The following is a 63009-nucleotide window of genomic DNA, read 5'->3' on the forward strand; positions in this document are numbered from 1 at the left end:
TACGCACAAAAATTAAAATTAACTCAAACACAAAACTAAATTAGTTGAAAAAAAAATTAGGGTTTCGGATTACCTTCTGAAATTTGGGAAAAATCACCGCCGAATGGGGAAATGTAAGCCCAATGGAAGAAATCGACGCCTAACCGTCGAAAATCGAAGAAGATTGAAGGAAATCGAAGGAATTCGAAACCGGAATAGGTTAAATCAAAGGAAATCCGGGGAGGAGGAAAGAGAAGAGAGAGAACGAGAAGGAAGAGGGAGGCCGAGAGTGAAAAGATATGGAGGCCTAGAGGGAAAAGAGAGAGGGAGACGAGAGAGGGAGAGGGAAGAGAAAGGCCGAGAGAGAAAGAGATGAGAGAGGGAGATGGGGCGAAAGCGAGAGATAACAAGAGAGAGGGAGCAGAGAACGAAGACGAGCGCCGAGCGAGAGGAGCAGAGCGAGCAGACGAGAGCCGAGCGAGAGGAGCAGAGACGAAGTCGGGCGAAAATTTTCGTCCAGAGACGAAGGCTGAGCGAGAGGAGAGGAGAAAGGAAATGAGGGTGATTTTTTAGTTTCGGGGGGGGAAGAAGCGACGTCGTCGCTCGTGGTAATTCGATGACTTGAAAAAAAGGGCGGAAACAGAATTCCGTCGTTTTTGCCTGAGGAGATGAAACGGTGTTATCTCACTTCAAGTCAAGTCATTCTGGACTAACACCATAAATGGGATGAACTACGTAATGCGGGGGGGAATTCATTCCACTTCATTGTGGACTAACCCCCCCCCCCCCCTAAACACCTATTTGGCACCTCCCATGCCACAATAGAAAAGCCCTAGGAATTGTCAAAAGCTCTAATACCAAATGATAGAAGCCTCAAAATTTAAAAGAAAATCTAGATAGCATGGACATGGCGTTGAGAATTCAATTAGATAAGATGTACGACTTGGAGAAAGCATAGTCCCCCTAGTTCTAAAAAAAAAACAAAATAGTGATATCATTGGTTGCTCTAGACTTGCATATCATGTACTTTTATTAGGTTCTCATAAAACATAGTTGCAAAGACAAAAATGCTCCTAATCACTTAAATGTCTCATTCGTTTCAATTGTTTGAATCTTAAATAAAACATAACAATGTGGAGAAAGATGAAGCAAAAAATAATAAATAAAACATAATAAGAAAGGGCATGAGACGATAAATGAAAAAATGGGGAGGCTAACACAACCCCATACTAGAATGATTTAATTGTGTTTGACTATTTGGCGAAGTCTATGGACTTGGTCCGAAGTTGGATAAATTGATAAATAAATATAAAAAATCAATATTTAGTTAATTAACAATTTTTAACCAATTGTTTTGATAAAATTCCCTAAACGCAATCATGAGCAAAGTGTTTCTCTCTTAGGAAGATGCAGGACTTCTTTGCCACACTAGAGATGGCCAAAAGCTTTATTTCAAATAATTCCCTTTAATTTTAACCTCATATCAGCCACCATCTTTACAATAGTACAAGAAAATTTTGCCGACAATATACACTCCTATAGTAGGACACCATATTGTCAACCTGTCAAATGAACAACCAAGGAATCAAACAAATGATAAGTTCCAACCTAGTTTTGCAGGCAACAATGTATGTTTGACTCTTATTTATTTATTATCGACAGAAATTAAAGAGAGAAAGGGTGGGTTTTTGAGAGAAAGGGGAAATAAGAGCGGGAAAGGAAGCGGCGAAGGAAGTAATTACGAATAAGAGAAGAGGAGAAGCTGTGATGGTAGGGGAAGAAGAAGAGGGGAAAAAAAGGTAAGCCTATTCATGCGTCATTCTCCCCCTTCTTTTTTTTTTGGTTCCAAATCGTATTTGTTTTCTTCTTCGTTTCTCAGAAACTAGAACTCTTGATTTTCATTTAGTTATTGGAGCTTGTAACGCTTAATCTAAGATTTTTCTCTTAGTACAACAGAAAGACTAGCTTGTGTTGTTTATTTTAATCGTAAGGGTATTGTTTCTCTTTTGCTAGTTTTTCTTCTCGGTTAAGACCTCGTGAAGAGGAATATTTTTTTTTTTTATTTCTGGGTCAAGTACAGGTTAGCGGTGTTGAAATTCGAGGTTTTTCAACAATATTATTAGTATGATTTTAGCTTATGTTGAGAATTTCAGTTTGCATGAGTTAATAATTCTTTCTTTTTGCTGAATTCATTTTGTTTGATCCTCGTAAAGAGGGGTTTCTACTTTTGATTTGATAGAGGTTAGAGTGGTTTAAAATTGTAGCCTTTTGTCTAATTCAGTAGGATGATTTTCAGCTTATGTTGCAAATTTCAATTTGCATGGGTTAAGATTCTTCCTTTTTTACTGAATTGATCTTATTTGAACCTCGGAAAGAGGGGTTTTTGTTTCTGATCAGATGGAGTTAGAATGTTTTAAATTGAGGCCTTTCATCAAATTTAGTTGGATGATTTTCAGCTTATGTTGGAAATTTCAATTTAGATGAGTTATAATTCTTCCTTGTTGCTGAATTCATCTTGTTCGATCCTCATAAAAAGAGGGTTTTAATTTCTGGGTTAGGGAAGCTTAGAAATATTGAAACTCAAGGCCTCTCACCTAATAAAGTTGAATCATTTGAGAATATGATAGAAATTTTATTTGCGTGTGCTGTATTATATTTTCAATACTCCTGATTTGTTAAGTCCTCATAAAAAGGTGTCTGAATTCTAGTTAGATAAGAAATTATTCTGATTAGATCCTCATAAAAGAGGAATTTGGACTTCTGAATTGGGTGGAGGCTGGTGATGTGAGTCTTGAGGCCTCTCACCTAATAAAGTTGAATGAGTTGAAATTATGATAGAAATTTCATTTGCAGTTTATTATATTCTCAATGTTTCTGACTTGTTAAATACTCATAAAAGAGGGGTCTGATTTCTGGTTAGATAAGGAATTTCTTTCTTTGGTTGGATCCTCATGAAAAATAAATTTTGATCACAGAATTAGGCGGAGGTTAGTAATGTGAACCCCAAGGCCTCTCACCTATAAAGTTGAATGATTTTGAGATTTTGATGGAAATTTCAATTGCATGTGGTAATATATATTACAGAAATTCTTATTTTTTAAATCCCCATAAAAGGAGGAGTTTGATTGTTGGTTAGATAAGGAAATTATCCTTGTTAGATTATCATAAAAGAGGGATTTAATTTCTGGTTAGATAAGAGTTGGTGATGTCAAAAACAAGTTCAATTCAGAAATTGATTGCCTGGCTCAGGTCCCTCACTTCCCTGGAGAATGCGGCAGCCCCAACCACCGGCGACAACGAAGACGACGACTTTGGTGGCACCAGCGGTATCGAAGGAGCTTCTGCCGACGACCGGAAAAGCCCCTAATTGAGGAGAAGACGATGAAGATGGAGAATGGTGCACAGCAAGAGGTCGGAACTCCGGGAAAAAAAGGAAAAAGAATGGAAGCAGATGCAGTGTGGGTGCGCGGAAGCTCGAAAATCTCTTTGGAGCTCAAAGAAGGGAGATTCGGAAAGATGATTCGAATCACAGTGAAAAACGACAATAGACGCTCTTTCGTTTCATTCCCGATAGCCGCAGCTGTGGATTTCGCAAACTGTTTCGTCGACGAGGAAGAGTCGAATGCCCCTCGTCTGTGGGAGATTAGAGTCGGAGAACTCTCCTTCTCCATCTCGGCATTCCGAAAGAAAGGAATGAGAGAGTTGAAGATCGTCTAGTGCAGAGGTTTGTTGATAATGGCTCGAATCTACATTCCGGAAAAATTTGGGGATTCATTCTGTTGGAAAGATTTGAGGGGAAAACTCCTAAATTTCATCCCACTGATCTCGTCCATAACTCCCCCACCCATTCATCCCATCCCCCCCAACAAAGACGACCTCAATTCCCGCCCCCCCCCCCCCCCCCCCCCCCCCCCCCCCCTTGCATCTCAAATCCCCAACCCACCCTTGTTGATACCTTCCGTCCAGGAACCTCCCCACCCCAAAGTCCAAAACATTTCCATACATCTCCCCTCAGATTTTTTCTCAAATGGAAGCAAAGCTCTGCAATCGGCTTTGACGGTGATGACCAAATCTGATAACTGGACAAGAGAAAGCCTTGCTCATTGGTTTCGGAAGAAACTCCAAGCCGATCACCTTCCAAAAATCTCCCGGTTGAGTCCTTGGAAATGGCTAGTCTATCTCAATTCAAGGGAGGAGGCGAAGGCAGTCCTCACCGACAGCTTATGGGAGCTCGAAACTGAAATTTTAGTGTCGTAATGGGAGGAGACCACCAGAAATCTCCCCCTCGGACAATGGCTTATCGTTAAGGGACTTCCAATCGAATTATGGTCAGAGGAGGTCCTGCAACGTATTTTCTGCTCCTTCGGACGCATTATTCACTGGGATGAAGACACGTCCGGAAAACTGAAAATGGATGTTGCCAGGGCGTTCGTCGCCCCAAGCTCGCGTTGGCCGGCAACATTATTCATGAGCTAATTTTCGGTGGGGATTTCGTATGGATTGAGGTGGTTTTCGGCGCCATGGAGACTCTGCGGCCACCGGAGCTCTGTCGGACTCAAAAGGGACGAACGGAATCCATCTCTCCCTCTAACCGAGTCAACTCGGATTACAACCCGTCGGACTCAAGCGAATCAACTTCTCTGCTGAGTTCTGGATCTGACTCGGGTTCAAATTCTAACTCTTGGGGAAGTACTTCAAGACAAGACCCCGTCAGTACCCTGAATAATTTCAGGTCCTGGCGTACCACGCTACCAAAAGGAATTCAGAGTCCCGAGGACTCATGTACGCCAAGTTTCAAAGCAGTTGACGAAGCTGGGTCAGGGCGTAAATATGCATCAAATACAGGTCAGAGTCCCAAAAACTCTTACACGAGTACTCCAATTTTTAAAATTAGTGATACGTTGCCCAAGAGAGGAGGTCTCTCCGAGGATTCTGGCACGAGCACCTAGATGTCGAAGCTAGTTCCAATTTTCGACCCAGCACCGACTTAGCATCACGAAGCTTCTTCAAAAGCTAAGGATAATGGGGTTCAATCGGAAAATGTTCGGCAGTTGTTTGGCTCAAAGCTCCGAGGAGAAAATGTTCGGCGTATGTCTGGCTCAAAGCTCCGAGAAGAAAATCCCCAAGCTGCTCCAACGCTACATCCAGGTACGATTCTCGAAAACCTAAGGACTTTCGATTTCAAATGGGCATTCTACAAGCGATGTAGTCAGACCGTACACAGCCTCGGTTTCAACTGAAACCTCGACCAGTGGCATAGGCAGAGAGTACATAGAAACAAAGACGGAAGACGGGTGCTCACCAATATCAAGGCTGTTTTCAAAATTTTCTTCAGAAAATTCAGGAAAATCTCCGGAAATCCCCTCTTCTACTTTCCCATATCCCCAAAACTCTACCTCTTACCAACCTACTTCTATCCCTCCAAACCTAGAAATAACGCAACCTCTTCTGTCCTCCTATTCCGCTACCTCCTTAGCTAACGTTTCAAACTCCCAGATTAATCACTCTCCAACTGGCGCAACCTCCCCTCCTCATAAATGTCCGCCTGATATCCCTTTCTCGACTTCCACCTGTCTCTGGAGTCCACCTTCCTGGGAACAGCAACAACATAAGACTGATCTCAAGCATGCAGTCATAAATTTTCAAACTAGCCCAACTTGTCACTTCATCACCCCATAACCTCAAACAGAACTGTGCCAAACGGTACCTCTCAATCAAGGCCCATCTATGAGTACTGATAAAATTTCTGGCATCCCGGATTCCCACTGTTCGAGAATTTTAGAATCTTCTAATTTGCCCCTTCAACCTCCCATGGTACCACAAAATTCTCACCATGAGCCTATTCCAACTAATGCACCATAGTTTAATGCCCAAAATCAGGACAATCCAGAAAACTCCCAAACCCCTCTCTCTTGGTAGACCTGGCAGGGTGGTCAAGGCTCTCCAAGTAGAAAGGCACAAATATGATGAAGAAACATAGCAACATATGATGGATTTGGCCCGTCTTATGGGAACAATTTTCAGAGGCCCGTTGCCTGGAGACAGGAATGCATCTGGAGTCATCAAGTACGGTACTAAATGATCGTCCTCTCCTGGAACGTTCGAGGAATTGGGGCTTTTCGGAAGAGGGGGATGATCTCAAATTTCTTATCTCAATTCAAGCCATCCATTGTGATCCTACAAGAAACAAAGTGTCAAGAGATGTCCGAAGATATTGTCAAAGAGCTTTGGTCTAACTCTTCAATTAAATGGGTGGCTGTTAATGCTGAGGGTCTCTCGGGTGGTATTCTAGTCGCTTGGGACTCGACTCTTTTGGATTCCTTGCAAGTGGCTGAAGGTCGCTTCTCTGTGGGTCTGCAGTTTAGAGACCTCTCTTCGGGCAAAATTTGGTGTATTGGGGGAGTATATGGACCGACTAGATATCGTGAGCGTGGACTTTTTTGGGAAGAGCTCAACAATCTCTTTCAGTCCTGGAGTTTCCCATGGCTTTTCGCTGGTGATTTCAATGCAATTCGCTACCGCAGTGAGAAGAAACCACCGGCAAATCGCATCTCGGCTTCTATGCGCGGTTTCTCTGATTTTATTGGCGGATGCGGTCTGGATGAGGTCCTCCTTTTGGGGAAGAATTATACTTGGTCGAACAACTAACATCAGCCAATTTTATCCAAATTGGTCTGATTTTTGGCCTGCACTGAATGGCTGCAACTGTTTGGGAATGTCTATGGTAGGGTTCTAAACAAGGTGGGATCAGATCACTGGCCAATCATGCTGACCACCTCTTTCGAGAAATGGGGCTCTTCTCCTTTCCGGTTCGAGAATTCATGGTTATCTGTCAAAAAATTTGAAGCTCGTGTAGATGAATGGTGGGCTGAGGGTCCATCTTTGGGTAGGCGAGAGTGGACCTGTCCTCTAAAGCTTCGGTTCCTAAAACAGAAAATTAAGGAGTGGGCCACAGTGCATCGCACTTCTTTAGCTGCTGAGAAGTCTTCCATTATCTCCCAAATTGCGGACCTTGACTTGGCAGAAGAGCAAAGGTGTTTATCTCCAGTGGAGTTCTCTACCCGTATTTCTCTAAACTCAAATCTCAATTTAATCCTTCTTAAATGGCTCAAGGAGGGAGACGCCAACACAAATATTTTTCACACAGTGGCTTCGGCTAAGCGAAGGACCAACCGTATTACCTCATTATGTATCAATAATGAGGTAACATCGTGTAGGACTTCGATCACTAATGTGTTGCTCAAGTTTTTCACAGATTTATATACGGTGATATGCCATTACAGACCAAAAATTCAGAATATTCATTTTTCTAGCCTCTCTCCAGCAGCTGCTTCATTTCTAGAGTTCCCATTTTCACTGGGAGAAGTTGAACGCACTGTATTAGGCATGGATAGTGATAGGGCGCCAGACCCTGATGGCTTCAATGGGGATTTCCTTAAAAGATTTTGGCCGCGTCTCAAGGGGGATATCATAGCCATGGTTAATGGTTTTTTCAACAACGGGATCACGTTCCATAGAATCGGTGCATCCTTTATCACTTTGGTCCCGAAGAAAATCAGTGTGGAGAAACCAGAGGATTTCAGGCCTATTAGCCTCGTTTCTAGTGCATACAAGATTATAGCCAGAATTTTGGCTCATCGTCTCAAAACTCTCCTTCCTACAGTAATTCACAAAGGGCAAGGCGCTTTCTTCAAAGGTAGAGAGATCCTGGATTCTACTATGGCTGCCCATGAATTTATTGATCATTTTCAGCGCAATAAGGCCCCAAAAATTGCCCTAAAGTTGGACCTTGAAAAGGCTTTTGACAGGGTCAATTGGATTCTATTGGATGAGATCATGGAAAAGATGGGTTTTGGCAACAAATGGAGATTCTGGATCAGAAGTTGTGTGGTTCAGCATCGTACTCCCTCCTCCTCAACGGCTCAGTATGTGGTTATTTTAAAGGGAGCAGAGGAATTAGACAGGGAGACCCTCTCTCCCCGCTTCTATTCAATATGATTGGGGAATTTCTATCTGCAATGCTTTACTCGGCAGGAAATCTTGGGTGGCTCCCCCCTACTAGTTCCAATCCAGCTTTTAATACTCCCCTACTTCAATATGCAGATGATACCATCATTTTTGGAGTCGGCGCCATTGATTGTGCAATAAAGATTAAAGCTGTGTTGGGGCTTTTTGAGTTAGCCTCTGGTCAAAAAGTAAATTGGGGAAAGACTTCCCTAATGGGCTTCAATGTTAATCCTAAGGTTCTCACTGAGATGGCAAATATATTTGGATGCACCTTAAGTCAATTACCCGTAACATATCTTGGTTTACCTCTCTTCAATGGGCGTATATGCAGGAGGCTATGGAATCCGGTGGTAGAAAAAATGGAATCCTGATTATCATCATGGAAGGGGTGTCTTCTTAGTAAAGCGGGGAGACTCGTTCTCCTAAAGTCATGCATAGCAGGTATCCCAAATTATGCTTTGTCTTTCATGCAAAATTGCTATATGTAAGATCATGGATAAGTTGAAAAGAAGATTCTTATGGAGGGGATCGAGTGATGCTTTTAAGTACCACCTGGTTAGTTGGGATGATGTTTGCAAGCCAAAGAACATGGGGGGCCTGGGAATCCGGAAATCTAGAGACATGAATCAAGCTTTATTGTTAAAATGGCTATGGAAGTTTAACACTCACTCTTCAAATCTTTGGAAGGAAATGGTTCTCACAAAGCTGGGTAGTGAACCTCATTGGTGGATGTCTGGGGCGAACCGTAGAACCCTCTCTCCTATATGGAGAGCGCTATATCTTCTGCTCCCAAAATTTCAATCGGCAAGTAGATTCTATGTTGGAAATGGTAGATCGCTCAAGTTTTGGGACGACTTGTGGATAGGGCCGGAACCTCTGCAGACTGCTTTCAGAAGTCTTTTCCTTCTCACCACTCGCAGAGAAATATCAGTAGCTGAAGTTTTTGAGGGGGGAGGGATGAGCCTCCATCCTAGAAGGGGTCTCTCGGATAGTTAGGCATTGGAAGCTAGCCGATTGTTGGATTTAGTTGCTTCGTTCAAAATCGTCCTTGGGAGGCTGACAAACTCATTTGGTGGACGGACAAAAAGGGGTCTTTCACGGTCTCATTGGCATACGGATTTTTAAACAGTAGTAATTCGGCATGGAGGGAGAATGGGATCAATTTCGTATGGCATTTATGTGCCCCTCCAAAGGTAAAATTCTTCATGTGGAGTGCTTGTCAAGGTAAAATCCTCTTGGCTGATGTATTGTGAAGAAGAGGCCACCCCTCTGTTGATCCCTTATGTCCATTCTGTAAGTCTGAGAACGAAACTATCAGACACATTCTACTACACTGTAGTTTCTCTTGGAAGGTGTGGATAAGCATCCTTGGTAAGTTTGGGCTTCAATTTTGCATGGCGGAGGACCTCCTCACTTTTAGTAACTCACTCTTGGGTACCTCTATGCCGCGTCTTGGAAAGATGATGCTCTCTACCTATTCCAGTTTCATCCCGTGGGGGCTTTGGAATGAGCGGAATAAAAGACGATTTGATGCTAAAAGTGAATCTGTAGACCGGGTTGCGGATAGAGTGGTGGGTCACATATCTACTTGGCTTTTAACAAAACCAGCATTTTCTCCCTATCTGGGTTCCTCCATTCGTGAAAATTGGAGAAACTTGGCTTTGATACACATTGGAAAAAAACCTCCAGTCATGCAAGAATGGACTCCTCTAGCTCCTGGTTATCTCAAGCTAAATTTTGATGGTTCATCTCTTGGCAACCCTGGTATTTCTGGTTATGGTGGAGTAATTTTAGATCATTCCGGTAATCAGCTCTTCACGTATGCGGCCTTGGTATTTCTGATTCTACGAATGCAGAGTTACATGCTCTCCTCTCCGGTCTTCGTGTTTTCAAAGAAAGACGTAGTGGGCCCCTCCAAGTTGAAGGGGACTCTAAAGTGGTGATTGGATGGTGTGAGAGAGTGTCTTCTCCTCCGTGGAGACATTGGGATACATTTAAAGAAATTTTAGATATTACCTCGATTGTTTCTTGTTGTTGGACCCACATTCAGAGATCCGCAAATTCAGCGGCAGATGTACTTGCTAGGTAGGGAGCTACCCTACAATCTCTGGTTGTAAGGGAAATGCTCCCGCAAACTTTGTAATTTTCTTCTGTTTTATTAATACATCTTTATCCAAAAAAAAAAAAAAAGAGTTGGTGATGTCAATCTTGTAGCTTCCATCTTCTATGGCTGAATGATGTTAAGTTTATGTTAGGAACTAACTCCAGGATTTGTAATTAATTCTTTGTAAAAAGTCTCTTGGTTTGATCCTTGTAAAAGAAGTTTGACTTAAATTGATGGAGATGGAGGTGTGGGAGTAAAATTGAAGCTTGTATGGATAGTTTCTGATTTATGAGGAATGAAATTCCTTTAATTTCATTATGGATGTGATGTGCTTTCTGTGAAGAAATCTGACCTAATTTGATAGAGATTGAGGTGTTTGTATATAATTGAAGTTCATATGAAAATTTTCTGAATTTTTTAGAAATGAAATTATTTTTATTACAGACCGATTTTACATAGTTTTATGTGGTGTCTTTTCAAAGAAGAAATCTCATTTTTTATTCAATTGAGTTTGGGTTGACTTCAAACGGAGACTCGAGTTCAATTGAATTAATATTTTCAGTATTGGTTGAAATTTTCTATTGGGTGGATTTTAAGATTACCCTCCTTGCAGATATTATACTTGTTTAACTTTCGACATGAGAGGTTGTAATTCCCAAATTGGTGGGGGCTAGAGATATTTTAATATACTTGGGGCCCATGTTGACTTAATGGAATGAGTTGTGACCTAAGAGAATGATTCATGGTATGTATTAGGAATGCCATTGCATAGATTTCAAGTTGTAAATTTTCCGTTTACATTTGGTAGTGAGGTTTTAAATTCAGATTAGATAGACATTAGTAGTGTTAAAAGGGAGGCGTTTCATCTAGACTTAGTAAAATGAATAGAGTGATGATGTTGATTCTAATAGGCTGCTGTTAGGTTGAACCATGTGTGCATTACAAACAGAGATTAAATTGTTATGTACCATGCTGGATATTATTGACGAATCAATTGATTTCTTGGTTATGTATACCCTAAGTTGTGAATGATTTATCTTGGTATGTATATGACGAGTAGGTTTTACAATTTGATTTGAATTCGAGATATGTTTATTCTTGGGAAGCCATGATGATATCTACAAAATGGCGGCCTGGTCTTGGACAATGGGGTTTATCACTTAATATTAATGTCTCAACCATAACGATAGTCTAATCAGACCCTATTGTGGACTTTCTTATTGACAACCATAAAGTAGACCATCCTAATCATATAGACTGGGCAAAGGCCAAACAAATGCTAAGCAATCTTAGGGTGATGATTTTTCATACAAATACTGAGTGAAGATTGTAGGATTGAGTGAACAGCTTAGCAACGAGCAATTATTCACCTTAAAAGAGAGAAGTGAGAATGGGGATGGTGAGTCTATAACTCGTGATGTGACTATATATGATTATTTTGTGAGAATAGGGCTGGTGAGTATGTAACTCATGAGGTGATTGTACGTGATTATTTTGGGAAGAGTGGCGACGGTGAGTGTATAACTCGTGAGGTGACGGTATATGATTATTTTGTTAGAGTGGGGGAAATAAGGACCTTGTTTGGGTGACCAACAAAGGTATGTGTGTGTTTGTTTAAGGCTACTATTACATTGATCTTTGTCTTATGAAATGAGAATGTGGATTTTATTAAATATTACTCTGGAAATGTTATGTCTAATCTATAGTGAGGAATAAGGACCTTTTTGGTGACCAACAAGGGTAGTGTATGTGTAAGACAACCATAAGGACCTTATTGGATGACAAAAAATGGTCTGTGTGTATAAGGCAACTATTACAATGATTTTTGTCTTATGAAATGAAAATGTGGTGTAGCAAGTACATGTACAGTTTAGTTACAAATCGAAATTAAGTATTTAATTTGAGCTTCCTTGATTTTTTCACTTATTTATTTTGTTTTAATTTCTTAATTACCATGAGTAGGACTTGCTTTGCAATAACTCATCCCTATGTGGACATTTTTCAGAGGACTAAGGGAGCTGGGTAGCTTGCTTCATACACAGGCGGAAACATATAAGGACTCATAAATAGGAGATTGGGTAGGTGTAAGAGTTTAAGTTTGTTGAGACAATTATATGTTTTCAATTTACAGTTTGGAGGGTTGGTACCCCAAGATACTTGAAAATGCGTTTAAGTATGTAGGTGACCAAGAAAGGCGTATGATAGTAGGGCTTATTTTTGTCTTTTAATGCAATTTTCTAGAGTTCATGAACTGAATTTAGTAGTAAGGATAATAGGTATTGGTGAAATACTTGAGTAAGGGTAATTTGGTCATATAACAACTAGTGTGGTGTCTAATGGTTTGAGCTTGTTGGGCTACTGGTCATATTATTATGTGTCAAGTTTCATACAATTCTATTATGTGTTGAGTTAGTTATAAGATTTTTTGTAGATAGGGGCACTTTTGTCCTTTTGATGTAACTCAGTTAAGTGAATTAATAAAGGGAAAGGCTCGAGTTTTAGAGCCTCAATTAAGACGCAGCACACTGCTGCCTCTTTTCAGAAACCCTTCTCTCTCAAATTCCTCTTTTTCCTCTCTTTAATCCTCCCAAGTTTGGTATTTTTCATTGTATCAGAGCGGTAAAAGAGATTCTTGGGTAGTTCTCCTACGGATCTTGGCTTCTTCTTCGACATTGATCAACCTTATTGAAGGTTCTTTCACCAATTTCTGGACTGGTAGGTTGAAAGTCAGGTTTTTCCCCTTTTCTTCTGTTATAATCAATTGGTTGATGAGTTTTATTACTACTTGAATAGTTGGTATCATTTCTGCCATAACCATTTCTGGACTGGACTGAAGTCTTAGCTTCTTCCTACCCGGTGTCTCCCTACCCATGGCTTGTGTCACCCTCCCTTGCCTGCATCATCCACCCTGGTGTTGCTTTAAGTGGTTTTTCTCAAGCTTAATCACAGAATCGAAGGGGAGTATGTGCTATTGTTCATTGCTGCATGCGTTGGGTATGATAATTGTGCCTTAATCTCGAATTGTCACATACCTGGTCGAATTCAGGATCGACTCCCAACAAGAACTGGAACACTCTGTTTCTCTCCAATGTGTCTTTTATTTTTTCGTGTCCACAGTAGATTCCAATTCCACATATTGATACATATCTAACTCTGTAAACAACCCTCGCAATTTCACAAGATCAAAATGGTGGTGGAGAAGCTTGATAGGAAAGAGAAATCCGTGATTGCACCTTTCTGCACAAGCAAGTTTGACAATGAAGGCTGGTGAAAGGATTTCGGAAAATAGAGGCCATAAAGGTGTGAAAAAAAAACTTTTTGATAATGAAGACTTAAATAATAGTGATTGACGACAATGAAGGCTGATGAAAAAGAAGCATTTAGAGCCTAGGCACTGATACCATGAAGAAAATGAAGAATAAAAACTTCTTTTTCAACTTTTCATTGATTTTAATCACAACTATTGTGGCTACAATATATACAACATAGGAGAATGAATTTGGACATATTTCAACACACAATGAATCTTAGAATTTTTTTTTTTTTTTTTGAAATAGTGTTGAGTTATATTAAAAGGCTCAAAAGAGCAAAATTACAAAAGGCTCAAAAGAGCAAGATTACAAGGAGGGGGAGCTATCCCAAACAATGAGAGATTGCTGGGAGGTTCCAAATTTAGCTAGCCTATCAGCCACATAATTGGTTGACCTAGGAATGTGATTCCAAGTACAAGAAATGGAAGATACAATATCTATAATAGAAGAAGTAATTGGTCAATGCCTATAAGGGGGAGCGTCTGAATTAGAGCACCATCTTATGACCACTTTAGAGTCTCCCTCAATTAGCAGCTTCCCTTGAAGTCTGTCTTTGAAAATCTTCAACAAGATGAAGAGCATTCACCTCCGCGATGGTCGAATCTTCAATGCCCACAAGCTCAGCATAGGAGAAGCTACTTTCTCCACTGTGATTTTTGAACCCTCCTCCCCTAGCCGGACCTGGGCATCCCAAAGCACTACCGTTGAAATTCAGCTTAATGCAATCTCTGGGGGGAGGCTCCCACTCAGCCATGATCAGAATCCTCTTGGGGCCCGCCATGTGGGCCAGAAGACACCAATTCCATCGAAGGGAGATACCAGCTTGAGGAGCAAATTCCTCTCTGGTGTGGAGCCACTTGGAAACCATACCCATAGCGTAAGAGACCATACTATCCAGATTGCTGAACTTGGAGTTGAATCTCCGATTATTTCTCTCAAGCCAGAGACTCCAGGATGTGAGCAAGGCAAGCAGAGAGCAAAATCTTGCCAATTTTGGGGAGGCGAGTCCCAAGAACCATTTGTAAAGTGCCAAATAGATCCTAATGGAGGCCCACCTGAATGCCGATTTTCTAGAACACACCCATCCAAACTCTCCATGAAAAGCCACAATCCAGAAGAATATGTTGTACTGACTCCTCATAAATGCCATATAGGGGGCAGGTAGCATCCGGGGTGGTGAAGCCTCTCTTGTGGAGATTGTCCGCCGTGAGGATTTGCTCTCTGATGTCTGTCCAAATAAAGAATTTAACTTTGTTAGGCGTTGAAAGTCTCCAAGCGAGGTTTGCTTTATGCTCTGACTGATTGAGGACAGTATCCCTGATCTAGGAATAGGCTGAAGCCACTGTGAATGTTCCACCGATACTAGGCTTCCAAATTAGGTTATCTGACACTGAAATTGGAAAGAAGCGAGCATAAGGCAATCACTTCATCATCATTCATGCTCCGACGAAAGAGAAGACTCCATGAAAGATTACTCCAAGATTCGGCTACCAAGCATGCAAGGTCCATAGCAATCTTTTACAGTTCCGGGTATACCTCAGAGAGGGGGCGGGGACTGCACCACTTGTCGGTCCAGAATAAAAGAGTCCTCCCATTTCCTGGGTAGAAGGAGGCCGCGGCCTTGAAGATTGGAAACAACTTATAAACGAACTTCCAAATCAGGGATAGACGGCGAGGAGCGCCTCGTTCTCTCCACCAGTACCCTGGAATCTGAAGATAGTGGCATACTTGCATTAGGACGTCTTTGGCACCTATGAGATGGTTATGGGGATCATCCTTCCTAGGTTGGGCAAGTTAATTCTCTTGGCATGCTGTTAGGTTCCCAGATCATAGAACGAGTCACGCGTCGAAGGGAGGAGTCGCCCTGCTTCTTTGGTACCGATTCTGGTCGCCGAGACCTCTCCAGTCGACCTATGTTGTCGATTGGGGCTCACAAGGGTCGGAAATGGTTTACGGGATGTTGAAAATGGGTTACGGTGGGATTGCGCCGAGAAAGGTTGCCAGAATGAGGGTTTAGGCTCGTTGACGGGAGCCTACACCGTGGGTTCCAGGGGAACGCCGACCTTGGTTCGATAGGGAGAACTCAGATCCCTAATTTCCTTCTTGATTTTTCATTCCAATTGTGAGCTCTTAAGCTCAAACCGAAAACATAGTTTTTTTTAAAAATTGCCATTAAGGCTTCCTTCATTACATTCATCAAATAATAAAAATACCTATACGCATAACTCCTTTAAAGTCCTACTCCTGAGTCAACTCACCGCGTCGCCTCTGGATTACTTGTTCCGCTATTGAGCCCACAACATCACTCCCCTCCTTGAGAACGAGCTTGTCCTCGAGCTCGAAGGTATGTATGCTGACCGAAATGGAAAGACATTATCCCACGAAGCCTGAGCTCCCCGCATGCTGTAGGTCCCACCTTCAAGGAGTAATTGAAATTTTAATGCTGTTGGCAGTGCATGGAACCATTGTCCATCTGGATGAAGATCCATTGGGCTGTTCCTCATTTGTTGTTGCCTCCCATAATTGGCAGTGGTGTTGAGCTGTGCAATTGGCAGATTGAGCAGCTACTTGGAGTGGTACAATGGCACCAACCGTGCGCCGGACCAAGCTCGAGTGTAACATTGTGCTGGGAGCCCTGGATAGGCACTGTGAAGATGGCGGTGGGGCCTTAAAGAAGTGCAGCTGTTACTTCCAACTGTCATACTGAGTTCTTCTGCCCTGCACGTATAGCTTAATGGAACTGACCAGTCCATTATCTGAGCGTGAGAGTGACAAGGTGTCCTTTGTAGGGGAAATCTAATGTGACGAGAAGCCTTCGTAACCCCTTTTGTGGCATCACATAAGAGGTCTCTGAAAAGTGTCGGTATCAGCCTCCCAGAAATTTGCGAAGGCAGCAGGTGGTTGATGCTGATGGGGAAGTATATGCTGTTGTAAAGTGAGCTGCTGGCCTGCCAACTCAAAGCACATGGTCAAAGCAGCGAAATCCCACAAAATAGGCCCCAACGTTTGTAGCCACTTAACTCCAAGAACCATATCGCATAAGAAATTCTGCATGAAACTGATGACCGGCAATAGAAAACCGAACAACCTTGCTGACCCCATAACCTGGAAGTGTGTCTCCATTAGCCACTGACACTGAAGCTACTGGGTGAGGTTGTACCTGAAGTTTTAACTGCTGGGCAGCATGGAAGCTTATAAAATTATGGGTACTCCCAGAGTCAACCAGACTTAAGAGAGGTTGCTCGTTGACTAGAGCACAAAGTTGCATGGTATTGGGGTTTTGGAGGCCAGTAATGGCGTGGAGAGAAATTTCAGGTTCTGGCTCTGCCTCGACCTGCTCTGCGTATATGGGCTTGTCCCCCTCATGGTCTTCCAACTCTAGCCAAAATAACTTCGGACATTGATGACCAAATGTATATTTTTCATCACAATTATAACACAACCCTCTAGATCTTCCGTCTTCCATTTCTGCTCTTGACAATTTTTTGATAAATGCTGGTGGAGGTTGACTAGTCTTGGTTGTTGTGGAAGTAGTTGCAGGGGCACTGGAGCTCCATGTGCTGCTAGTAGCAGACCTGTTATTCTGCCAAGGTTGACGATTCTGAATTGTTTATTGGCCTCTAGAGTGCAGGCCAAGTTCATTGCTCGGGCTAAATTAGAGGGAGCAAGGAGCTCAACCTCTAACCGGAGGGACTCTGATAGTCCAACAGTAAATAAGCCCACCTGTTGATCCACCTGGACTATTTTACTGGCTCTGGCTAATTTTTCTTGAAATGCCTACTGGTATTGCTCTACGGTGTCGGTTTGACGGAGCAAGGCTAGGTCCCCTAATGGATTGCTCTGAGCAGGCGGTCCAAACCGAATTGTGCATAAATCTTTAAATTCTACCTAGTCTATGTTTGGATTCTCCATTTCGAGTTGGTGGCCCCATAGTTGCGCTTCATCGAGCATGTGGAAGGCGGGCAACCCTACTTTGTCATTTTCAGCTGTTCTTTGATGAGAAAAAAATTTCTCGCACCTATATAACCAAATTAAGGGGTCCTCGAATCCCTTAAACAGCGGAAAATCCAACTTTGTGGACCTCGAGATGGTCCCACCACCAGAACCTGAGCTCCTACCATTTTCCGTGTTTTCGTTTCGCCTAATATGCTCTGTTCGCCCAGTGAATTGATCGCACGCAGGGCTTCTCCCTCCCTCCCGAGGGGTGGGGTTTCATCCCCCCATACATTCATCCATTCTAACCAATAAGCTCTGGATTTGCGAGTTTACCTGTTGGAAATTTTGTGAAATTCGGCTGTCCATCCACTCAGCTAGATGCCCTTCCATTTCTTCCCGGTCCGCTGCCCTTTTTGCTCGAATCAGCTCTATGATGTTGGCCATCAATTCGGCATTGTTGGACGTCGTCTCTCCCATCCTGACCTGCTCTGATACCAAGCTATTAGGTTCCCGGATCATAGAACGAGTCACGGGTCGAAGGGAGGAATCGCCCTGCTTCTCTGGTACCGATTCTGGTCGCCGAGACCTCTCCGGTCGACCTATGTTGTCGATTGGGGGCTGACGAGGGTTGGAAATGGTTTACAGGATGTCGGAAACGGGTTACGGAGGGATTGCGCAGAGAAAGGTTGCCAGAATGAGGGTTTAGGCTCGTCGACAGGAGCCTACACCGTGGGTTCCAGGGGAACGCCGACCCTGGTTCGATAGGGAGAACTCGGATCCCTAATTTCCTTCTTGATTTTTCATTCCAGTCATGAGCTCTTAAGCTCAAACCGAGAACAGAGTTTTTTTAAAAGATTGCCATTAATGCTTCCTTCATTACATTCATCAAATAATAAAAATACCTATACGCATAACTCCTTTTTAAGTCCTACTCCTGAGTCAACTCACCGCGTCGCCTCCGGATTACTCGTTCCGCTATCGAGCCCACAACACATGCCTTGCACATGTCTCATGGTGCCTATGGCTCTAGTGTAATAACCGGATATTCAACTCCAAGGCTAGTACCCTGGAAGCACGACTTCTCATGCAGTGGGCCTCATCTTGAGTTGGTTACATACCAGGAAGGAATTTGCCTCTCTATCGGGTGTTTCCCTTCGGGAAAATTGGGGTTTGATTGCGCATATGGTGGGCCCTTGCAAGGCTCCGGTTATGGCCACCTAGGATTCTCCCTCTTGCGACTGCATCAAACTCAATTTTGATGCCAGTGCTTTAGGTTGTCCTAGGCCGATTGGAGTAGGTGGAGTTTTCAGAGACAATTGTGGAGACCCTATTCTATCCTATGTAGGACCGGTGGGCATTTCTGATTCAAATACTGTTAAAGTGAGTGCTCTTCTATTCGACCTCCAAATCTTCAAAGAGTGTCTCCATGGCAAGTTGTGTATTGAAGGAGACTCAAAGATAATCGTCACCTAGTGTTCAAAAGATAGCTCCCCCCCTTGGCGTCACTGGCCTATTACTTACTGTATTGCTGACATTGTGTCATCTGTCATCTATTCATTGTAATTGGAACCTCGTTCCTAGATCAGCTAATTCTTTGGCTGATAAATTGGCAAAATTCGGAACCTCCCAGCAATCTCTCATTGTTTGGGAAGGCTTCCTCCCCCCGCCCCTCCCCCCCCCCCCCTTGTAATCTACTCGTTTGAGCTTTTCTTAATAAAATTCAGCATTATTCAAAAAAAAAAAAAAGATAGAATGTTTTGGAAATTTTCTCTAAGACGTACCCAATTGAAGAAGCTGATCCATTGAAGATATGGTTATTGCACTCTTTCCACCACATCTCAGGGATAACAGCAATAGATGCCTTCCAAAGGGCGAGGCCAACGGCTGGAAGACATTGAGATGCATTCTGTGTTATAAGATCCTTGAAAGACAAAGGTAAAGAACAACTCATTCCAAACTTTCTCAAAGACTGAGCCCTAAATCTGGAAACTTAATGGACAATGCAAGATGAGGTGATCAACACTTTCTTCTATTGAGTTGCACAACTTACTTAGAGAGTTGATAATTGGATGGCCTGGTTTATGAAGTTCATGATAGGTCAAATAATTTTTTATGTGCAGTCGACCATATGAAATGGAGAACTTTTGGGGGAGCAATTAGCTTCCACCACAGTGCTATCTTTTTGGTATCCTAATTCATCGAAGAACCCAACAAATGCTTGTATAGGGAAACTGTAGAAAATTCAACAAGGGGCTCTAGAGTCCAAATTATTTCATCTTGAGCATTCTCTTTGAAAAATATTGAATCTAGATCAGCTAGTAGTGCTGTAGAAAATTCAACAAGGGGCTCTAGAGTCCAAATTATTTCATCTTGAGCTTTCTCTTTGAAAAAGATTGAATCTAGATCAGCTAGTAGTACTGTAGAAAATTCAACAAGGGGCTCTAGAGTCCAAATTATTTCATCTTGAGCATTCTCTTTGAAAAAGATTGAATCTAGATCAGCTAGTAGTACTGTAGAAAATTCAACAAGGGGCTCTAGAGTCCAAATTATTTCATCTTGAGCATTCTCTTTGAAAAAGATTGAATCTGGATCAGCTAGTAGTTCTGCAATGATATTTGTTTCTTTTTTTTTTTTGAGGTCTCTTCTGATTGGAAATTCTAGACATTTCCGCTCAGGCTGCCTTCTCCGAGCTCTTTTTTAGTGATTTCCTTGCAGATTGCCAAATTATGGAGCTTTTGAAATTTCAGTTTCAGAGGGCTATCCAATCCACAATCTGTCCGGAAGGAGACCGATCTCCCATCACCAATGTGGACCTTATGAAAAGTGAAAAAAGTGTAAAATTAAGGGACATATGAAGAAGCATAGAGAGGGAGAAGAAGGGACAGAGAGAGATGAGAGAAAGAGAGGAGTTCAGAAAAGACTATGGATTTAAGAAAAAATACAAAAATGCCCTTATGCACTTAAAAACACTTATATCTCCCATTATACAAACTCAGATTACATGAAAATAAAACTAGAGGTAAAGTTAATCATGCATAATAAGACAATGTAAACTCTAGACATTATAGCTACTGTAAAAAAGACTCTTCAATAGATTTTCTAACACTCGCCCCTCAAGCCGGATGTATATATCCATTAGACCTAACTTGTTACAGAATATCCCAAACTCACGTTTGCCCAAAGCTTTAGTAAACACATCTCCAATTTGATCACCAGATCGCATATAGGGAGTGACAACTTCTTTCTTCATCATTGCATCTCGAATAAAGTGACGATCTACCTCGATATATTTAGTTCTTTCATGGAATATTGGATACCCTATAATGATTATGGCTACCTGATTGTCATATTACCCCAGAAGGAGGTTGAGCAATCGTCCCTAATATGAAACCGTGTGAAGGGTTGAAAGAACTGTTGGCACTTGACTATAGTTTTCCAGATATTTAAAATCTGTATGTTGGACCACCGTGGGGAGACCAGCTGTTAGCCATGAAGCCATATTTGGCATTAAGAACTTTCGGCTAATGAGAACTCTTTCACTGGCTTTTGCTTCTTGATGCCCAAACCACCATCTGCCTTACTCTAGCAAACCTCCTCACTTTTGACAAGACAGTAGCAAAAGGTCTCAAATGGGTCAAAAGAAGTTGTGGATCAAATAATGTGGTGGACCTTTGCTTGTTATGGCATTCAAATTGCTCTCGTCATGTCACCAAGCTTTTGGTGCTTACGTGTAGAACCTAAGATCTCTGTACAGAATATGAAAATTAAAAATCATAAATTACTGACTGTTTGAACCACTTATTTGGAAGGGAGAATAGAAAAGCCATATGGTAGAGGAATAGATAAAGCTAGAAACTATGTTTGGGCGCTCAGTTGGCTTTAATGCACTGAGAAGCTTATGTGCGAACCTAACTATTCAAAACCTGCTCTTGAGTGGATATCCTGTTCTTTTCATATGCTTTTCAATGCATGTGTGGACTATTGCTCTATTATCTTTTGTTTTGCATTGAGTAAGAGCTGTTTTCACTTTTTTGTTTTTTCTTTACTTTTAATTTACCTGACATTATAATTATTATTTTTAATTTGGACACTTTGAGGTTCCATGACATACTTATAGTATTTCAAATATGGAAACTTTTTTCTCAGTTGGAATATAGCTTATTGATGGCCCTTTTTCTTTTTTGAGCATGTTTTTACAGTTTTTTTTTTTTTTGTCTTGGAGAAGGCCCACATTGAATCTCTGGGAAGCTAATTACTGCATCCAAGTGGAATCATTGTTAGGGTGGACGGTGGTACAAAAAAATGGAGATCAAAGACTGGGAAAGTTGCAGCGAACCTGCAACCTCTTCAGAAGATGACCTACAAGACTTAAGTGACAGTGATATTAAGGAGAACCCCTTTCTTAAGTCTGGCCCTGCCACAGGAAAGCTACAATTCAGGTGAAAGAAAAGGAAAGATGTGAAAAGGAGAATAAAAACACTACATCACGTTTACAACGTTCTGTTTTGTTTTTAATTATTTGTTTCCCCTTGTGAGACCTTTACGATTATGAGTTTTTGGCAGAAAGAATGTGTCAAGGGCTCGATGGGATGAAGATATATATCTAGCAGAAGTTTTTGAAAGCAAAGGTGCGATGTGGACGACTACTGGAATTATTCGAAATAAGAAGCTCTACCTCTTTCTTGAAGAAACATTGTAAACATTCTTTGTTCCTCAATTTTGCATTCCATTTGAATTTTCTTATCCTGTGCTAGTTGGTGGGATGTCTGTTCCACGTGGGAAGCGTATTCTTAAGTATGTTACCTGATGTATCCATCAAACAATAAAACATTGTCTATTTTAGACTAATTGATAAGAACAATTATCAGCCCAGAATCTCTGTATAGTAACCCTAAGACATTGACCAAAATTTTCCTATTTGGAATATTTTGTTAGCGTATGAGTGAGGGCATGTGGGGTAATAGGTATCAGAGTCTTTTCATATTTCTAGTTAGTAGGGATACTTTTATAATTATTACGGATGAGGAGACTTGTTTGCAATTTTCATAGATCTATAACTATAAACAGAAAAAGATGTGACCTAAGGGAGGTTGCCAGAAAATTCTCTAAAATTTGTGTTTCTATATGTGTTTTGTTTGTTTTGTATATTTATTCATGTCCATTCAGTGTTTTCATACCAATTTCCTATCAAAATCTCATTAATTTGTTGAAAAAGGTTAAGTTTCTTGTCATAAGTGTAGGAAACAAAATTTAAAACAAATATATTTTATTGAACATTATGCTACTACAGTTGTGTGCGAATCATTCTTCTGTGGTGCGGACTGTTGAGGGTTATAGGGCTAGTTAATGGTCTTATTATGTCATTCAAAGAGCATGCTCAATGGCGAAGCTGTTGGATTTTGAAGATGAACATTGTGTAGAGATGAACATGTTTTGATAGAGTGTGATACTTGTCAGTTGGGTAAGACTTCGTTACTCGGGAAAAATGCAAGAGTCTATGACTGTAAGATGTCTAGATATCCAACCAAGGAAAACAAAAGAGAGAGCTCTGCTACAATGTTGCAGCACGTAACTGTGGGTTACCTAGATATGCTTCTTCTTGGTACTCATTTTCAAATATTTGACTCTGTTTATGGTTTGGTTGTAGGTTTCTCGCTAAAATAGAGGCATTACTTGTCTTTGATTCCAGTGGGGCACCTCTGACAATAATGCAAATAGCCCAAAAGCTTGCAGATGCAAAAAATGGATGCTGTTTCAAGTCTTTTATGGTTTACAAGCGTTTGAAGTCACTTGGATATGTTGTTGGTCGTCATAATGTCCCTTGGAGCATGAAAAGACGTACTTCTCAACCTGAAAGCTCTAATGATATTCTTTCAACTAGGAAGATCAACCATGATAATGAATCAAATGGTGAGGGAGATGCAACTAGTTCTCTCAGCAATGTATTCAAGGATTTGCATCTTGGTGACTTGAAACCTACCTTTGATGTGTATTTGCCTAACAGCAAGTTCAAAAAATCATCTCCTGGAAATCCTTATTTTTTGCTTTGTCTTCTGAGGTACGTTAAACTCTGGACTGGAGAAAGCTTATCAAGAAACCGCTTATTATTTAAGGAATTCTGTAGTGTTTTTGTGTTCTCTATGCTCTCTTTAATCTTTGCTCTCATTAACTATTACATTTCTTGTTTTGAAGCATCTGCTGTCATGTGAAATTGTTTCTATGTACTTGTGCAGAACTCTTCTTTTTTACTTATCTATTCCAGGTTCGTGATATGTACAGGGACTCTCCACCGTCCAGAGTAGATTTTGAAAGATACGAGAGAGAAAGCAAGGGCATTCCTTTGAAATATTGTCATGTGGGAGGAAATGCTCGAGTCGTTTTCTTCTCTTCATATAAGGTGGAGCTGCTGAATCTACCTTGATTGCCGGTCTCCAAAGAAGCTGTCTACTACTCAGCGGATTTGGGTTAAAAATTAACATGAGATGAGGATGCAGTTAGCTTCCATTCAATCAAAAACAAAAAAGAAAAGTTGACTGGCAGACCAGCTAACTTTATTCCCTAGCTGAACCTGAAGTTGAAAATATAACTGAGGAATTGGGGTGAAGAAGAACTTTTCTTTATGTTTATCCCAGGTAATCCTTACCTAGACGATTATCTACTTTCTTGTCTAGCTTTAATACCTAACTGGTGAGAAAAGTTTTGAACTAGCATGATCAATTCTCCATGTTCCCAAAAATGAATTCTTTTTAATTTTAATAACTATTTCTTTTTTGTTTCTCATGCTTCATGAACAGCTCAAGCATTTGAACACTGTATAATCCGATTCAATGACTTGTTTGCAAGATAGAGAACAGTTTGTTCCATTCGACAAGAACTTTGGTAGCAGTCATAAAGGGATTCTGAAAGGTTGACTGCCTGATGCAATTGAAACTTCCTTATAGACTGCCATAAGATCAATCTTGTTTCTTAGAAGATGCAGGGCCAACCTGTTTCCTCCCTTCAATCCTTCTTGAAAAGCCTTGTCCAAGTGGAGCTTATATGGTCTTACTTTTTATATATCAAAAGCCAATTACTCTAATTGAAGATGACCAGAAGCTTCTGATCTAGTGTGCCACTTTGCATCAAATTTTGAGCATTTTCTGCCTGCTGGAAATAAGGGAATTCAATCTTTCACTATCCTTGTTTAAAGCATTTCCAAATTCTACGAACCTGTCCTTGAATGAGCTTTCACTTCAACATTGTGGGGATCCCTCCGATCAAATAGCAAATAAGGGTGGTTTTTTTTTTCTGATTGGTGATTATAAACCACAAAGAATCCAAGTGATATGTCTGTTGCAGTGATTGGTAAATAATCCCCCTCTATCTAGTAATATGTCTGTTGCAATGAAACTGTTGATTTCACCTTGAGGTCCTGACTTCGGATTTAGCTGCCACAGCCAAGTAGTCAAGTTGACGCATGAGATGATTTTCATACTATCTCAATTACTGCTTCTGAAACATTAGAGATTGGATAGAAAATACCTTCCTTGAAAATTAGGTTCCCAAGTAGTAAAATTAGTCTGGACGCTAAAGAAAAACATTAGTTATTGGATTGCCTCTAACTGTTGTACAAGGTGGATTTTCTATCATTTGGAGAACCAACCCTTTTTGCATCTGTAAAACCTTTTATATCAGTGTGTCTGTGGCTCTTGAATAATTATCATTGACTAGGGTTTTTCTTTTAGTATTGGAGGATCCTTTCTAAATGCCTCCCAAAGAGACTGTTGGGGTCGATGCATGAACTGATTGATAACACTTACTAAATAAGATATATCAGATCTTGTAGCTTTGAGATAGATCAATTTTTCAATTAATTGTGGGAACCATCTAACATCAACATCACTGTCGGTTTCAGCATGAAGTTTGTTTAAAATTTAGCTCCATTGGTGTATCAATCGGCTTGCTTCCAAGCATTCTTGTTTCTTATAAAAGATCAAAACATACTTTCTCTATGATAGAACAATGTCATGGAAATTGTAGGACTTCTATGTCCAAAAAATATTTGAGAAGCCTCAAGGCCTCTTTGTGAAACTTTGTTCAAATCTTTTGTAACTTGTTGATCACCCCAAACTTTTTTGGTGAAAACTGAATGATCAGTCCCACACCTCTTGAACCCAGGCTTAGTAACAACCATGGTGAAGTTATCAAATCAAGCCTGCGGAGATTGCTTGAGCCCATAGATGACCTTTTTTAACCTGCAAACCTTCTCTCCCTCAACTACATAACCAGGTGGTTGCATCATATATACCTCCTCTAATTGTTTACCATTTATAAAGGCATTTTTAACATCTAATTGATATAAAGTTCATTTAAAATTAGTCACAAGAGATATACGAATCTAAACTAAATTCATCTTGACCACCAAAGAGAACGTCTCATTATAGTCAATACCACGAGACATAGTATAACCCTTAGTAACTAACCTTACTTTATACCTGGCCATAGTGCCATCTGGATTATACTTGAGGGTAAAAAACCATTTCCTGTTGAGCAACTTCTCGCTTGAAACATCTCCGGATTTCATCCTGCCCATCCTTGATTTTGACAAATGTTTCATTACAAGGAGCTATGTCGATTGAAGTAAGAGAGGTTCCATAGCTTGTGATCTTTGGGTTGCCGTCAATCCAGAGAGAACCCAATAACTGATACCGGCTGTGAAGAAGGTGACGAACCAGCTAGTGTTATACAAAAAGATAAACAATTGGGGGGCTCTGTTAACAGCCCCTACATTGTGAAGGAACCCGGGAACTACAGGCAGAATTCCCAGAACCAGAGCTGCCATTGCAGTTAAGTTATATCCTCGATAATAATGGTAAGGTCCACTGGAACTAGCAGAATACAAGGAACTGACATCCAGAACCATTCGTCGAAGAATACAGTAGTCCACAACAATAATCCCTCCGATTGGACCCAAAAGCGCAGAGTATCCGACCAGCCAAGTATGAACAAAAATATCGGTGGAATCAAAGATCCTCCATGGCTGACAAATGATACCGATAACCGCTGTCAGCAGCGCTCCTCTCCAGAAATCAAATACAGAGGGGCACAAGTTGACCAGAGCATTTGCCGAGGCTACCAAATTGGCTGCAAGGTTGGTGGTGACGATGGTGAGACTGATGGCACATATGGCGAAAATGGTGGTAAACCACCCAGCTTCGATCTCTCGGAGGATTAAAATGGGATTCGAAATTACGTGTCCGAAGATTACTTGGGTGGATGAGGCGACTGCTAGACCCACAAATGCGAAGACACCCACCAAGATCGGTAAACCGATCTGGCCGAGGATCTGATCCGACTGTGTCTTGGCATAGCGAGTGAAGTCCGGAATGTTCAGAGAAATGGTAGACCATAAGCTCATATTAGCGGCTAGGGAAGGAAAGAAGAGCGTCCAGAACTCTGAGTAAGATAATCGCGGAGGCGAAGAGAGCATTTCACCAAACCCTCCTGCTTTGAGATACGCCCAGATCAGTAGCGAAAACGTGAGAAAAATCAAAACGGGAGCAGAGTACTTCTCCAAATCCTTAATCCCTTCCATTCCCTTCCGTAGAAGCACCAACTGGAACAACCAGAAAAGAAGGAAGCAGATAAGATTCAGAACGGACGTTCCGAGCCAGGGAATGGAATTATTCAAGGGAGATTGTTGAAGAGAAGAAGGGAGCAAGATAGAGATAGCTTCAGCGCCGATCCAGGTATCGATGCTGAACCAGCCGCAGGCGACGACGGCTCGGATAATAGTGGGGACATGGGCACCGCGGATGCCGAAAGCGGAGCGGGCGAGGACAGGAAAGGGGATGCCGTAGCGGGTACCGGCATGAGCAGTGAGGGTGAGGGGGAAGAGGATGATGGTGTTGGCAAATACGATGATGAAGATGCCTTGGTACCAGGACATGCCCAGTTCAACGAGGCTGCCGGCGATGTAGAAAGCGGAAATGTTAGTAACGAGGCCAACCCAGAGGCTTACAAAGTCCCACTTGGTGCAGAGGCGATCCTGAGATCTGATGGGTTTTAGGTGATCGTTGGAAAGTCCGGTGTCATCGCCGTCGGCGACCTGCGGGAGGAGTGGTGGCTTCAACATTTTCACGGCAATAGAAACAATTCAATTTCAGATCACTCTGTATGGATAAGCTTAGGCATAAGAGCATGCACTTGATGATCACGACAAGATGATTGTATCTGAAATGGTATTGAACATGCAACTAGATCCCAAGCTTTCAAGTTTCTTAGCACAAAAGTCTCTCCCTATAACCAACTTCCATACTTCTCTGTCCCCACCATTAACCTACTTTGCTTTTTGTTTTCGTTGTCTTCCTTGTCATGTACTCTGCCCGCCCTAGGGAGGCTTCTTAATGAAGTCCACCTTTCTCTTCATTACAAAATAGAAGCCTATTTGGCATCTTCTTTCAACAATCATAAGCACAATGGCATAAAAACAAAAGTAACACATATTTAATCTTCCAACCAACTAAATAACATTCCAATAAAAACCATGGGAGAGGTGACCCCCTTTACTTCATCAAGCAGTAAGGCATGCGAGTGAATTGGGGAATCTTGCAATTTCTGAGGGCTATTTGAATGCTTCCAACATCCATGCAAGAAACAAATGAAAGAGATCCTGAGAGGAAGAGAGAGAAAGCAGCAAATTTACCGAGAACAAACAAAATAGAGCAAATATCGGGCTCCTACATAATTCTTGCAGTGAATCAATGTTTCAGCTGTTTTGATGAAATCAGCCATCACTTTCTCAAAGGAGTCCGATTCTAATTCCAATTCCAAGTCTTTCAAAGAAAGCTCCGCAGCTTTCTCTTCCAGTCCATTCAAATTGTAAGCAATATCTAATCCTAAACAATAAAAAAATCCCAACTGGGCAAAAGCAACTGAAGAGGAAAATCAAGGATGGTTCACCAGTCAGATAGCAGTAAAGTTAAGACCTAGAATCATGTAAAGGGCTTAACAATGCTAAAATAGCTGATGTCGCTACAGATTGCAGCTTATCCGATCTACAATCAAAAGTAAACAAGAGTGATACGAGTTTTGATACCTGGGAGTTTCCTTATTCACGGTAAATGGAAAATGTCGCTCTGCCCTCGATTTTGTTTTCCCGGCAGTAGAGAAGTCGAAATTTGAACGCCGTAGTTTTCGGATATTTTAATTGGAGTTCGAATTTGAGGCAGTTGGGCCCACCGGGTCACACTTGTCCAACGGCAGATCAAATCATTATCCCAATTATTGGATCAAATTTTGACGGCATCAAAACCATTTCTAACTTCTATTTAAGGCGATTGAGTCCCTCCCATTCTTCTTACTTCCAAAGCCTCTTCTTCCCCCCTCGGCCGAGCAGCCTCCAAGTCCAGTTCATTATCTCGCAGCTTCTCTCTCCCCCGCTAGAAGGCTAAGTTTCTCTTCTGGCACCAAAAAAATGCAGTTCTAGGGGGAGAGAGAGAGGCTGTGAGGTGCTGAGCTAATCCATGGCGCAGCTCGTCGATCGATCAGCCCGCAAGATCTGATCTCAGTATCTGGAGACTCCTGTTTCTTCTCCCAGAAGGGCTATAATTACCAGCCTGGTAACAGACATTCTGGGAAGAGAAGCACGAGATGCGAGGTGTTGAGCTCTTGGTTGGAAGCGTCGTTACCGTTGAAGGACTACATCTTGGGCAGGTAGATGATCGAAGAACCTTTCTTTTCTTTTATCTTTTTTTTTCTCTCTCTTCATTCACCTCGGCACCTTGTGAAGCCGCTTCCGCTGTCTTTCTTTGTTTTGTCTCTCTCCCTTCTCTTTCCCTTGTCCTCTTCTTTCTTTCTTTCTTATTTCTTTCTTCTTCGATCGTATTCAATTTCTTCATCGTCTTCTCCGACTGATCCAGGGCTTCAGTTCTCTCTCTTCATTTTCCTTTTCTGGTACTTTCTTTTCTCTTATCTGCAATTCCTGTTATTTTATATTTTTTCTTTTTGTGCCATGTCCGGCATAAGTACTCCTGCTGTCCTATGGTAGCATATCGACTCTGCACCGCGTCGGAATATTCTTACGGCACCAGCTAGCCTCGCTGGCCCCGCCGATTGGCGCGCAGTAGGACAACGTGACTGCATGAAGAAGATGACGACGTCATTCCTGGACCCGAGTCGGATCCGATAAACATCCGCAAAAGATACCCGGAATTATGGTTTTCACTACTTCCTTCCCTACAGCTAGGGTGGCATCAAGCCGAGTCAGAGCCCGAACCTGTTTATGTTCAAGCCGAGTTTGATTTAAATATTTCGAGTTCAAGCTCAAGCCAAGCCTAGGTTCGAACCTAAAATTGTTATGAGTTCGAGCCTAATAATTTTAATCGAGTTCGAGCTTCAACATTCATTTAAAACTTTTCAAAAAATACAAGTCTTGAGTTCGTGCTCCAACATACATTTAAAACTTTTTAAAAAATACATATCAAATAAATTGCATATAAAATTATGCATATATTTTACATAAAATTGGGAATGACCTCTACTTAAAATTGGACATAAGGGTGACATCGAATCCAACTGAATCTGAACCTTGTTCAAGCCGAGCTTGATTTAAATATTTTGAATTGAAGCTCGGCCGACCCTAGCTTTGAATCTAAAATTATAATCGAACTCGAGCCTAATAATTTTAACCGAGTTCGAGATCGAGCTCTAGCTGAGTTCGAGCTTAACCTACATTTAATACTCTATATAAAATATATATCAAATAAATTATATATAAAATTATGCATACATTTTAAAAAAAAAAGAATGATAGGGGAAGTTCAGGATTGAATTTCAATAATGGATTAAAACGCACCAATATTAATTTTTTTTACTCCAAATGTTGTCTAACTTATTTTATAATTTTTTAATCTGGCCATAAATTTACTATGGCCTACTTAGTGCCCCTAGTTGAAAATTTATATTCTAGGAAGTTTTTTCCTATGATACATATTTCCAAAAAAACCTTTAAATAAAATTTTATTACTATTAGTGACTTATTAGAAAATTACAAGAAATATTTTAAAATTTTCTTAGGAAAGTTAAATGGACCTCTTGTTGCCTCTTATAGGGAAATACATAAAAATTAATAATCAATCTAATATATTACTATACTTATCGATAAATTTTTAATCAAATAAAACGTCAAACACAAAATTGCTATGAAAATTGCCTCATGCTAAAAGTATTACAACATCAACTATCTAATACTTATTCAAAAATTTTCTATATGGTTTTCTAACCCATCTTGGCAAGAAAATCTTACTTAGAAAATTATATGATTTTTTTAATAAAAAATTTCAATTAGAAAAATGTTTACAAAAAACATGAGACACTAATAGTCCTTAGAAATTTATTTATACTAAAATATATTTTTAATTTTTTCAAGAGCTATGAGGAAGGAGAGTTTAAGAAGAAAAAAATTCACTTTGTCATCTCGCACGTGCGAAATCATCTTCGCACCGAGACGAGGAACGACACTGAGGGAAAATTTCGTCGAAGATAACGGTTGCGATGGAGGCGGCAGCGACGAGGCAGCTGTTGACAGCGACAAAGGCGGCCACAGCTACGGCCGGAGGGGCTCAGTGGTGATGAGGGGAGGAAGAATTTCTCCCCCCTCCCTCTGCTTGGCGCTCCGATTCCGCTCCCTGGTCCCTACTCCCCCAAATCCCCTGAATCCTACGCCGCTCGTTAAATCAACAAGCTGGCTTGGGAGCTTTCAAGCCGAACTTTGATTCGGTCGAGCTCGGCTCGTTAATTTAAACGAGCCTATCCCGGATCTTGAACTTGGCTCGAGATTCGGATATATCGAATCGAACCAAGCCGGAATCGATTCCGACTCGGTTCAAAGCCACCCCTAGCTCCACATACCACCATCAGTTGGCCCATGTCCAAAATAATTTTTTTTTGCTTTGGGATAAGAGTTTTATGTGTAATTTTAAATATGCAGAGTGTCGATGTGTTGAGAATTGAAGTAATGAAATTTTTATTGATATTTTATTAATAATTATTATATAAAATTATAATATAAATATTTCTATTAGAATCAGTCTAACGGGAGAGAACAACTGCGACTATGTAGCGGATGCAGCCAGCAGTCGACGACGACAGAGGCAACCACAGCAGCGGTCGAAGGGGCTCGACGGTAATGAGGGGAGGACAAATTTTTCCACCCTAGCTCCGGTCCAGCTCCCCGGTTCCAACTCCCCCAAATTCCACACCGCTTGTTGAATTCACGAGCTGGCTCATAAACTTTCGAGCCAAACCTTGATTGGATCGAACTCGGCTCGAGATTCAGGCATACCGAATCGAACCGAGCCGGCTCGATTTGAAACCACCCCTACCGGCACCCAACAATTCAGGTCACCGGGTAGAGCCAAAATTGGGCCAATTCGATCCCTTTAAAAATAATAATTATTTTAAATAACCAAAAAATACCGTATTCAATAAACTAAATTATCATATAAAATATGATAAAAAAATTTAACCACTAATATAATTTTTTATGATTAATATGAAATATTATTAAATAAACTTCTTTTCTTATTTCATTTCCCTTACTTGGAAACAAATTAACTCAAAACAATTGTTTTCTGTTACGCTTAATATAATTTTTTTTTTTTGTATAGGTCTCATCATAATTATTTGTGAGTTGATATTATGAAATTTTTTTATTATTAGTATTAATAATATCATCATCTATCATCATCATCTCTCACTTCCAATTGATAACTAACATTAACCAATCCATGTGCTAGTAGCTTTTCTTTGCTGATTCTGTTTTAGTAGATAGGCTCCAAAATGTAAAATTTCTAGGTCCACTTCCTCTCTCTACACCAATTCTTTTCACCTATATGTTGTTTCTTAGAGTGTGACTAATTTCATTTCTTCCATCTGTGGCAAAAATAGCAGCCGCCACAATACTTTTTGCAGCTTGCTCAATTTCCCAAAGTCAAACATCACACTACCACATAATTCACAGTTAACCTGTTTTTCAAATTCTTCTACATCTCCCAAAGATTTTGATGAGAGCAAACATGAACTTCTATTCCTTTTGCTTCCTAAGAACCCATTTAGGGTAGCACACCTTCAAAATGACTCAATTATTCCATTGTAGGATGCAGATGTCATGTGGCTAAAGAACCCATTCACACAATTGGATCAGGAAGGAGATCTTCAAATCAGTTGTCATCGATTCAATAGCAGGGTATGGAACACTATCAATCCCACAAACACTGGCTTCTATTTTGGTAGATCCAGGAACAAGACAAATAACTCTCTTTGACCTGTGGTACTCTGCAAAACACAACTCCATTGGAATGAAAGAACACGATGTACTGGAAAACATGATTTCCTGCTGCGTCTTGGAAGAGTTGGGAGTGAAGGTGAGGTACCTCGAAACCCGTTATTTTGGTGGATTCTGTCAAAGTAACAGAAATCTCAGAGAGGTTATCACCATGCTTGCGAATTGCTGTCAGACAATCAACACAAAACTGGTTTGACCTGAGGACTGCACTCGAAGACTGGGAGATAATAAAAAGTTCCGAGTCTAACCCAATGCTGCCTGTTCGGTGGTATCAGCACAATTGTTGCAAAATATCGTGGAAGATCCCACCCAAAAGACTTCATAATTGTTGGTATCCTTCTGTTATATACATTTCTTGAGAGATTAGAAGATATTGCTTGAGGCCTCAGGACATGGCAAGCCATTCTGTACTGATTCCCATGAATTATAGATATTTGACATAGTAACTATACACATCAAAACCTTAGAATGCAGTACATGGCAGCTCTTTTGCAAAGTTTTCTACTTTCAGAAAATAGCAGCTCCTTTGTGAATCTTTGTACCTTTAGCAAATTAGTTTTCAATGATGAATCAGTAATCTACGATCTTTGATGTAAAGTTCCAGGAGAAAGGACAGCATATTATTTTCAGGACTTTGCCTCCTCCATTGGCTTCAGTAAAGCATCTGTCCCTGGAAGAATAAATCATTACTAGCTCCTCTTAGTCACCTGTTAGTTTCTATCATCAATTTTCATTAACCATATGCATCTCATAGGACAAGCTGGAACTGCGTTCTTCAGGGAGAAAGATGATCTTAGTCAAGAGTCATGACTTTAGAACTCTCCAAAGATATCCTTCACAGAATTCCTACCCATGTCTTGAAAGCTTGGACGTGCTCAAGTCTCCTACTTTGAGCTTCAGTCCTTGCCTGAGAAGCCTTTAGTCTCTTGTAAAGGTCCTTATGTAGCTTCAGAAACTCTTGCTTGTACTTCCCTGTATCAGCAAACAAAGAGTTTCTTGTCATATAACCTGCAACCTCTATCACTCTCTCAAAATAGCCACCTCTGATAAAATTCAGCAAAAAGCACTCAAGCAAATCTCTGTCTACAGCTAAATCTCCAGTTTCTATTCTCTTTTTGGTTTCTCCCCAAAATATTGTGATTTCACGATACATACACAAAGAAGAGTACCCATCTAACAGAAAACTAAAAGTCTGAATCGTTGGATGAAGTTTCATTTGCTTCATTTTCTGAAACACTTTCAAAGCATCCTCAATCATTTTTGCCTTGCAAAAAAAGTAAATTGAAGAGTTAAACTCATAAACCAATGCAGGCAGAGGGTCAATGTCTTCAGCTCCAATGCTCAGAAAGTACGCCAAACTTGATTTCTTTATACCGGTATAATCAGGAATGACGTTTTTATCTTGTTCAAGACATGTGGATATAACTTGCTGGTCTGAGAAATTTTTAAGCCAACCGATCTTCCTCATTTGCCTTAGAAGTACTCTGGCTTCTTTAAACTTATTTTCCTTGCAGTAAGCTGTTAAAAGCAGTTTATACATATCAAATTCCCCAGTAACTCCAGCTGATTCAAAGTCATCCAAAATGTCATGAGCAGTCTCTAGCCAACCCAACTGAACAAGATCATCAACAACATCTGAACTTAACCTGGACTTTTCTGGAATAAAAATCTCCTTCTCAATTCCGATTAAAAATTTTGATAGTTCGGTCACCTTTCGATCTCTAATATATTCACCAATGACCCTAGCAAGAGCCTTATTACCTACCACTAATTTCCCATCAACAAACATAACAAGTATATCTGAGCTGTCTGCTTCAACCGAAATATGACTGTCAAGAATGTCAGGCTCAATTTGCAGTTTTAGTCCTGTCCTTTGGTTGGGGGAACCAATGTGGACAAAATGAGGTCTTTGAAACTCATTATTTCTCATACCAAATTTATAAGAGCATTTGGTAGGTTGCCCACGTTTATAAAGATCCAGGATTAGTGCTGCTGCTGCGTCAATATCGTTAAATTTAAAGTGCAAACTCAACAAGCTATTGTAGAACTTCTGATAGAGATAATTTAAGGAGTCTGATGCCCCATCAACAAACTCCTTCAGTTGCTTTAGTTCATCTCTGAGTCCATTCCTCTCATAAATGAGAGACATTATAACAATGGACCCTGCATCAGCTTTAACCCCTATCCGCGGCATCAAATCTTCCATCACTTGTTGAGCTTTTAGAGTGGCTCCAAATCCTACACATGCATTGAGGACAAGATTAAATATAATGGTCTTGAGAGGTGTAAGCTTGGAATGCTTTCTCACAGTTGAATCATAATTTGCTTTACTGGTCAAGAAGCTCTCACTGATATCAACCAATAGATTCAATGCAAGACATGCTCCAGTCGGTGTCTTTACAATGTGAAGAAATATAGTAGCCCAGAAATCTACTGGAAGACATTTATCTTTTTCCAAAATAATTCTCAGGACTGTAGAGGCTGGAATTGGCATCTGAGCTCTAGCTAGGGCAAGAGCAAGCTTAACCAGAAAATCATGGTCCAGTAAATTGGGCTTCTCTCTGAAAATTGAGAACACTAAGCTCTGCGCTTTGCGAAGCCAGTGGGAATTTGATGAATAAATCAGTTCAACTATTAACCTGCTCAGCAAGGATTTCTCTGGATATCCGTACATACTTTTGAAGTCGTTAAACTGCCTCCAAGCATCATTCAGTTGGCGGTCCTTTAGAGAAAGTTCAAGCTTATGCAACAAGGTTGCATTAGAAGAGTCTTGCCTCAGTAATGCAGACTGAGTGATGGTAGACCTCTGTTGAATGCTCAGATTCCACTTGAGAACAGTGAGATTGTTTGAAGAAATATTGAATAGCTTCCTGGGAAAATTACCAATATGAAAAGGAGAAAGTGGCCTAGTCGCAATCCTACTCACAACTAAGGCAGTAGAACAGACACCATAAGAGATATAAAAGAAGTAAGGCACAAAGATGCCTGCTCTCATGACAGTTCAATTGAAGTATCTTCACAAAGAGTGAAAATATAGAAAAAACCTGTCATAAGGTCTATTCATAAATCCATGATATTCTCCTCTCAGAGTCATGAAATATTAGACTTTCAGGAAACACAGCTCTTCCCAAGGTCAAGAAAGGGTGCATCCCTGCCCATCCTGGAGTACTTGATCCATGACCTGTTGAAGAGCTCAATGTATTAAGCTTGAGTAAGACTCCTAATAATATAGTAACTTCAGAAGGGTATGAAAAGTTAAATAAAGCATTTCATTATACATGACTTTTCATAAGTGAAGAATTTTCCTGGAACCAAGAAACAAGAGTATCAGACACATGAGAAAGGGAAGCTCTTCCATGTCTTATGCACAAAGAAGAATAAAGAGGGCATGCCATAGGAATCAACTCCAACTACCAAAGCACCAGTTTAGTGACTCTGGCTCTCCAGACATATCAGGATTTTGAGAGACCTTATGGCACCTAAAAGTAGAACTTGAAAAAAATGGTTGCCTCGTTCGAGTTGAAAGAAAACCATAACTGCAAGGTGTCTTACCTCGGCTAAAAAGATTACTTCGGATTTTACGATAATATGTTCACAGAAGTTAAGCACATCAGACAATTGATCAATTTCATCAATATCTTCCTCAAACCCAAAACCAACGCAGAGTGCTTCAAAATGGTAGACTTCAACCACCGTATTGCCATGAATTTGATTAAAAATAACTCAGACAATAAACAAGTTGGTTAAAAATCAAGAAAAATGAAAATTTTCAGAGTGTCCAGAATGCTTGCACAATACTCCTGAGCAATGAAGTTAAATAAGCTCAGAGCTCCAGCACGGATCCACTTTATAATTAGAATTATGAATAGATGAATATCTGGCTCAATTGAACTGCGTTTGCAGTGGTTGAGATTCAGATATCCTGAAAATCCCAGCACACAAACAATTCCCAATTTGACTAATATATTCATCCAAAGTAAACACCGAATGCCTCAAAATGGTTGAACCCAACAATCTTGTTACCACGAACTTGATTGAAAATAACTAAAACAACCAACAAGATACTTAGAACGAAACTTATTTCTCTAGAAACTTACCACGAGCTCGACTACCCTTTCTCTCCTCTTTCTCTCTCGAATTCCTATCTGCGCCAACCTGATTTTCCGTCTTTAACAGCGAGTAGGAAACTACAAAATTCTCAGTGAAGGTGAGATTTTTACCTGTTTCACCTTAAAGGAGTAGTCGAAAGAACTCACCTTCGCAAGACAATCATATCCTTTTCCGGTAATTAGGTTATAAGGTCAAAAAATTTCTTTTCTAAACTACCCCCACCAATGCTATAAAATCCAGAGCGGGACCGCCCACCACTAGTTTAACCCATGTTCAATTGAATCCATCCCTATAGGGGCCTATTAGTGCACTTTGTAATTCAAGGAAAGTGGCTTCAAAAGTAAGCGGAGGTAATTCACTTTTACTCGTTTAAGTCATGAGACTAGTAAATTCACTTTCACTCAACGCTCGACGTTAAGACTAAACTAATTGAGTTGGATTTTAATAGAAATACTCATAGTATTTTATTTATTTATTTATTTATTATATTCATGAATTTTAATATTATATTAAAATACTAATTTAAGAGTGATAATTAAGATATCGTAAAAGTAAGAATTTGATCAAGTATCTAGAGTAAACATTTTTGTTTAAATATTCTATTTTTTTATAGTCAATTAAATTAATATTTTTAATTTACTTTGTAATTATTGTATTAGTTTATATAAACAAAAATCTATCTTATTCTATTATAAAATACCCTATCATAGTATATTAAATTACTAGTTTAAGAGTGATAATTTAGATATTATAAAAGTAAGAATTTAATTAAGTATCTAGACATTATAAAAGTAACCATGTTTGTTTAGGTATATTTTTTATTTAATTAATTCAATTAATTATTTAAAAAATTTAAATTATTTATCTTATTTTATTAATTAAATTTTTAAATAAAGCTATCTTAATAAAGTTAAATCTATCGTAGTATTTTATTAATTACTCATTCTCCACTTTCTAATAAAAATTTCATTATGTACACTAACAAAAGAAAGTACTTTACACTATACTTTCCATTGAGCACACTAACAAAAAAAAATAATTTATTTTCACTAAGTAATTTGCTTTCTCTTTTACTTTCCACTACACTTTCAAAGTGCACTAACCCCTCCTTATGGGTCAAAATCCGATTGATTGGACACGATCCGATGAGTGGATAGAAAGAACCATTAGAGACAACTCGATTGTCAACTGCAAGGGAGGAGTGGGATGTGGAGTATGGCTCCCTCCTCTAGTGATACTACATTACTTGCCCCTTGGAAGATTCAACTTGTCTTCCAATTTTCTCGAGAATCATATGGCCTTCCTGAGTGTGCACTAATAAAACAGCTCACTAGTGTCTTCTCTGCCTATTTCACTCTATTGGCTAATTTTCCAAACTCTAGTAGGTACACTTAACCGATGTAACTTGTTGCAATTTTGCAAGGCTAGCATTAAAGTTTCATACTCATAGGATCCAAAATGCATGCTAAGTGCTTGGATGAATGTCACCTAATCCATGGTAACACCTCTCCTTCTAGATTAAACAAGGATCCAAAATGCATGCTAAGGTGCTTGGATGAATGTCACCTAATCCATGGTAACACTTGTTGCAATTTTGCAAGGCTAGCATTAAAGTTTCATACTCATAGGATCCAAAATGCATGCTAAGTGCTTGAATGAATGTCACCTAATCCATGGTAACACTTCTCCTTCTATATTAAACAAGGATCCAAAATGCATGCTAAGTGCTTGGATGAATGTCACCTAATCCATGGTAACACTTGTTGCAATTTTGCAAGGCTAGCATTAAAGTCTCATACTCATAGGATCCAAAATGCATGCTAAGTGCTTGGATGAATGTTACCTAATCCATGGTAACACTTCTCCTTCTAGATTAAACAAGGCTAATAACACCTTTTGCTTGCTAGATGTTCGGTGAAATGCAAAAGAAACATTCGGCATTGTAGACCAATTCCAGTGGATCATCCTTAGATTTATAGCGCGAAAAATCAATTGTAGCATTCCATGGCTGAATGCTCGGTGCCTGAGACTGTTATGGTCTTGGATTAAGTACCTATGACAGGCCGGCCTTTTGGGTAGTATTGGCTACGTGCTTAACATTTGGTATCAAAGCGGGCTCCCACGTTGCGCATTCGAATCCCGGAGGGGGCAACCTCGAGTAAGGGGCGACCTAGCGAAGGGGGCGACTTGAGTGGGTCGTTGTTAGAGTAGGCCGTCGCAAGAGTGGGCCGTCGTGGATGTTGGCTCGCAAAGATGGGGTGTGATGTTATGGTCTTGGGTTAAGTACCTATGTCTTCTGCTCCTAACAGGCCGGTCTTTTGGATAGTATTGGCTAGGTGCTTAACAGAGACACCCTTGACATGCCTTGCACTATCTTTGCCTCCTAGAACCTAACTCAAGTTTGTTCCAAGCGCCCGATATCTTTCTTTTGTGAAAAACTAGTTTACCTTTCAATTCCCCTTTAATTTCGTCCAATCTATGGGTGATGGCATCCGCTTGAGTAGCCAACACATCGATCTTTTCTTTGTTGGTTTTAGGTATTGTATCAATGCAATTGATAGTCAAGAACGAAAGTAGAGTATGGAAAAAATGTCGTTATTCATTGTGTGAGTAAAGGAAGGGAGAACCTCCACTTCAAACTCATCTACGTACTGCCTCTTTCACTTCCAATCGCTAGGTCAATGTTTCTCTAATACCATTGTTGCGGTTTGGTTCAAAGTCCGCATCAATTAGAGAAAGAGAGTGAGACGTCTAGGAGAAGAGAGAGTAGTGAAATGAGAGGAGAAAACATGCCAAAGAGAAAAACACAAATTTGGGTGGGTCTAAACTAAGGTTTTGTCGTCATTCAAAGGGGGAGATTGTTGACATAGGTTGACCTCATCCATATTTTAATGACAACAAAACATAACCACATTTATGGTAATATATGCAACTCAAGTATTTCAAATGTATTTCCTTCAAGAGACACAAGATCAAGGTCTATACAAAAGAATCAGCAAATTCAATATAAGACCTCAAACTATACGATGTGTCAAGTTATCTTGAAGAAACCCCTACAAGTGAAAACTTGATGATTAGAGACAAAGTCTTTCAAAAATAGCTCAATAACTCTAATCATGTACGAGGCCAGTTACCAAACTTCAATTCTAAAGTACACAAGAGCATTGAAGCTTTAGGGCATAAAGTTTTTCAAAACCATGTTTGAACGATAAAACCGATCGAAACTTGCTAAAACCCTTAGTCTTGTTTTTGCCATGATTAAAACTCAAATTTGTACTTTGGCATATCAATCATCGCAGATGCAATATGGCAAACTTATAAAGCATAATCAATCATTAGTTTTGGCATGATCGATCAACCCGAATGCTGCCATGTGAGGTTATAAAGCATGATCGATCATCCCGAATGCTGCCATATGAGGTTATAAAGCATGATCAATCTTACATTGCTGCATGACCGATCATCTTGAACACTGCTTAACAATCTCTACAAAGCATGATCAATCAATGTGTATTTTTAAAGATTAAAAACTTGTTGATTGATGTCCTGATCGAATAACAAGCTTGGGGAACTCAAAAAATATAGTTCTTGTCATGGTTGATTTGTCCACTAATAGATCAATACTTTTTGTAGTTTTTTTTTTTGTAAATAATTAAAAAAATGGCTAATTTGGTTAGGAAAGTTATGGTGTTTGTTTTGAGTAGGACAAAATAGCACATATAAGAAACCATTGCTTGAATATTGAAGAAAGAACCTCATTGTCAAGCAAGGATCCCAAGAACAAGAAGAAGATGGTCTTGATCTCGGCTTGGGATGCAATTGAGGAAGACATTTTGCAAATGGGTGTTTACTGTGAAACACAATCCGGATGGGTCCGTGGCTCACACTGAAGGCTCGCCTCGTTGCTAAAGGCTATACACAGTGTTATGGCATTGATTATGAGAAAACTTTATCTCCAGTAGCAAAATTGAACTCGGTACGTGTGTTATTATCTTTGGCAGCTAACTCTTCCTGGCAGGTATATCAACTTAATGTCAAGAATGCCTTTCTGAATGGGGATATCAAAGAGGAAATTTATATGCAGCAACCACCTGGGTATGTGGTTGAACGGGAGTCCGTATGTTGACTCAAAAATTCTCTTTATGGTCTGAAACAGTCTCCTCGTGCATGGTTTGAAAATTTTAGCCAAGCACTCATACGCACTGGATTTCACAGATGCTCTGGAGATCACTCTGTATTTATTAAAGACACAATGAAGGGCAAGTTGATTTTGGTAGTATATGCTGATGATATCATTATAATCGGTAGTGATCTCGTGGGTATCCAGACAACAAAAGAAAGGATATGTGCTGAATTCAAGACAAAGGATCTCGGACTACTCAAATATTTTCTGGGCATTGAAATACTACAATCTAGGCATGGAATTATATTATCTCAAAGGAAGTATGTCCTTGACCTACTGGAGGAGACCAGAATGATGGGATGCAGACCAGCAAAAACTCCTATGGAATCAAATACAAAATTATGTGCCAGTACTAGAGAAGAGGTAGAGATGTCGAAAAATATCAAAGATTTGTGGGAAAACTTATTTACCTCTGTGTAATGAGGCCAGTTATTTCATATGCAGTCAGCATGGTAAGTAAATATATGCACACCCCACAACTCAGTCATTGGCAAGCCCTAGAAAGGATATTGCAATATCTGAAAGGAGCACCAGGAAGAGGGCTCCTCCATAAAAATCATGGTCACTTCAACATCGAAGGATTCTCAGATGCGTACTGGCCCGGATCCTCGGATGACAGAAAATCTACTTCAGGATATTATCCAATAGTTGGAGGGAACTTGTTTACATGGAGAAGCAAGAAACAGAATGTAGTTACACAGTCCAGTGCAGAAGCAAATTATAGAGCCATGGCACACACAGTTAGTGAGCTTCTATGGATCAGATATTTTCTTACTGAACTGGGATTCTACAACGAAGCTTCTATGAACCTATATTACGATAATCAAGCAGTCATACATATCATATCCAATCCAGTCTTTCATGAGAGGACAAATCATATTGAAGTATACTGCCACTTCATACGAGAAAATTTCCCATATGGCATATTATCTCTCAAGTATATATCTACACAGAGCCAAGTTGCAGACATTCTCGCCAAACCTGTCATTCCGAAAATTTTGTCCACCATCTGTAGCAAGTTGGGCATTTACGATATTTTCTCACCCCCAGCTTGAGGGAGAGTGTTACAATGTGGGACCTACTATGGTTGCATGAGCCGATGGGACCCACCATGAGGACGTGAGAAGCCAAGATGAGTCAATACACAAGCTGGCATGAGTTGGATGACGAGCTAGAATAAGTTGGTAGAATTGAAGATTGCGAAGGACCCACAAAGATACCATGAGTTGGCATCTTTGTCCCATGAGCTGGATGATCTAATGGGACCCACAAGAATATAGCATGAGCTGTCATCCTCAGCCTAGCCAACTCGTGAAGAAGGAATTGGGAAAGTTAGTTTTTGGGTAAGTTAGAAATTGAGTAAGTTCTAAATTGAGTTGAATTATAGTTGGAAAGTGTACATAAATTATATCACTCCTCCACTATAAATAGAGGAGCTTGTATTCAAGAAAAATCAATCAAAAAGCAAGGAGTTCTCTCCTCTTTTCTCATTCACGTGCAACTCTTCTCTTCTCTTCTCTTCTCTTTAGTTTTTTCTTCTTCTCCTCTCTCTACCCGAGAGCTCTTTTCCCCTCTTCTCTTTTTCTCTTCTCTCTCCCCTTGCTTGATTTATTATTCATGGGGTCCTAAACTCAACAAGCCAGGGAGAAGAGCTTCAAGCTCTGGTTTCACCGTGAGGAAGAAGACACCAAGGAGGCTGGAAAAAAGGGGGTCATGCTCCCCTCCTCTTCTTTTCTATTTAAACTTAGGGTTAGGTTAATTACATTACAGCCCTTGGGCTAAATACAATGCAACACAACCCAACTAATCCCTTTCTAATTAGCCTATGTACATGACATAAATTATGCAACAAATATTAACATAAAACATATCTTAAATACATTCCAACATATGGTAACATTCGCCCTCAAATTGATGTTGGGAAGTCAACCAACAACAATTTGCCAACCAGAAAATAATGTCAGGGTTGAGACAATGCTTTGGTGAAGACATTAACCACTTGAAGATCTGGAGACATATATGGAAGAGATATTACCCGGTGCTCCAAAGTGTAGCGGATAGAGTGACAATCAACCTCAATGTGCTTGGTGCGCTCATGGAAAATAGGGTTGACAGCAATATGAATAGCACTCGTATTATCCGCACGGAGAGGTGTAGGGGTAGTTTGAAGAAATTGGAGCTCAACAGGAAAACCGCGTAGCCATATAACTTCAAAACACGCAGTATACATGGCACGATACTCGGCCTTGATATAGGACTTGGACACCTAGTCTTGTTTCTTACATTTCCAAGAAATTAATGCATCCCCTAAAAACAAACACCAACCTATAGTAGAGTGATAGGTATCGAGGCACCCAACCCAATTAGCATTATTATAGGCAACCAGTTGAAGTGTGGAGCCTGTATGAAAGAATAATCCATGAGTAGGAGAACCTCGCAGATAGCGGATGATGCACCAAACTGTCGCAAGATGAAAGTACCGAGGAGAAGACATAAACTGACAGACTTGATAAACGACATAGGAGATGTCAGGACGAGTAGTGGTCAAGTATATAAGATTCCCAACCAGGTATGGATAGATAGTAGGATCATCAAGAAGAGCCCCTTCATCTTTCCTATATTTGACATTGACCTCCATAGGAGTAGCAACTGAAGAAGTGTCCTCCAAACCAGCTAGAGTAATAATATCCTTAATATACTTATGTTGGTTTAAGAAAATACCATTGGGTCAATTATGTACTTCCAGCCCTAAGAAGTACGTGAGCTGGCCAAGATCCTTCATATGAAAAGTTACATGCAACACCTGATGAAGCTTAGTAATCAGGTCAGAGTCAGTGTTAGTAATGATGATGTCATCCACATAAACCAAAAGAATGGCCATGCCCATAGCAGACTTGTGATAGAAAAGAGATGAATCATACTAACTCTGTGTAAACTTGTGGAGAATAAGTGTACCATAAAACTTTTCAAACCAAGCTCGGGGAGCTTGCTTAAGCCCATATAAAGGACGACATAGCTTGTAGACATCATTAGGAGAAGAAGTAGTCCTACCAGAGGGAAGCGTCATGTAGATATCCTCTTGTAGATCACCATGGAGAAATGCATTCTTCACATCCATCTGATGCAATGGCCAAGACTGTGAGGATGCAATGGCTAATATAGTGTGAATTGTGGTCATCTTGGTAGCTGGGGCAAATGTATCCTCATAATCAATCTCATATTCGTACTTGTTCCCCAGATCGACAAGGCGGGCTTTGTATTGATCCATCTGAATGCAGCTTGACAGAGAAAACTCATTTACTCCTAAGAGGTCGAATAGTAGGGGGGCAAGTAATAATGTCCCAAGTGTGATTCTCCTCTAGAACTTGTAGTTCTATTTGCTTTGCCTTTTGCCAACACTCATGCGTCATTGCCTGTTTGTAGCAAGAGGGAATGAGAATAGATGATAAAGTAGCCGCAAGAGATACAAAGAAGGAGAAACCATACCTATCAGGAGGGCGAGCAGAGCAAGTAGACCGGAAAAGAGTGGTGGAGGCAAGATCAGGCACCAGGTTAGAATCAGTAGGGGGCACAGATGAAGTGGGGCGGGACTCATCAAAGCTAGGCAGAATAGACAAAGATGCAGATGGCAGCACAACATGAGATGGAAATAAATATTGATTTTCAAAGAAAACCACATTCCGAGAAACACGGATACGACGAGCATGCGAATCATAGCAAACATATCCTTTTTGAGAAATGACATAACCAAGAAAAGCACACATAACTAATTGGGATGTAAGTTTGTGTCGTTCATGATCAGGTAGATGCACAAAACAAACACAATCGAATGTCTGAAGTGACGGAGAATAACCAAATAACTTAAAGAATGGAGAAACATGATGCAAGGTAGGAGAGGGCAGGTGGTTTGATTAAATGAAGTGAGGTAGAAAGCACTTCACACAAAAACTGGGAGGAACAAATGATTCAAGTAGAAGGGTTCAGACCATATCAAGAAGATGACGATTTTTCTGTTTAGCAACTCCATTTTGTTGCAGTGTCAAGGGACAAGAATGTTGAGAGATAATGCCTTTGCTTTGAAGAAAACCCTAGAACTCAGTAGACATGTACTCGCCTCCAAAATCAGAGCACGATACCTTAATGTGTGCAAAGTACTTATATTGCGCATGCGAGACAACAGGAGTGATTCACCAAACATCACTATGAATAAGATCAAAACAATGGGAGGAATGCGAGGCATGATGAGGAAAAGGTAGAACCTTACTTTTGCCAAGTTTGCATGATGAATGATCAAAAGAAAGATCAAGGTAAGAGCATGTTGTACTGCCTAATAAACTAGAATTAAATATTGTACGAAGAACATCAGAGTTTGGGTGGCCTAGATGTTTTTGCCACATCTTAGTGTCAAAGCCAACAACATTACAATTAAAGGAAAGTACAATAGCAAGTGGAATAATGGTGGAGAGAAAGACTTTAAGTGGAAATAGTCGTGACACTTTAGGCGCCTTTCATAATCACCTTCCCTGACGCTTGATCCTGCACAACACAACCAGTGTGAGAAATCGAACATTACAATTTTTATCAATATTGAAACCATTGTGCTAAAAGGCTCGAACCTATTAGGAAAGTACAACAGGTAAATCTACAAGGACTTGCCCGGTCGATATAAATATCTCAATACTCCCCCGCAAGGGACAACCCGTGAAATTCAAATTCAGGGCCCATATAAAGCACGGGGAACAAGCCGTGGAAAGCGGTGGGAGAGGCATTCGAACACGGGACCAATCTGCTCTGATACCATGTTGAAACCATTGTGCTAAAAGTCTCGAACCTGTTAGGAAAGCACAACAGGTAAATCTACAAGGACTTGCCCGGTCAATATAAATATCTCAACAATCAACAGTTGACCAACAGAAAGAAGATTTGTAAAGAGGTCAGGGGACACAAAGACATCAACTAAGGTGGGAGAGAGATCACCAACAGCACTGATACGCAAATAACTGCCATCAGCATTGTTGATTTTTAGGTTTTCATCATACTTTGGGACATTAGAAAGAGACACAACATTGTTGGTCATGGTTAGAAGCACCAGAATCAAAATACCATGGTTGAGTAGAGACTTTATGCTTACCTAAGAGACCAAAAGTATAAAAAGCAGAGATGATCATCTGTTGTACCATTTCAGGGGTGAGTGTGTTCGGATTTGCGAGTGTTGGAGGAATAGGAACTGTAGTAATCGGGACGACAGTCGACAATGCTGCAAAACTAGAAGCACCAATGGAGGCATGATAAGCAGCATGCTTCTTTTTTTTAGGGCGAGTAGGACAAGTTGCGATGAGATGACCTGACTTCTTGCAGTAGTTACAAGACTTCTTGGGGCGCCCAGCAAAGTGAACATAATCCTTGCAGTGAAAGCACTGGACAAAACTCATGTTCTGGCCCTTATTTTCCCTTGTGCTGCATAGGCCACAGTAGCATAGGTATCAGCCTGGACCCGAAGTTCCATGCCAGCCTGAGTAGCAATGCACTGCTCCTCCCTAAGAAGTTCACTCAAACAAGCATCCAGAAACGGCACAGGATGACGATTCATCAAATGTGAACGGGCAATCTCAAACTCGGGACATACAAGACTTCTTGGGGCGCCTAGCAAAGTGAACATAATCCTTGCAGTGAAAGCACTTGACAAAACTCATGTTCTGACCCTTATTTTCCCTTGTGCTGCATAGGCCACAGTAGCAGAGGTATCAGCCTGGACCCGAAGTTCCATTCCAGCCTGAGTAGCAATGCACTGCTCCTCCCTAAGAAGTTTACTCAAACAAGCATCCAGAAACGGCACAGGATGACGATTCATCAAATGTGAACGGGCAATCTCAAACTCGGGACATAGCTTCGTCAAGAATTGATCTCTCTTATTGGTTTCATGTACGGCTTGCACAACAGAGAGAACAACAACTAGGACATTCTCATAAACTATATCAGTATAGTCGGTCCAAAGATTTTAAAAACCCAAAACGTTTTCTTCAATGGAACGATTTCCTTGTGTGAAGTTAGCCATCTCATATTCTACTTGAATCCGTCAAGCCATGTTGTTTTGATGATAAACCTTGTGGAGGTAATTCCACATATCCGGTGCAGTTTTATAGGGCCTCAGATTAAGAACTAGGTGAGGGTCAACATACCCAAGTAAATATTCAGATTATGACCCTAGCATCCATGGTGGTCCATTTTGACAATGCTTCAGCCTCGCGAAGTGCTAGATCACACCCATCAATATGACCCCATAATTATTTTCCCATGACAAATAACAGGAACTGAAATGCCCAGGCACTATAGTTCTTACCTGTGAATCGAATAGGAGAAAAATCTAACTTGTCCGTTGACATGATGAAGGTAGCAAGCCGAGAGCTAGAGTGGCTGAAATACAAGCCCCACAAAAATATTTTTCGAAGGCCACAAATAGACTGAAACCCTTGCTGCAAATTCCAGATCTACCACCCATCTGAAAATATCATATCTATCACCACTGAAGTGACTAGACCAAAGGTCACCTAGCTACTGAACACCAGGGTAGCCAAGCACCTTCAGGCCAGAACAATTGAGCCACGTCAAACCAAATAGTTTCAAACAGAGACCCTTCATCCAATAGATAATTTCAAACAGAGATCCTTCAGCCTACCCCTCTGAGCTCGGACATAAACATCAGCAGCCACACCAAGAACCTTCAGCCCAGAAACCCTGAGCTTGGATAGAAACTTTCGCACAGAGACCCTTCAGCCCACCCTTCTAAGCTCGGACAGAGAGCTTGAGCTCCATGCTCACGTTCAGCACAGAGAAGCTGAACCACCACTCCTAGAAAATATTTCAAGAGCAGCTCCAAGCTTTGAAGAGTGACGCCTGAAGAAAACACCTAACGTTCACCAATGGAGGTTGACGGAATAGCCAAGACCAAAGCTGCCAACTTTGAGTTTTCATGGATAGAACCACCACGAAATGAGGCTAACGACACAACTTAGACCAAGAGCTCCAAGCTCTGAGTTTGGTGGACAAAACCACCACCACTAGAGGTTGACAGAACAGCCAGGGAGAAGAGCTTCAAGCTCTGGTTTCACCGTGAGGAAGAAGACACCAAGGAGGCTGGAAAAACGGGAGTTCTGCTCCCCTCTGTTTTTCTATTTAAGCTTAGAGTTAGGTTAATTACATTACAACCCATGGGCTAAATACAATGCAACCCAGTCCAACAAATCCCTTTCTAATTAGCCTATGTACATGACATAAATTATACAACAACTATTAACATAAACCCTATCTTAAATACATTCCAACATATGGTAACAACAAATTGGCCATTCTCTAATTTTTGTGCTTCAAAGAGGTCATTCTTTGTCACATGTCATATGTCCCAATCCATGGATTGGAGGAATAATTTTATTATTACCTTCTAATAGCCATAGTTTACTCCATTCAATAGGGGGGTGGGGGTGGGGGGGAGGAGGGGCGGTTAGCGAATTGTCCTTCAAGAATGAGCAATTTATCTTGGGATGCCATTTGAATTGTCGTTCAAAATCAAATCAAGATGATTTTGATTTCAAATGTGCTTAGGCCTACTCTAATACCAATTGTTAGACCAGGTGGCTTCTCAAGAGGGGGGGGGGGGGGGGGGGGGGGGGGGGGGGTGAATTTATATAATTATAAATACAAGTAAAAGTAAAGTAAATGCACACACCACAATAACACAAACTTGTGAAATACCACTAATATGAGCTCTATTAGCTTGGAATTATTCAAAAGAGATTATGACTTTCTTTTAAGCCACGTGTATGCACAAATACACAATTACAAGTCATCTCTCTTGAGATTCAGTTACATTCTAGCTCTAGGAAGTTCTTCAATCTAGATTCAAGGTTTTAAATATTTTCAAATAAAATAAAAATTTACAGGAAAGGAGAAAAACTTGCATCCTTTGATCTTTGGAGAGATAGTCTTCTCCTTTGAATTTGATTAAACCTCCAACTTTGATACACAATGTGAATGAGTTTGGAGCTTGACTAATTGAAGGTTTTTTCTTTCTCAAAAATCAGCTTAGGAAAGGAATTTCAAGTTTTAGAACTATGAATATAGTCGGTATGCCAATAAATACACATTAACTTTTTTCAAAGAATATTCGGTGGGGGTATTTATAAGTTCTTCAAACCAACGTAGCCATTTTTTGTCCGTTTACATTAGGTTAGCATGTCATTGATTGATCAATGTATAGTGTTAATCAACCAATCAAGTGTAATGACTATATTTAATAAAAAAAATGACATTGATCGATGGTATGATCAATCAATATCCTTTCATGAGGTTTGACAAGTTAAGTTGATCAATCAATGTGTAGGGAATGATCAATCAATCAGAATTCTTACTGGCAGTGCATTACAAGTACAATCAATCAATAGTGTTTCTATGATCAATCATGTTTTATCTCCCTGGTTGGCAAATGTCTATATGATCAATCAATGTGAAGTAGTTGATCGATCAATTTTTATAATTTTGAATTGCTTAGACATAATTGATCGATCATGTTTTATAACTCAGTTTGGCCATGTTCTGGTTGATCGACCCAACCTTAATTGAAGATCATGCTTTATATTTTTGCCATGTGCACATTCTGGTTAGTCGATCATTGGCAGATATTGATCGATCGATCCAGTGCTAAATTTCTAAGTGTGTTGTCAAAGCATAATTAAAATTGATCCCAAGTAACTATAACATGTTTAAAACATATATATGCGTCGATAAAACATGTTGATAATGCAATTTTATCTTATGGTTTCAAAAACTTTATTGTACATAAAGTTTGAAGGTTTAAGGTTGTTCTCTTACATACACTGAGTTTTTGTGATTTTCCAAGACTTCCTAAACTCTAGTCTTTTATTCTTTGTTTTTTCTTTCTAAGGAGGAGTTAGTCAACAAACTTAAAATTTGAACTTCATCTTTATCTCCTGCTTGAAATTTATTTCATTCATCTACATAAAATTCAACTTTAAACTTGGTGTTAGTGTGGACGTGTTAATGTGCACTAGAAAACAATTTCCAGTGTTAGTGCCCCAAAATGAGAAAAATATAAAAAACAAGAGAATGAGTAACTTGTAAAAGTATACTTAATTAAAATATAATACTTAAACTCCAAATTAGGTAAAACAAATATGATTACTACATGAATAAGTAATTTAATTTATAATTAAAATATATCAATATACTAATTAACTAAATTAGATATTATATTATTTAATGATTGCAATATATTGTACATTAATACAGTAATTACGTGAGCCAATTAACTATGCACATGATTAATTATAAAAATAAATAAATAAATAGGAAAAAATAATCAAATGCTAACTTTAACACACTATATTTTTAAGTATTATTGCCTAGTTTGGAGAAAATGCAGTACTAGAGGCGGTTGGGGTGAACAAAATTGCATTGTCCGGAAAAGTAACAGCTAAGAATAGGATTTGTAAATTTTTTGTTTTTATAAAAAAATCGCACGTGCGAAACTCGCACGTGTAAACTACATGTGTGAGTTTGCACATTGTGCGGGATGGGGCATCGAAGGGAGGGGGAAAATAACGGAACTTAGGTATCTGGGGGTGTTCTGTGCATCGTGGGCTAGAGCAGTGGCTGATTGATCTAACGGTGGCAGGTTTGGTAGGGGGGTGACGATGATGGGAGAGGGTTCGGAGCAGCTACTCTGGCTGGGGTACGACGAGGTGAGGGCGAGGCTACGGGAGTCGACGGTGACAATGACGGGTGATAGAGAAGGCGATGCACCAGGGGAAGGATTAGGTGCGACAGGGGTAGCGGCGGCGAGAGGGAGAAGGGAGAAGAGAGAAGGGAGATGGAGGCCAAGAGGGAGGAAGAAATTTTTGAAGGAAGAAGAGACGAGAAAAGAAGGAGACCGAGAGAGGGAAGAGAGCGGGAGAGAGACTAAAAAAAAATTCGACAAGGGTTCGACATGTCCTACCCGCTTCATCCGGATGAGTAGCAATATACTGGAACCCGAAATTAAATCGTGGAGATGATTTTTGGATTCATCTTATTCATCAACATGAATCAGGCATTGATACTTCACTAACGATATCAGGAGATGAATTGAGTAATGTGACTGAAGTTCATCTCCTGCATCAAGTTGACTAACACCCCCCCCTAAGTGTGTTTCTTCAAGATCACTTTGACACAGTTGTGTAGCTCGAGGTCTTTGAGAAGCTTTTGCCAATCATTTTCATAGACCTTGACTTTTGTGTCTCTTGAACAAATGACATATAAAATACTAGAAATTTTAATGTTAGATTAATTAAATTTTATTATCATAAAAAATAATATATGAATCAATACTCGATTAACACCATCTTTTCCATTATGTGAAAGTTTTGCACAACATAGTGGAGAGTGAAATCCCTTTGGAAGATGGCAAAGGGGTGGGGCTTCCCCTCCATTTGCATATCTAGTGAGAAGCTCTTTAGTAATCTTCTAAAAAAATCTTAAAAATCTAAAAATATTACATCATTTTATGATTTTCATCATAAATAAACTAACCAGAGGACAATTTTTTCTAGAAATAGCGAGGAAAATCTATTTTTTTCTTGACTTCTAATTTCTAAGACTTGAAAATGCAGACACAAAAATGAAAAGAAAAAGCCAGGAAAAGCCATTTCTCCTCGGAAGGAAGGAAATAAAGAAAAAGAAAGGGGAAAACAGGGGGCTAAAATTCTATCGGACTCCCTCCTGCATCTTGTGGAATCTTTGCCCCTAGTAGCGTTCCTTCACTAAGGAGAGCTTCCCTTGTCTCGCCGTTGCCGACAAGCCTCTCTCGCCAGACGTTCATCTGTCTCTTCTCTGGTTTACAGGTAGTTCTCTCCCTCCCCCTTCTCCCTCTCTCTCTTCCCTTCTACATGAGATATCTTTTTTTTTTTTACATGTTCTACTTGAGATATCTTATTCCCCCGAACACCTAAAATCGTCTCATTTCGCTGTTCTTCTTCACCCGTTAGTAAGCTATATCTACCGGGAGTATCTATGTATTTGAGATGATGGAGGACCGAATAAGTAGAGCGAAGTGTCTTTTTTTCAAAGGCCCAAATTGTATAAATGGTATTATGTTGATGGTGCCAATTCTATATTGAAGGGAGAACGATTGGTTTATTTCTTTCATTGGCAGTGATTACATTTTTTTCTGAGACGTTGTACCAATGTGTATGGAGAATATCTTTTTCAGATTCAAAATGGTGCTCTCGTCGACAATGGCACTTATTTGTCTTTCTTGGCAGGTTGTAGTAGAATCTGTCTTGTTTTCTCTGTTAACTTGCTTACATTCCTGGAGACACTAAGAACTCCTGTCGTTCTGTGGGCAAGGTGCAGCTTTAATGTAGCTTTTGTAGGTATCTGAATGTCTTTTCTGGATTTCATTTAACTTTACTGCTATGGATTAACACCTTTTTTTAAAAAAAAAAACTATTTTTCTTCTTCAACGGTTGCCCCTGAAACTCTTTTTGATGTTTACAATTTGGCTCGTTGCAGTAGAGAAGAGACCAGCCTAGTCCAACTGGAAATGGCCTTCGATTAGGTTTTTGAAAAAAGTTCTCTTTTACCTCTCTATAAAACATGGCTGGATTTTATGTTGTATGCTTGTTATACTTCATAATTTTTGCATGTAAAATTAGTTTCGTATGGAATTATTTGAAATCTAACATATATGAGTTCTCATGTTTAGTACAGCACTGATATGCCATACCCTTTGCATATAAGGCTATTTTTGAATTAGTTTTTCAGCTAAAAGTCATCCCTCCTGTATCCATTTTTATGAGCTCTGTTTCATTGTGTTTTCTCTTGACTAAACAATAAATAAGATAGGGGAGTAGTCCAATTATTCCAATGCGTGAAAAGGTAGTGGAGATTTCATTTTTCTTTCTTTTTTTATATTTGAATAGTAACTAGTAGAGTGGGCATGTCAGAGAACGATTCTGATCGGAGGGTTTTCTGCTTGCATACCAATCAACTCCTCTTATGAGTTATTATGGGTGCTTTGCCTTCTTGATGGTTCTAGGCTCGCTCATGTCCTAAATTGTCTTCCTTAGTTAGCAAGAAAAAACAATAGAAAATCCTAAGTAATTGTTGGTCTAGGTTAAGTCTAATTCTATTCCGAAATGACTAGCCACTTAGTTTCTTCACATTTTTCAATGTGGGATTTTTTCACACTAAACTCTCCCCCTCATGTCGAAGCTTACACATAACGGGCCTAAGACGTAGACACAAACCATTAACAGGACACACAAACTCTTACTTTATGGAGCTCACAACATATAGACTCCTACATCATGGAGCCCACAACACATACTCCTACTTCATGGAGTCCACAACACAAATCACTGGAGAAGCACAAACTGGGCCTCAGCCTACTCACACAACTTGTTCTGATACCACTGTTGGGTTGTGGGTTGAGCCGTGTTTCATCCCAAAATGACTTGCCACTTAAAAGACTTACTGCTTTAACCTTATAAGCCATTAAATTTTCTTTCCGTATTTCAATATGGGACTTTTTCCCACTCAACAGTAGTCATAAAGTCATTAATGTTCTTGTGTTAGAATTGGCCATGGTGTGTGATTTTGTGCACATGGATAGCCATTGCAGAGAGACTTATTCTAATTGTACATGTCTTTTTTCTACTATTTTTTACTTTTCAAGGTGTGTTTCAGTTGCAAGAACTGACATTAATTGAGACAAATGTGTAGGACACATAAGACAGTTTTCATATTTTTTCCCAATTCATCATTTACACCGAAAAAAAGTACAAAAGCAGCACTGGAGAAGCTGAGACAAATAATTAGAGAGTATAAAACAGTTCTGCTCATTTGCCTTTCTCTTACTCCTTTGACCTTGTTCCATACTTCTAGGGTATCATCCTCTCCAGACATTGGCTAAGAACTCTCTGTATAGCTACTAATCTTGAAGAAAATCCTATTAGTAACTTCCTTGCTGCACTGACTTAAACAGAGTTGGCTCTGCCAATGCAGGTAGGCAAGAGTGGTGCCTCCTCTGCTGTTGCAAGTATTCTATTCCATGTCTTCAGCTTTAACTGTCCAATGACAAATTCAATCCACCTTGAGACTTCCTCTTGCTTTCTTTGTCTTATATTTCTCATTTTTCTGCTAAATGCCTAAACGGTTTAGCACTCGATCCTGATTGGGGCTTTGTACTCTCATTCATTTACGATCCCTTATCAGTCACTGTTGCCAAATTGATGATCCCAAATGCCACTCCATATGTAGCAAGCAAAAGTGAGACTAACTTCACCTGCGAAACAATGGTTGTCCAGAATTCATATATTGAATGAAGCTCTCATAAACTAGTGGCTAAATATAGTATGTGTAGTGCAAATGAGGAAATAGAATTATAAGCCACAATAGCACCAAGTGAATAATAAATTTTTTAATAAATCAAAAGTAGTCCGAATTAGCCAAAAGAATTGCAGAGAAAATAAGAGCTTAGTAGTTCAATATGTTGAAAAGATACGGGTCAAATGATAGTCTTTCCCAACTCATCTCCCTTCTGTGGCCTTTTTTTTTTATATATAAAGATGTATTTTTATTAACAAGAGAAATTACAAAAGAGGAGAGGGCAGATCCCTGACAACAAGAGATTGTAAGGTAGCTCCCTGCTTGGCAAGCACATCTAATGCCAAATTTGCGGATCTCGGAATGTGAGACCAAATACAAGATAAAATTGAGGTAATTTCTAAAATCTCCCGAAAGATGTGTTATGATCCTGGGGTTAAGTACTTAGCTTTCGGCTACCTATCAAGCCGGTCTTTTGGGTAGTATTGGCTAGGTGCTTAATAATTGGTATCAGAGCACCTAGCCAATACTACCCAAAAGACCGGCCCGATAGGTAGTGGAAAACCAAATACTTAACCACAGGATCATAACAATACTCCCCCCGTTATGAGCCGAAGTCCTCGGCGACCCACTCTAGCGACACTGGCCCGACCCACTTTTTGGGTCTACCAGTAATTTTAATCCGGCCTTTAGGTCGCCGAGGACGTCGGCTCATAACGGGGGGAGTATTGTTATGATCCTGGGGTTAAGTACTTGGCTTTCCTCTACCTATTAGCTCGGTCTTTTGGGTAGTATTGGCTAGGTGTTTAACATTATCGTGTCATTTTGTCTTCAGAGCATGGTTCAAGGAGCGTACTGGTCTCTCGAATACCAATGGTTATCGACGACTATTTCCGACGAGTTCTACAGTGATTTCGACAGAGGAGTTTCCGTTTTTTGTCTCTATTATCATTGTGCCGGGTGATTACGGCTATCGGGGGTTCATCAACACTGTCGAGGATTCATCGTCGACTCGAGGAGGTTCATTTATTTTGGTTTCCGGAGTAGAGGTTCGTCGATTCTTTCTCTTTAGCTCAAAATCTTTATTCTGGTTATCGGGGTGTATCAAGATGTCCCAATGACGCCACGGGGGAGAGGATGCACACTCACACCATCCAATGACCACCTTCGAGTCCCCTTCAATATGAAGAGGACCATTACACTTGTCTCTGAAAACACGAAGCCCATTGAGGAGGTCATGAAGCTCTGCTGACGTAGAATCGGATATGCCTAAAGGGCCGGTGTAAGAGAAGAGCTGATTAGCAGAAGGATCCGAAATAATCCCTCCAAAGCCAGAAATCCTGGGATTACCGAGAGAAGAACCATCAAAGTTCAACTTAAGGTAACTGGGTTCAGGAGGGGTCCATTCTTGCATAACTTGGACCTTTGTCCCATAGTGCATCATTGCCAAATTTCTCCAGTTTTCGTGGATAGGGGTACCACTAAAGAGGAGAAAGACTTCTTAGTCAGAAGCCAAGAAGAGATATGTCCCACTAATTTGGAAGATTTGTGGCCTATATTGGAAGATTCCAAACAATAGTCCATGACAGTCACTGAATTGCCTTGCAGATGTCTTCATATTGAACTGTCTGAGATTCTGAAGCATTCTGCAATCCAATATTTGTTTTTTCTAAGCAAAAGGGTTTTGAAACATAATAAAGGGGTTGATTTGGCCATTGGTGTAAATAAGTTGGACTTGAAATGTGAGCCAGTATTGGAAGTGCTTATATATATAACAATAAAATATCAAAATATTGCAATTGTCACCTGTGAAGCTTCAAATGAAAAGTAAGAGAATGGAAGAGTTTGATGCAGGTTTGGTTGTAATCTCATTACAAAGATATTTTTCTAACATTTGTTTAGGTGTCTGTGAATCAAAGCGTTGGGAAAGTCTTGAAAAAGAAAAGACATTGGGAAACTGCTGTTCACATTTAGGAGAGTCTCCGTATTTCAGAAATTTCTTATTTTGGTAGATACCATATATTTTACATCTTTCTGTACAAGATTCAAGAGTTCAAACGCCTAGTCGCACAAGTATCTCTTTATCAATTTGATTTTACCTAGTGATTATTCAGGGGTTGCCCTGAGAGATATGTATAATATGTATTTCTGTTGTCCTTTCTTTGGGGGGACCTTGCAATCTCAGGAAGCACTTCCAAATGAGGGAGTAACTATGGTAAGTTTCATCAATAAGCGATTATAAAAGGACAAGTTTGAAATCTCGTTCAAACATTTCAGAGTATAAGCATGAGAATATTGCACAAATTCCTCATGTACTCTTTTAGGTGAATATGTTGCTCTATAAATGCTCCCAATGGATGAAATTTCATTCAAATTTTATCTGTTAGATATAGGAGATTGGTTCACAGTGGGATTTCCCTCCAGGTACAAAGTTATGATGATTACTCAATTCTTTCATGCAGATTAGTATGGCAACCATAAGAAATCTGAAAATCAAAACAGGTTCTTGCAAACGCATACTTAAAGAGCTCCAGTCCTATCAAAAAGAAGTTGAGAATGAAGCTGCAAAAACTGCAAATATGAAGGAGAAAGGAGCTGATCCTTATGATCTTAAGCAACAGGTTTGCATCAATTTGTCTCCACTGGTTCATTGTTATTGAATCTAAGCTATGTTCCTATTGGTAAGTTTCATCCTTTTAGGAATCCACTATGTGGTATTTATGCTTTCAGTTAAAGGGATACCTTTAGCTTTCTAATGTAATGAGATTCATAGTGCATTTATCTGTTTTTTGAGATCTAACTGCATTTTTTTCTGCTGTTATAAAAAAAGAAAAGATCTTACTGCATTTATCAAATTTTAAGATCTCTGGACCTTGTTTCATTTTGCCTAGAAGGTTCCCATAATTTTGTGCCTTCACTGTTTTCCAGTTTTCACTTGTCTGAAAATTATAAATTTGGAGCAGTCAGTATGTCTTAAGAGGGATACATTTCTTTTATTGAGAAAGTGCAGCAATTATATAACCTGGTTGTCGTGATTGTTCTCCAGAATGCTCCAGATCATGAAGTAAAAAAATACAAGCCTCTGTTGTGCTTAATAAAACTAGAAACTTATTGGGTTGGAGATTTATGCTGTTCTTGTGAAAAAATTCCTACTGCTGACATTATTAACTTCTATTGGAAAAGGAGAACGTTTTGGCAGAGTCAAGAATGATGATTCCCGACTGCAGCAAACGTCTGGAAGCATCTCTAATAGATCTAAAAGGAACATTGGTTTGTACTAATCCCTGAGATTACATGTAAATTTCCTGTAGGTTGACCCTTGACATTGTTGTCATTCCATTGCAGGAAGAACTGAAGGAATCCAATCAGCAAGGACCAGAGATTGATGAAGCTGAGTCTGTTATTAACGAAACTGAAACTTTGATTTCAAACAGCTGAAGCTTAAAACTTTACTTTAGCATTCTGAACTGTGTTATTACTTATGGGTTTGTATCTTCTCCCATGTTTCTGGGTGGTAGACTTGTGAATGGTGTTCCTACCTTTGTTGTTCGTTTTGATGGTTGAGTGTCTAACTTGCTTTGGCAATTGATCATACATTTGTGCTTGCATGTGCTTCTCCTGGCTGTAGGATACTGTTAGAGAGGTTTGCAGGTAGCCATGAGTATGATACATGTTGTCTTTAGTTAATAAATCTTCTTTTCCTATCATTGCTAACAACAAGCCGGTCTCTCTCTCTATTATATTGCTTACTTAAAAATTAAAATTATTTGGTATATAACTTATAGGTTATAATGTAGTACTGATTCTTTAGTAAGTTTTCTCTCCCCATCCCACCCCTTCTCTCTATATTTCTCTTTATTTCTTGACCTAATATGTAATACATAATGAGTAATTTTTATTTTAAAATTAAATTATGTTCTAAAGCATTTAACTATTTTATATAAATAAATTATATTATTTTTAATTTTAAAAATTATAAAAATTCCTACTAGATTATATTATAAAGCTATATTAGGTTAGTACAGGAATTTATTTTTTATATATTGTATTCTTATATAATTCATATAATACATATGTAATAGATATTTTATAACATAATAATTATTATCTTTTTTTTAGTTTCTAAAATATGGCTAACATAATCAATTAATTTAAGGGTAAAACAAAAAATGCTTATTAACTTTATAAAAATAATTATTTTTTAAAGAATAGAAGGCCTCACTTGTAGGCTCCATCTTGTATAAGATTAAAGGGGAAATCTCCCACCATTAGTAAGAAAAGGAAGGAGAGCTCCCCATTTCCTTCAAGGGTGTAAATAGGGGTGGCAACAAACTGAGCCGGTTGGTGAACAACTCGAGTTCAGCTCAATCTCGACTCGATTCAGCTCGATAAATCCTGAACTTGAACCGAATTCGAGATGAAGTTGGGGTTTGTTTAAGTAAATAAGTTGAGCTTGAGCGAACCATGGTTCAGTTTAGCGGCTCGTGAGCTGACTCATTACTTAACGAGCAATTTCGGCTAGCGTTCCTCTCTTGAACTTTCTGTCTTCGGGCTTCGATTTTGGGGAGTCAGCGAATCAGGGATTTGAGGCTCGACAAAATTAGAGGAAAATTGAAAGGAAGTCACTATTAACAATGTGAATTTCCCTCAGTTGAATCTTTCCCAAGCCTAAATAGAGAAAGAAGATGTCTACAATCTGATCCTTTTAGATAAGTTTTTTGTTTTTATTCGATTTTATCTTCTATTTCTACTATTTCTTCCTCAATCTCTTCGTTCTTCGTCGTCAATCATTTTTTTGTAGCTGAGGAACAAATTACAGAGGTGAGCGGAGCCTGTTGAAAAGTTATGGAACAAAAGGAAGCTCACGTTTCCCCTCTGTCCCCTTTCTCTCTCTTGGCTAGAGGTGCTTGCGGCCATTAGAGCGGAGACTAGAGGTGCTTGAGGCCATTAGAGTGGAGATCAGAGGTGCTTTGCACACCAGAGCTAGAGGTGAGCAAAGCCTATTGAAACCAAGTCGTAGTGACTAAAGGAAGGCAAATGCGCACCCCGCAGGTCAGATCATCCCACCCCTTTTTTTGTGAATTATTACATTTTTTAGTTTTAATTGTGGTTTTAGAGTTCTATTTTTGTGAATTATTATCATTCTTTTAGGTATGTATAGAATTATTTTATACCTTACATGATTCATACAGACATGTCAGCATAGATACTCAAGAGAGGACTTCTGCATAAAGAAATGAGAAATTAGTTTTAAAAGAATAAGTGTTCATGAAACACTTGAAGCATACTGCTAGGAAATCTATTGCTTCAGGAAAAACAAATATGAGTTTTGATATCAAAGTTGTCTCAGGAATACAAAATAGTAGAGACTCCCACTAAAGAAGTACTTAGAAGATTGCACTAGTCCCAACAGTAGAGAGTTCCACTAAAGGAGTACAAAATTAAGCTAAAAGTTATAGATTTCAGTCCAAATTAGTAACAACAATATCAATATGAAATTAGCAGCAAGTTCAAGTTCAACAAAAGGTTCTGCTTATATCAATATTTTGTTATGCCATGTTCATGTTCATAACCAAAGTGTAGTTATAACAAATTACAGGTTGGATGAAAGAGTAGGTATAAGCAAAACCTACTGAAAAGTAGATGATCATATGTGTTCTTTAACTTTTGATCAAACTTGAGAAATAAGTTTCATATCAACATAAGAATTAAAAGATAACAAAACTTATCTACTACAACAAATATTTTGGGTGTTTTGCTACAATTATTCATTGTTGAAATAGGTAAAGTAAAGTTAGAAACTCCAAAATACAGAAAGTTCCTTGATATTGCAACTAACCATATGTGATTTTACTTGGCTCGAGCTCGAACCAACCCCTTAAGAACGCCATAGTCATATGAATCCCATTATGAACCCCTTACATCATAGAAACTGTTTCTATCTCCTCACGCATCTATGTGTCTACATTTATTTGTTAATCTTTTTTTTTTAATTATCTTGGTTGTTTGGATTTTATTTATTTATTTATTTTGTAGAAGTAAGAAAGTCAACACCTCCTGCTCAATTGACATCACTAGTTAACACTAGTTCTAGTGTAAACTTAGATAATGACTCAACTCCACTAGAGTCATATCTCATTAGAACTACTAATGTAATAGAAGTGAACCTAAATGAAGGTACCCTAAATGAGGAAGAATGTGACTCTATCCAGAGTTCAAAAAGACAAAAACGGTCTCATGTATGGTTGAAGTTCAAAGAAGTCTCACTTATAAATGGAATAAAAAGGCTCAATGTATTCATTGTAAAACCAATTTGAGTATTATTAATAGTGGAATGACCACACATATGAGTCGACATTTGAAACATTGTCTCAGTAGAAAAGTAGCAATGAGAAAACAAAAAACCATGAACTTTCAACCAGTGGGGTCTAATGTTGATCAGAGTCCATCTGATCTTCCTTTATGGTCTTTGGAGACAAATATGTTCAAGCTAGAATGAGAGTACTCATTGCTCATTGGATTCTTAAGCATGAACATCCATTCATGATAGTAGAAGAGGATGGATTTAATTTTGTAATCAACATGACAAATGTGAATTATGAAAAAAATATCCTATAAGATCATTACGAAGGTGTGTATGGAGGTGTACCAAGCTAAAAAAAAATATTGAAAACTTTGTTAAAAGAGATTAACAAGATTAGTCTTACCACAAATCTATAAAAGTCCCATAATCAAAAGATTGAATACATAGTTATTAGTGAGAATTTTATTAATAGTAATTGGAAGTTACAAAAACAAGTCTTGAGTTTTGTGCATGTTCCTCCTCGTCATAGTGTTGACATAACAGATGCTATTTACAAGTGTTTGCAAGATTGGAAAATAAACAATAAAGTATTTAGTATTTCAGTTGATAATGCTATATATAAAGATATTTGTAGAGTTTTGAAAGTTGATATTTGAAGAAATAGGAAATTAGTTTGTGGAAGAAAGTAATATTACGTGCGTTGTTGTGCTCATATTATGAACTTATTAGTCCAAGATGATCTTGTTCAAATTAAGGATATCATTGAGAATGTGCGTGAGAGTGTCAAATTCATAAATCTGTTTGAGGTTAGACTTTGCATTTTTTTTATGAAATTGTGCCACAACTACAACTAGGTGAAAAAAGTTTGGTTATTGATTGTCCAACTCATTGGAACTCCACTTATGGCATGTTGTCTTCTGCATTAAAATTCAAAGATACATTCCCTAGATTTCAAGATAGAGAACCAACTTATGATTGTTTGACAACTTTTGATGAATGGGAAAAGGTTGAAATGGTGTGTGGGATTCTAGAAGTTTTTAATGTAGTTACTAATATAATTTTTGGGAGTGACTACCCTACTTCTAATTTGTACCTTAGTGAGGTATATAGGGTAAAAGAAGTTTTGAATTTTTATTCTACAAATGAAAATATTTTCATTAGGACATTGGTTGGTGTAAATTTTTTTAAATAAATAAAAAATTATTTGTCTCACATGCGAGTTCGCACACTGTGAGGGATGGCGCGTCGAGGGGAAAATAATTTTCCCCTTCAACTTAAGTATTCGGGGGTGGGGGTTTCTTGTGCGGCAACGGTGAGGGCGGTGGCCAGAGGATTTTACAGTGGTTGAAGGTGGCAAGCGATGGTATCGAGGCGACGACGACGGGAGAGGATTCGAAGCAGCTGCTCTGACTGGGGTACTATGAGGTGAGGGCAAGTTTACGAGACGAGGCTGTGGGAGTTACCGACCACGGGCGGCAAAGGAGGGGGAGAGAGAGAGAGAGAGAGGTGGTGTTGGTGCGGTGACGGGACTCCTTTACTGTGAAGGCTCAAATATTTTTTTTTGATTGACACTGACGAGACGTATGGCGAGGACGAGGGTGATTTTCGGCATGGCTTTTTGTAAAAAAAAAAGAATATCTCCGGCAAGCTTGTACGGAGAAGGGGAAGAGAAAAGTATAAGGTATGGGCGAGGACGGAGGCTGCTTCCAATAAGTATTTCTAGCGACGACAATCTAGTTCTGATTAATCGATCGAGAGCTCTGATACCATGTAAAATATAGGAATGAAGAATAATATTTTCATGATTATTATTGATTAAGTGTACACTATTTATAGAGTTACAACAGAGATAGTAAATGATTAGAAGTCCACAATTTGAGTATATCTCTAATTCAATCTCTAGTTGTATCTATCACTATCTTTATCTCTATCTCTATCAGTTAGTAGAATGAAAGGGAAATTTGAGAAATACTGGGGTGAATGCAATTTGTTAATAGTTGTTGCTTCATTTTTGGATCCAATGGTCAAATTAAGATTGATTGAAATTTTTTTCCAAAGATATATTATGAGTAGGAAGTTACAATGACTATAAACTTAATTCGACAGGCCTCATGTGAGATTTATAATGAATATATATCCATATATAATGTGGAGATTTATAATGAACGGATTGGTTCAAGTACTAGCTCTATGAGTGTTTCCACAAGTCGTAGATCACATTCTTTATCAAGTTCAGGTTCGTTAAAGTTAATAACTTATGTGAAACAAGTGGAAGTAGTGAATTTACCAAAGTCATAATTGGAAAATTATCTTGAAGAAGGTGTGTATATTTGAGAGGAAAATCACAATATGATTTTGATGTTTTGGAATGGA

General features: G+C 39.5%; 4 protein-coding genes across 6 annotated transcripts; 2 read left to right on the forward strand and 2 right to left on the reverse strand.

The window, feature by feature from the left end:
• The first annotated feature begins 1556 nt into the window (after positions 1 to 1556).
• On the forward strand, positions 1557 to 24625 carry LOC137934647 (uncharacterized). 3 transcript variants are annotated; one of them, XR_011109194.1, is made up of 7 exons: positions 1557 to 1778; positions 12096 to 12168; positions 21563 to 21776; positions 21901 to 22032; positions 22985 to 23395; positions 23617 to 23969; positions 24132 to 24625. XR_011109194.1 is itself a non-coding variant. In XM_068779099.1 (6 exons), exons 3-6 carry the CDS (start codon positions 21640 to 21642, stop codon positions 23756 to 23758), a joined length of 822 nt encoding a protein of 273 aa, XP_068635200.1. In that variant the 5' UTR covers positions 1557 to 1778; positions 12096 to 12168; positions 21560 to 21639; the 3' UTR covers positions 23759 to 24114. The 3 variants fall into 3 exon arrangements, 2 of the variants coding, with proteins under 2 accessions (XP_068635200.1, XP_068635199.1); XM_068779099.1 differs by lacking the exon at positions 24132 to 24625 and having other exon boundaries at positions 21560 to 21776; positions 23617 to 24114; XM_068779098.1 differs by lacking the exon at positions 24132 to 24625 and having other exon boundaries at positions 23617 to 24114.
• Positions 24626 to 25260: 635 nt separating this feature from the next.
• LOC137934697 (purine-uracil permease NCS1-like) lies at positions 25261 to 27567 on the reverse strand. The gene has a single exon (XM_068779185.1). The coding sequence runs from the start codon at positions 27449 to 27451 to the stop codon at positions 25943 to 25945; it is 1509 nt and encodes a 502-aa protein (XP_068635286.1). The 5' UTR covers positions 27452 to 27567; the 3' UTR covers positions 25261 to 25942.
• A 4658-nt stretch (positions 27568 to 32225) lies between these two features.
• LOC137934671 (pentatricopeptide repeat-containing protein At4g17616) lies at positions 32226 to 36854 on the reverse strand. The gene is made up of 2 exons (XM_068779136.1): positions 36760 to 36854; positions 32226 to 35843 (listed from the first exon to the last, which is right to left on the reverse strand). The coding sequence occupies exon 2, from the start codon at positions 35655 to 35657 to the stop codon at positions 33498 to 33500; it is 2160 nt and encodes a 719-aa protein (XP_068635237.1). The 5' UTR covers positions 35658 to 35843; positions 36760 to 36854; the 3' UTR covers positions 32226 to 33497.
• A 14821-nt stretch (positions 36855 to 51675) lies between these two features.
• LOC137935101 (tubulin-folding cofactor A-like) lies at positions 51676 to 58039 on the forward strand. The gene is made up of 4 exons (XM_068779762.1): positions 51676 to 51847; positions 56795 to 56953; positions 57516 to 57602; positions 57678 to 58039. Exons 2-4 carry the CDS (start codon positions 56801 to 56803, stop codon positions 57768 to 57770), a joined length of 333 nt encoding a protein of 110 aa, XP_068635863.1. The 5' UTR covers positions 51676 to 51847; positions 56795 to 56800; the 3' UTR covers positions 57771 to 58039.
• Positions 58040 to 63009: the final 4970 nt, after the last annotated feature.

Source organism: Aristolochia californica, unplaced genomic scaffold (assembly GCF_029961685.1).
Source record: "Aristolochia californica isolate CCGP_79_NKW_82.1479 unplaced genomic scaffold, dmAriCali1.0.hap1 SCAF_6, whole genome shotgun sequence".
NCBI lineage: Eukaryota > Viridiplantae > Streptophyta > Magnoliopsida > Piperales > Aristolochiaceae > Aristolochia > Aristolochia californica.

What these genes read in the sequence shown, in the direction of transcription:
- LOC137934671 (XM_068779136.1), bottom strand. Translation starts at nt 35,657, where the DNA reads ATGAGAGCAGGCATCTTTGTGCCTTACTTCTTTTATATCTCTTATGGT.
- LOC137934697 (XM_068779185.1), bottom strand. Translation starts at nt 27,451, where the DNA reads ATGTTGAAGCCACCACTCCTCCCGCAGGTCGCCGACGGCGATGACACC.
- LOC137935101 (XM_068779762.1), top strand. Translation starts at nt 56,801, where the DNA reads ATGGCAACCATAAGAAATCTGAAAATCAAAACAGGTTCTTGCAAACGC. An exon ending in CTTATGATCTTAAGCAACAG is followed by an intron (nt 56,954 to 57,515) that starts GTTTGCATCAAT and finishes CTATTGGAAAAG; the next exon opens with GAGAACGTTTTGGCAGAGTC. An exon ending in TAGATCTAAAAGGAACATTG is followed by an intron (nt 57,603 to 57,677) that starts GTTTGTACTAAT and finishes ATTCCATTGCAG; the next exon opens with GAAGAACTGAAGGAATCCAA.
- LOC137934647 (XM_068779099.1), top strand. Translation starts at nt 21,640, where the DNA reads ATGGAGATCAAAGACTGGGAAAGTTGCAGCGAACCTGCAACCTCTTCA. An exon ending in ACAGGAAAGCTACAATTCAG is followed by an intron (nt 21,777 to 21,900) that starts GTGAAAGAAAAG and finishes AGTTTTTGGCAG; the next exon opens with AAAGAATGTGTCAAGGGCTC. An exon ending in CTCTTTCTTGAAGAAACATT is followed by an intron (nt 22,033 to 22,984) that starts GTAAACATTCTT and finishes GTTTGGTTGTAG; the next exon opens with GTTTCTCGCTAAAATAGAGG.